Below are 59,100 nucleotides of genomic sequence, written 5' to 3'. Positions count from 1 at the left end.
TCATCCTGTGTTAAACCTGTATGAGGTTGTCCATGTAACCTTTATTATACACCTTAAATTTTATGGATTGATATAATTTTCAAGTGCCCTTGCATATAGTTTAAGACCACTTGGAAAAATGGCAAAAAAAAATCATATTTTGTATGGTTGGATCTTAACAAGGTTCCAAGTAGAGCTTCAACATGCAACAAGAAGAAATGGGAGTCAGACAAAACATTGTTTTGTGCATGCAATTTATTGAAAATAACACTTAAACTGAAACAGGCTGTTTTACAGCTGATCAAAAGTTTAAGACCACATGCCTTTAAAGAGCCAAATCTGTGCAAAAATGTGGCTTCATTGTCATTTTCTGTCAGGTAGTCACACTGTCATGACAATCTTAGAGCAAAGGCAAAATATTTCCCTTTTTAAACGTGGTTGGGTTGTTGAACCTCATAAACGGGGTCTCTCGCAGCACACCATCGCTGCTGAGGTGGGATGCAATAAGATAGTCATTGGAATTTCTTAAATGATCTTGAGGGTTATGGAACAAAAAACTCAAGTGGAAGACCCAAAAAAAATTTCACCAGCACTGAGCTGGAGAATCCAATTGGCTGTCCGTGAAGACATAGGCCGATCTTCTACCCAAATTAAGGCCGTTACTGGTGCCGACTGCAGTCCTTTAACCATCGGATGGCATCTGACACTGAAGGGCTTCAAAAACAAAAAACGTCTTCAATGGCCTTGTCTCCTTGAACGCCACAGAACTGACTGTTTGGACTTTCCAAGAGAGCACCAAACATGGGACATTGAAAGGTGGAAGAAAGCTTTATTCTCTGATGAGAAAAAAATGTAACCTTGATGGCCCTGATTGTTTCCAGCGTTACTGGCATGACAAGTAGATCCCACTACTCAAAACGGCCTACTACGTCAAACAGCCGCTGGCTATGTCCAGATGTTGCAGAGAGCATCCCTCATGACTAAGGGCCCTCGTCTGTGTGGTAACGACTGGGTTTTTCAACAGGACAATGCTACAGTATACAATGCCTGCAGGACGAGGGACTTCTTCCAGGAGAATAACATCACTCTTTTGGACCATCCTGCGTGTTCCCCTGATCTAAATTCAATTGAGAACCTTTTCAGATCAATGGCAAGGGAAGTTTACAAAAGTGTACAACAGTTCCAGACCATCTTCCTGCGACCATCTTCACCACTTGGAGAAATGTTCCCACTCACTTCATGGAAATGCTTGCATCAAGCATGCTGCAACAAATTTTTGAAGTGATCAACAATAACGGTGGAGCTACTCATTACTGAGTTCATGTAGGGAACTTGATTTCTGTTTTGGGAGGGTTTACAGGTTTTTTTTGGTGGTGTGGTCCTAAAAATCAGCTGTAAAGCAGCCTGTTTCCGTTTAAGGGTTGTTTTCAATAAATTGCATGCTCAAAATTTTTTTTGTCTCATCTCCAATTCTTCTTGTTGCATGTTGAAGCTCTACTTGGAACCTTGTTAAGATCCCACCATGCAATATAGGATTTTAAGACCAAGTGGTCTTAAACTTTTGATTAGGACTGTATGTAGGATGAGCTCACTCTCTCTCTCTTTCCCAACTGGTCCTAGCTGACCCCTCCCTGAGCCTGGTTCTGCTGGAGGTTTCTTCCTGTTAAAATTGTCACCAAGTACTTGCGCTAAAGTCTGACTGTTGAGTTTTCTCTGTATTATTTTAGGTTCTTTACCTTACAATACAAGGTTCCTTGAGGCAACTGGTGATTTGGTGCTATATAAATAAAACTGAATTGAAAATGATTGGATTCAAGAAACGCCCTTTGGCATCAGATTTTAACACATGGAAGGTAGGAACAAGAATAATGGCAAAGTGAAAAACTGTGCAGGGACATAGTTTATCCAGGGATTTAAAAAACAAAACAAACTCTTGCATACTTAGTAGTAGTACTACATAATTATCTCATTATTAATGCAGGAGTATGCACACACTTGACTATTTACACTAAAAACGAATGACAGTAATAATGGTATTGGATAGTTATTCATGAATGGTAAATTTGCAGATATAGGAGTCGTTATATGTGACGTTTTCCTTTAATGGCAGTGCACTGACATTCAGGGAATGACATCATTGCGTTGTGAACACGCACGTCGTTAAGTAACGAGAGGGGGAGACAGACTCGAGCGGAGAACGGCCGTCGTACTGCCGGAGCATCTCAGGGACTATTAACAGGGAGTGCAGTCGACGACTGAGCTAAGAGCTGGGGGTATGAGAGCCACCAGAATCCGCTTCCATCCTCCACTACCCGGGCTCTTGTCCGACTGACAACCATCGGATCAGAACCTCCACCAACCCAGCTCTCGGACGAACCTAATATCGGGTGAGTGCTGGGTCAGGGAACCGGAGAAACCAAGGGGGAAAAGGGGCCAGATTCGGCCGAATCAGACGCTCCTATTCACGGCTTCCAAGAGAGGGGGAGGGGGCGCGTAGTAGGGATCTGCACAGGCTTGTCCAGTAACATACATGGGTGCGGTTATAATATAAAATGTGACGAAGTAAAATATTAAATATTACTAGCTTTCTTTATTTTTATTTTTTTTACAGTATTAACGGGGCTACGCGTATCACGGTTCCGTTAACGTATTTCTCCTAGCTTACTCTTAGCAGCTAACTCTTAACTAATGTTGCAGCCTAGAGCTGATGTTTTTCACTAACGTTACTCGAAACGTCCCCAAATTATACAGAAACACTCAATAAACACTCAGTAAATACTCAGTAAATCTTAGCAATTTTTTTTTTTTTTAAACGTAACTGAAACTACGGCAGATTTGTTGCTCTTGCCTATTCGCCACTGGCTTGCTACTTGTCAAATTGCAAACAGGAAAGAGAAATGTAGCGTTACCGTTATAAAAAAAAACAACAACAACATACATTTGTGTTGCAACTTTAGGCGATATTAACACACGCATTCAGCGTGGAGTCTGTAACACGCGAGTTGTTTGTGTAGTAGTGACAGCTGTCCGTGTGCGAGAGGCATAACGTTAGCTCTGTTCTTTTCTTCGTGTGATTGTGAAATCTTTTGGCTTTGGCTCTCTGTTACAATACTTGTTTTGTTTGTTTTAAAAGAGCGATAATCATTTCCAAGTATAGCACTTTTTTAAACATCCATCTAAACGATTACATGTCCGGAAAACGCACGATAATTTAACTTCAGATTGAGGTCATTTTAGTGATATATTGTCTGTGTGTGTGATTTTTCAACCACAGTGTACAACATCCTCAGGACATCCTGTCTCAACAGTCACCACTAAGACTCCCCCCAACCAGCAGATGTGTACTGTACCATCTTAACCAATCCACTCTCGTGTAGACGATTACTACCGTAATAGCACATGGTGTTTTTCCAGTGCAGTGTGACAGGCTAATTCCACTTGCTTCACTTCACACAAGGCACCTTTGAAACCTCAAATCACAGACTCTTCACGTTACTGCAATAACTGCATTTGCTGTACTAAAGTCTGTCTTAGTCTTTTAGTAGCTCATGAGAAAATATCTCAAATAATATGGGTAGAGTCTTGTATTTAGCGTCTTGTGCCACGGTTCCTATATGAAGTAATTAACCATTGGCACTTTCGTTGTACCCTTTAGGTGTAACCTTGTGTTAGTGTTCCTCCCTAAATCGGGAGACCTGGCTGCAGCACATGAGACATGAACTCTCACTCTTTAATGACCCAGATCCATCTGCCTCTATCACATCTCCTAGCAGGCTGTCCTCATCAGGTAGAGTTCATCAGGATATGTACGGCCTTTGTGATGCAGTTGCTGCTGATGAAAAGCAAGGTTCAGTTGATCCATGATGGTGATTCCTGGGTGTTTTTTAGAGCTTGTGTCTGCGTTCCAGCAAAACTAATATGTGGAGTCATTTAAAGTTGGGATTTTATAAGGGTTCTTGAGTTGGCAGATGCAACACAGTGATTGGTGAAGAAGATGCAGGGCGTTCTGTGCATTGCAAACGTTCGGTTGGAAAGTTGAGGGTTGAAACTCGAAAGCGACAGCATTTTAAAAACGAGCGTCACCGTAATAGAGATGTTTTGTTGCAGTAGTGTTGAAGAGTGGCGACAGTAGAAATGTCCATGCTGATAAAGTCTGTGCAGCGCTTTGTGGAGTTCATCACACAGAATTGTGTGAGGGCCTTGACATAGATAAAGCCAGTCAGTGCTCCCTGGCTGCTCATGCCTTCACTCGCTTGGCAGTGCCAGCGCAGAACGGCAGAGAGCTTAGTCTTGCTTTTGCAATGGCTGCACAATGTGGCGTGGTGGGGCGAGCACTAAATAAGTGATGATCCTGCTCCGGCATCACGTGCAAATCAGCTCGACACACGCGCACACAAAACCAAAAAAAAAAGCTGTTTCATTTCCTCGTGTGTGCCAAGTCCGTTGATTCTGGTTCACTCCACTTCCAAGTGGAAACTGGCATTTGTGCATGGCCTCCCTTTTTCTTTTTTTTTTTTCCCTGTTTTTCTTTCTCCTCCCTTCCATGTTTTTGCTGATCTCACTGCAGCCGCCTCTCTCTCACCCCTAGCTGCCCTACAAATCTGATCTTGTATTTCTGGGCACCAGACAGCTGTTTGCTGATCAACTGGCCCTGCTTGGGCCACATTCTGTCTCAAAAACATGTGAACACTTGAGTGCTGAGGGATTGGTACACATCATGTGAGCAGCTGACTGACCCTCGAGGATAACTTCCCTCTTTCTGCCCTTAGGGGAAAGTTCAGGAAATGGTCACGGTTATAGCTGAAGTGGTGAAAGAGGTGCGATGATGCTCAGTTTGTGTGTTTGTTGCTTTATTTTAATATCTGCGTTTTCCCACTGTGACAGTGACAAGTTGGAAGCATGGAGCTGAGAGTTGGGAACAAGTACCGGCTCGGGCGAAAGATAGGGAGTGGTTCTTTTGGAGACATTTACCTTGGTAAGTTGAAGCATCCACTTTCTTTTTTCTTTTTTTTCCTTCAGTTCTTAAACGCTTTACCCAGCTTTCTGCCCGGTGAGGTTCTTTCCACATTAGTGTGTGGAGAGCCTCTCTTTTCAAACTGTACCATTCATTTTTTTCCTCCTTTATCCGGGCACTGAACTCAGATTTTCCTTTATGCTCATTCGTCTTTGGCCCTTGTACATGCAAAGGTGCAATTGTCCTGACGGCTGTGGGTATTTCTGCACGTGTCTCTTCAGGTGCCAACATCGCCACTGGTGAGGAGGTAGCCATCAAGCTGGAATGTGTGAAGACCAAACACCCACAGCTGCACATTGAAAGCAAGTTCTACAAGATGATGCAAGGAGGAGGTAAGAAATTAGAGCTTAGACATGCTTGTCAAGATTTTTCAACACATTCCTTCTTGAATTTATTGGCCAAGACGGCATAGGAGACGCAAATCCTATGAAATCTGCTAAATGTGTAAAGTGAAGATGACAAATGTCCAACCAGCAGTGTGTGTGCCACGATTCGGGGGCTTTGTTCTGATTTGATGTGTGTCTTCACTAGTGGGCATTCCATCTATAAAGTGGTGTGGCGCAGAGGGAGACTACAACGTGATGGTGATGGAGCTGCTCGGCCCTAGTCTGGAGGACCTCTTCAATTTTTGCTCCCGCAAATTCAGCCTAAAGACTGTCCTGCTTTTGGCTGACCAGATGGTATGCGACAAACCTCTCAGTTAAAGTCAGGGATCATTTTGTGATTTGTGTGTTTTGTAATATTGGCCTTTTTGTAGACTGTGCTGGCCTAGATGTTTGATTTCATTGGTGGCTCTCTCTCAAGCACAACTGATCTCACCTTTTGTTCCAGCTGAAGCTTCTCTTTATACATCCTCTGGCACATTTTACCTTGTTTTCATATCAATGGAATGAGAAAGCCAAGATGTATTGAGGGCACTAAGGGTATGGCTGGCTTTTTAGATGGGATGAGAACACATTTTGTCTACATGGCTTTCATTGCTGGTTGCAGGGATTTAAAAAAGCAAAAAAAAAAACAAAAAAAAAAACCAAACTCCACAGGAAGTGGTGATGCTCAGTCTGTTGTGGAGATCATTTACACCATTAGCGTCAGTTAATGGATATTAATTACATATGCTGGGCAGGAAGTCAAGAAGTGTAAAGGACAGCCAGAAGGTGACATGCAGTCTCATGCTGGTTGTTATGACACATTCAGAAACAGTCATACACAAATTGTGAAATTTTTGGATTCCAGAACTTTTTTTTTGCATGTTTATATAGTGTTTTGATAGTATATACTCAGAAAAGAAATGGCCATGTGACAATAACCGTTTTTCTGAGTCGGGAAACTCCACAGGGGCAGTGCTGAACTCATGGGATGTAAAATATAAGATGACCTGTCGTGTCCCATTGTAACCTTTGTTTTTACCTAGAGGCTTTTTGTGCTGCTAACCTTGTTTCACCACTCTCCCACCTTTCCTCTCCAGATAAGTCGCATTGAGTACATCCATTCCAAGAACTTCATCCATCGAGATGTAAAGCCTGACAACTTCCTGATGGGACTCGGCAAGAAAGGCAACTTGGTGTACATCATTGACTTTGGGCTGGCCAAGAAGTACCGTGATGCCCGCACACACCAGCACATTCCTTACCGGGAGAACAAGAACCTGACGGGCACAGCGCGCTACGCCTCCATCAACACACATCTTGGAATCGGTAAGACTTGGAGGAGACACGTGAGCCTAATTTGCCTGCATTTTAATGAAGGCTTTGGTGTGTTGGATATGAAACCATGGTGTTAAATTTTGCAGAATACTGCTGTTATTGAGTTATTTAGACATAATCTGAAGCATTTATCTTACAGCTCTGTATTGTGATTGATGTTTCTTACTGATATAGTAGAGAGAGCTTCCCTTAAGCTGAAAGAACTGTATTAAGGTGCCATATGTTAGTTCAAGTTCAGAGATTTTCTGATGCACCAGATCTTTCCTTGTAAAATAATCAGTCAAATGATTTAAACCGATATAGTCTCTCTGTAATGTTGTTCTTATGCTCGCTGTGGCCCCACAATGTTTGTGGTCGTGCACCTCTCGAGTTTTGTAACCTGGCATGTTGCACTGCAGCCACTGTAGTATGATCATGTTGTTTTTCAGTGCTATTTTAATGATACTCAAGTACAGAAGCTCAGAGACGCATAGATGCACAGAAGGAGCTGTGCAATAGTTTGAAATCTTGAGACTTTGGAGAGTGTTCATTGCAACAAAGTCTTTGTTTGCAGTTTAACTTCTTCTCCTCTTATGCTATCCAGCTATCTGGTGCTATCGTCTGAGTGGCGATACCTATTGTTCAACAGCTTCCTGTACCCTAATGGAGGGCAAATAGAAATAACTGTGTGATCATGACCAATGGAGATGCTATACCTTAAAACGGGGTTTATCCTTGTAAATATATTCATCTGCGTACACTTTTTGGTCAGACAGAGGGGAGAGAGGTTCTCACCCATGTGAGATGTGCTGCCATGCACCACTCCAAGATCCTAACTGCGTGCCGCTTAAAGCAGATGATGTATGCGACTACCGAATGTTGATTGGTTGACAAGTGGGCAGGAGTATAGTGGGGTGCGACAGTGGAGTTGATCAGGAACAGGAAAACTGCGGGAAAAAAAAAAAAAGTAAAAAATCTTAAAGTGTCTGCTGTCCACACTTTAGTATTTTATTTTTTTTTTTTTAATTTATTTATTTTTTCCCATCTGTTTCACTTCAGCTCATTCTATGCTCTTCTCCGTGGCCGGCTAACGAACCAACAACAACATGAGCAAGAGTGGCCCACAGACTGTTTTTGTTTGTTTGGTTTTTTGTGTGTGTGTGTGTGTGTGTGTGTGTGTGTGTGTGTGTGTGTGTGTGTGTGTGTGTGTGTGTGTGTGTGTGTACTGCCTCCATCTGACCACAGAGCTCACAGCAGGCAGGTGGGCAGGCCCCACAGTGGAGCTGACAGGAAATGCACTCTCTCTGTCATAAGGTTTACATTTCATTGAACTGGTGTGACTGTGTTAATGAAGATGTGATCTCAGTTGCCTTAGACTTGTGACTCAAAGAAATCTCATCAGCTCCACAGCAGATGTAGAGATTTCATCTAAACATTACTTTAAATGTGATTCTTTAGAGTCACTCTATGGCACTCATCTCTTTTTAAACCCTCTAGCACTTACCTGGATTTGTGGAATACCTGGAATCTTACAAATTACCGTAATATTTTCCCTTTCACCAAATCGTAACATGATTGAGTTAAAGCACCAAAAAAAATTTATGGTGTTTGAAGTTCTTCCTTGTGCTTAATATTTCTTCTGTGTAGAAATTTACTGACTCTAGCTCTGTTTTCTGTTTAGTGAAAAGTCCCTCTTATTCAGCCATTTAATTTTGGATGTGCCTCTTCGCTGCGGCATCGTTTTATCATCACTGTATCTGATATATATACAGGCTGTAAAGAAGGAAGAGTTATCTGGGATTGTGGGGATAGGGGCAGGGGGTTTTCACGTTGCTTTGTAATTTCATTCTGATGCTCTTTAAACAAATTTACAGGGCACTTTTTTTTTTTTTTTTAATGATTGTTATGATGACTAACGATCTTTCTCCCTCTCTCTCATGCGTTCTGTCTACAGAGCAGTCCAGACGTGATGACCTGGAGTCTCTTGGCTACGTCCTCATGTACTTCAACTTGGGGTCACTCCCGTGGCAGGGCCTCAAGGCTGCCACAAAGAGACAGAAATATGAACGGATCAGCGAGAAGAAAATGTCCACACCCATTGAAGTTCTTTGCAAAGGATACCCATGTAAGTGAGGCTCACACGGCGCCTCTGTGTACTACACATACCTCTGAAATTATTTTAATATGTTGTATTGTATTTTCTCAGTATGAAATTGAATGCTAACAATTATCTAATCACACAAAGTTTACAGCTACAGTGAACTTTCTGTTCTACTCTCATTATTTTTATTTACCCTCTTACAGCTGAGTTCTCCACATACCTGAACTTTTGCCGCTCACTCCGTTTTGATGACAAACCAGACTACTCCTACCTTCGACAGCTCTTCAGGAATCTGTTCCACCGACAGGGCTTCTCTTACGATTATGTCTTTGACTGGAACATGCTCAAATTTGTAAGTTTATATCTACAGTTTCTAACTTGAGCTTTGATTTGTATTTTCACCACATTATAATACAGCTACCTGTCAGTAGTTAGGCTTGAATGTGGCTTATCTCATCTAAAAGGGTGCCAGTCGGACAGCTGAGGATGGGGATAGGGAGAGGAGGACTGCGGATGAGAGAGATGAGCGGATCGGAGGAGTCCCCAGGGGGTCTGCATCGCGAGGCCTCCCTCCAGGTCCAAATCCTGGAGCTCCCAACAGAGTCAGGAACGGCCCTGAGCAAGCCATTTCTAACCCTGCCTCTCGGGTCCAGCAGTCTGGTGAGTTTTCAGCTAACTGCTGCATTACAAGAAAAAAAAAAAAAAAAAAGGAAACAGAATAAGACGGACACCAGAGTATTTTTCTTTTTTCTTGAATATTTTTATCTAATCTAGGCGTTTTTATTGTGTTTTAGGTAACACGTCACCACGTGCAATTTCTCGTGCAGAGCGAGAGAGGAAGGTGAGCATGCGGCTCCACCGTGGTGCTCCTGCCAACGTATCATCCTCTGACCTCACAGCCCGCCACGACCAATCGAGAATTTCTACGTCACAGGTGAGAAAAGCCCCTGGGGTTGATCAGGTAACCCACAAGGCTGGTGATGATAATCATTTGTTTTGCTTGTTTTTTACCTCTACATTTTTATTCTTGAGCCCTGCTAAAGTAGCTTTGTTTGATTCTTATACTGGGACTTTTTGCAACATCTGTGTTCATCCACAGTCTGTAATTAGCCATTTTAGTTCCGTTCCGTTAAAGATTTTTTCTTTTAGGCTTAGCTCTGGCATCATAAACCTCTAAGAGTAGATAGCCGAGTGTTTAAAGGAGTCTGAAGCTAGAGCTTTTGACTCAGGCCTGATTATGTAAATAATATATATAATGCCACTTTGTACAGGATTGATTCGTCTAAACTGGAGTCGGCAAACTTCGACATTGAGAGAGCCATTTTAGCCCCTCCTACTTAACAACAGAAGAAAAAAACGGCATACAAGGGTGACAGAAGGTTAGACCTTGGGGGTAGGACAGGCAGATAGATGACTGATGTAATTGGGAGAGGATAAATTAATACATGATATGTAGGGCTGCAACGATTCGCCCGCATATGTTTTTGTAACTGCAATACAGTACAGGACGCTATGGTGTAGTATCGCCTATACTGTCTGCCAAGACTGCACTCAATACTAACAAAGAAGAACAGCAAGGACAGAACGAGATTTAAAAAAATATGAAAGCATTAGCATTAACATTGTAATTAGCTTGCAAAGTTATCAGTGTTGTTGTTTGAACTGTATCTAATGGGGTTAGGACATGATTCAGTGTGGTATAATTTTGTCCTGCTTCAGTGTGTGTGTGTGTGTGTGTGTGTGTGTGTGTGTGTGTGTGTGTGTGTGTGAGAGAGTGTGTGAGAGAGAGAGAGAGAGAGAGAGAGAAAGAGAGATGTAATTGCTGACTCTTTATCTTGAATCTGTACTGTCCTCTGCAGGTCAGCGTGCCATTTGAGCACATGGGAAAATAGAATTTTCCAGCTCTGCATGCAAGTAAAACTGACAGGTGAGGTCTAGCGTGTTTTTTGTTTTTGCTTTTGTTTTTTTGTTTTGTTTTGTTTTTTTTAATCGCTTGTTTAATTTAAATATTTGCTATTTATCTGTAAATTTCTTCTTTAATGACAATACATCTCTTGTTTCAGGGCTTCAAGGTGTATTTGTTGCTACAGTTTATTTTCCTTCATTCTTACTTTGTTCTAAGAAAAGATGATTGCAAATGGACACATGGGTCTTTGGAAAAGGACAGTAACTCTTTCAGGATCCAGGAAAATACACGAAGGTATCCAGCAATTTTTTTTTTCTTTTTTTTTTTTTTTCTGCTTCTTCCTTCCTTCTCAATGAACCCTCTTTACTGAACCCTGGATCATCACTACCACAATACAAATGACAAAGCTGCACCTTGACAGTTGCTCATACCTGCCCTCCTCTTCCTCAAAACATTCCCTCAGCATTCTGAAAAATGTGAAGAACTGTTGGCATCAAAGGAGCAGAAGGGTATCCGGGACATGCATGTGTTTAATCAAAGGTTGATTATAAGCTGACATTTTTTTTCCCCCCCAAAAAAATGTATTTTTCAATTTAGACACAGCAAAAACATCTTTTTGATTTACATAATGACATTGGAGTACTTTCATGTTCTTAAAGGGGGCCTCTTATGCTCGTTTCCTGCTCCATATTTGAATTCTTTGAGCCTACTAATAGAAGTAGCTTTGCATGATTCACAGTTTATAATAATCCATGTTTGTCTTACACTGGGTCTTGCAGCCTCTTTGGTCATCTCTTCCTGGAACGGCTTCCCCCTCTAAGTGAACTTTTCTGTTTCTCCCAAACATAACAACTTTATTAGGATATCCCCTCTCTATGACATCACAAAGAGCCAAGACTAGAGAGAAACTGTCTGAAATTGGGCATTCAGAGCAGTCTGAAGCCAAAACATTTAACTCATGGATTACTTATACAGGGAAACTACATACAGACTATGGAAGAAAATGAAGCATAATAGGTCCCCTTTACTGTTTGTTTTTAATAACCTCTTAAATATAAATAAATGGAGACATGTAGGTCAGTTGATAGAAGGCAAAATGAAGAGTAACTTTGAAAAAGGAATAGTAAGTGATGTTTTTAGCTGCTGTAATGTTTCTGGTGAAGTAGCATTTGGTGATTGCTTGTCCTTCATCCCTTTTGTGATTACTTGCTGCCCCTCAAAACATAGCCGTGGAAGTCTTCACCACCCCTTGCCTGTTTTGAATCTTTCTTTTTTTTTCTCTTTTTTTTTTTTTTTTTTAATGTTAGTGGAAATGGTAAAGCATGATGGTAGATGACGCAAAGACAGAACTCTGAAGTCTTGAGGGAAGCTCCTCAGGAAATTTTCAGCAAACAGATTATATTCGACCAGAGACCACAGCTGCCCACTTTGGCTAACAAAAAGTGGCTGCAATTTTTACGATAGTTCTTAACATTACCTTTTTTTATTCTTTTATTATTGAAGGTAATAGGGGGTACTGGGCAGGCTCTTTCAACATTTGGGATCACATTTCAGGGTGCGGTTTGGGAGGGGGGCATCCAGTAATATACTATAACTATACTTTTTTTTTTTTTTTTCCCCACACCCAAGTTTGTTTACTCCACTGTAAATATTTTTTTATTTCAACGTAAAGCCAAATGTGGTCATTTTTGTTTTAAAGTGTAAAGTAGAAAAATGGAAACTAACAACAGAAATAGGCATTTGGAGTTTGGGTATTTAAAATGCTAAATTGTGGGATGGATTACTGTTGCTGTGCCAGCTGGGTCATCCAACATTTTGTGTATGTGTGAAAGGAAGTGTGATACAGTGAATCCCTGCAAAGAATAACAAATTCACTTTGTCTTAGTTTGTATGCAGTTTTTTTTAAATAACTGTATTTATGTTAAACTGTCACTCATCATCCTGTAATTTATTGGACGTACCTTCTATGTTTTTTGAATGCCTTTGTTTCTCAGTTGTTCAAAGCCTGTCCACCTTCATCGTTATTCAATACTTAGGGCTTTAAGTATCCTGCAAAAATAAAATGCCAATAGTGTGATGTCACCTTTTGGATTTTTTTTTTTTTTTTTTAACCTCCAGAAACCTTGACGATGTCATTAAGAAGAAAGCTTAACTGATGCAATTTGCAGGGATTTGTAAATAGCAGTGTACTGTGTGTAATTACCTTTGTACAGGCCACCATGACCCAGTGGCATTGTAACTGTTGGGTTGGGGATGGTATGGAGAATGAGCCTATTTGGGGGGGGGGGGGATTTCACTTTATGTATTGTGTACTGATATCATGTACAGTTCTTAAACACTCTTTATTTACAGTATTTGTGTATATTTTATGAAGTAATAAAAATTAATAACGTTGCTCACAATTTTTGACATTTCTTCATCATTTTGTTAGCGGGTGCTGGGTGTGGATATAAAGTTGTATTATGTTCAATGGCCAAGCACAGAGAACGACAAAGGCGTGACTGCGCATGCGCTGAGCGGAGTCGCTGCTGTTGATACAGAGAACTGCTGCTGTGGGTGAAATAACGGTGTTAGTAGCCCATTAGCATTGGATTGGAAATGGCAAGCTAATACCAGTTATTTTCTCAGTTTACACCTCAGCGTCGTGTTTTATGTAAAGCTTTCTAAAACCGTGTTATACGTCTTTGGTTTGTCTCTACTGGGAGAAGTAACTGCTAAGTTTGTGTTAGGCTAGAAAAGGGCTTGCTAACACTGGTTAGCAGCTGAGGTCGGCGTCATTAAAGCTCAGCTGTCGACTCTTCCCGCAGAAGAAGCCAGTTTCCGGAATTGAAAGAAAGATGCAGTGATTACATACGTGGCTTTCCCTCGTTTGAATGTAATAGCTTGGCTCGGTAACTTTTTATACTCCCGAAAGGCTCGAGATTGGATTCGAGACGATGAGCTAAGTTGATGCCTGGATTCAAATCGGCGCACATCAAACAACTGCAGAGGAGGTAAGCAAAGCGGCAGCACGGAGTCAGGAGCGCCGATCAGCGGCTGTAATTTTCCAATTTTATTGTGTCTTTCCTAACACTCCTAACGGAATGGCTCAAACACCTTGTCATAAATCAGCATTTGTGTGCTAACTGTTATCCCACCTGAATTTTTCACCTGTCTGATATTGCATGTATAGCACGGCTGTGTGCACTGATACGAAGGTTGAAAGCTGGGAAACTTGACTTCTCGTCCTTTGTGTATTTTCTTTAATCTGCTCTTAACACTATAAAAATGACTTGTAACCACTGCTGAGTCCTGTTGTGTTCACTTCATCTGGCTGAACACAGCCTCGGTGCCCTGGTGTGTTACAGTATGTTTCAGACAGCTTTCCTGGCCTGAAGTCTTAATTCTTGTCACAAAGACTGCCGATTCGATTGATGTCGAAGTACAATGCATGTTTTGAAATCTTTCCCCGGGTGCAGTCAGCAGGACTGATGATCTGCCTTTCTGTCTTGTCTGTGGCCCACTGGGAACCAGCGAGGTGTTATTGTAAGTGCAAGCTGCTGATCATCTCCATTGCGTATGCACAGCAGTGAGCACAGACTTTAATATGGATGATATGCATATCATTTGTATGTGTTTATTTTAACATGGCATGTTTTAACTGATTTACATTGACTATAAATAAACTCATTTTCTAACTGTTGACTTACCAGAACATGGCAAAACCAAACATAACATTATCATTTTGGACATAGAAATTCAGCTGTTAAATCAACGTGATCCTGATCACACTGAAATATGGACCTGTCAGCTTCTTTAATTACTCAAATAATAATATTTACTAGTACAACTAAAATCAATAATAATAATACTAATAACAGTATTTAGATTGAATTGTCTGTAGGCTTCAAAATTTATTTATTTATTTTTTGTTGTTTTTTGTTTTCAACTAAAACATATTCTGGAGTATGTGTGTGTGAAAGAGAGAGAGTGAAAGAGACACACACTGGCTCATTCCCAGTTGCTGCATTGCCACAAGCTGATTGAGGCTTTGGCAAAGTGGCATGAGTCATCTATGACAACACTGTGCAATCACCCTATATTTAGCTGGTGTTTCAGGAGGCTTTGAAAGTCATTGTGAAATTAGTTTTCACTGCAAACTATTAGATTATTGCCTTCCTGAAAATCTGTGCCAAGACATTGACGTAGGTGGAGAGATGACGGTTGCAGGGAGATGTAATTTGATGATTGGGGGCGGGGGAGTGTAGCAGAGCATCTGTCTCGATGTGTGTGATGTTGTTTGGCCGGTCGCCTGTCTAGTTTTCACTTGTCCTCATCAGTCCTGTGTAATTATGAGATGAATGCCACTTCTGCAGCTCATAATTATGTCATTATGAGCTGCAGAAGTGGTGTAGTCAGGCAGCTGTGTGGAGTTTGTGTGCTCCCCCTGTGCCTAAATTGGTTGTAGGTGTGAATGAGAGCGTGGATGTGTCTGGCCATGTGATGGGCCTGTTCAGGATGCACAGCCTGGATACCCTCCAGCCCCCAAGATTCTGAGGCTGTTCCATTAGCCTTGTAGAATAGAAACTTCAGAACACCTTTATCCATTTTCCTAATGTGCATTTGCGTGCAGTTGTTTCCTTAATTTCTACTGTTTTCAGCTTTCACCAACCACATGCAGCCACAGGCATGATCGTGTTAGTTCTGCATTTTTTGACTAATTTGTGCAAAGGTGTTTCACTACTCTCATGAGATATGTTTGTGCATAGTGCTATTTCTAGCTGCACTCCACTTCATTCTGCCCAGAGCAGAGCGCCGGGAACAAGAAGAGGAGAAACTGGGTCACCAGATCTTACGGATCTGTCACTGTGTGATTTAGGGATTTTTCAGCCCTCTGCTCCATGTCTTGATGTGTGTGGTTTCTGCCCATTTTCACCAGTGCCTCCTCACCCGCCTACCTTGTGCTTCCTCTTTTCACTCCTTCCATTTGATCTGGCTTCATCCGTCTGCCAGCCGTGCAGTCTCATTTGCACTTTTTTGTGCACTGTCCTACTTTGCTCTGCTCTTTATCTTTTGCTGTTTTCTCGTTCCAGCTTCGGCAGATATTGGCATGAGATTTAGGTCGTTGGCCGCACGAGCCCACTGAGATGCATTTACACATCAAGAGTGTTTTATTCAGGCTTTACAAACTGGAACATGACGTTCTGTTGATTGATGCATGCTATTAAAAATGTCGAGGGTAAATTAAGTGTGTTACAAGAAGCATATTTGTTGATGAAGTGTCCTTTCTTCATTCAGATGAGTCAGCTTTGGTGGCGAGTCAAGCGGCTGTCAGAGAGGTTGGAGAATGACTCTCCTAGTGGCCTCACCCTGGGGTCCCCAGCCACTACAGCCCCACAAGGATCCAACACATCATGGGTGCCTAAAACCCCAGTGGTAACACCAGATGAGCCAATTTTCCTCATGACCTCCACTGCCCAAACTATATCAGGGTTTTTTGTTTGGACAGCTCTTCTGATCACATGCCACCAGGTAAGCAGAGTGGTTAAATGGTCAGCGGGTTTAAATGAAATGTTCCACTAACAGCTACCTGTGAGAGGGTAAACTGTGATCTAAGAGGTTAAATAATAATAATTACAGGGTTTTGAGAGTTCTTTCTACAGTCCAAGGGTATTTGGGAACCTGTTGACTATGTGGTGGTTTCACTAAAGGAATAACCAGGTTATGCTTTTTATTTGGTCGAAATATGTCACTAGGCAAAACTCAAACGCACTCTTTGCTAACATGTTGTTATTGGTTTCATTCAATGTGGTTACATCTGTTTTCCCGTCTTTGCCCATAGCACTTACCCAAAACATTGATCTCAATGTCAGTGTTTTGGGTAAGTGACTCAAAACCCAAATTTGAATCATGATCATGATTGTTTGGTTTTATTTAGACTTAATTAAAGGTTGGTTGACTCTTTATGTGGATGTTCACACACCAAGCACATGTAGTGTTATGTGCTTCATATGAGGAAATATTCTTCTTCCAAATATTATGGAATTTTCTGTCTGCAAATTTGTTTTGTTTTTGATGTGAAGGTGATAAATAACATCCCATTCCCATGAATTGGCTACACTGTGTTTGTGAAGAAGTTAAATAAATAAGTACTTATTCTCATCTACAATCTGCTTTCTAAAGGCTCCTACACATGGTGAGATTTCAGCAACCCTACAGGTTCATTGCAAGCCAAATTGTGCCACGTGGATCTAATTTGTTGTTGTTTGATGCATCTAGGCTGTATACTGATAATTCCTGCTGAAATGTGGACTGACACAGACAGCTAAACCTACTCTGCTGTTTGTTACCATGCCCAGTTGTGTTAGCTGCAGGAGACGTCATACGAAAAAAGCTCCCATTGCCACAGCTCAGATATATTTACTTCTTTATGGCTTTAATTCCACTGATTTGCAGGGAGCAGGGAGACAGTCATCCTAAATTCCTGACACTGAGTTTTGTCTTAGTCTAGTGTCTTTGGTCACCGAGCCACATTTAAATCTTTAAAGCACCATTTAGGAGCCAGGTTTAAGATGGCTGCAAGCATTAAACATTAGAAACAAGTAATACGAATACATGTCTTTGTGTTTTCTTTGGGGCTGGCAGTAGTACGACTACATAAATGCAGTAAAACAGAGATGGACAAAACAACATGCAATAAATTTTCCTTGCAGGCTGTAAAATCTTGGAATATTCTAGTTTGTGGCAACCTTGAGCGCAAACACACGAGGGTGCCAAGTTTGATTGACTGAATTTAATTCGGCCCTCTTAAATTTATCCAGCTTGGGACAATTTACGATGGCTGTATGGCAAGACCTCAGCAGTACTAAAAGCCTGTGGAGTGCTGTGTGCGAGCACTGCAGAGAACTGCAATTCATGGAATAAGAGCAGTTTACCTTGTCAGGTTTCTTTGTTTGTCAGCCCTCATGTTACACTGAAGCATTCAGGTAACATCCCTTTTATGTAAGGGGGATCTATTGTACCTTGAGGCATAGTTGAAGGATTTCTCTTCCATTGTTTGCCGATGCTCTTCACACACTTGGTTAAAGAATAGCCTTGTGTCGCTCTGGCAACAGGTGCTCCTGGCTTGAGTATAACACCGTACAGGAGCAGGAGATGTGTGTGCTGAAAGTAGGGTCACCAAGCAACCATTGCCTGTGAGTGCACTGTCTGGCCTGGTGTTGTCACCCCCCCCCCCCCCCCCTTTCAATGTTTGTTATTTTACCAGAGGTGTGTCTGTTTACAGGCCAGGAAAGGTGATAGGTGTGGACATTGTGTAAGTGGAAAAGAGCCACAGGGCGCAGACAGAGGTGCTGGTGACAGCAGCCCACCCTGTCCTTCCTGCCGTCTGCTTCTCTGAAAAGGAGTGATAAAAGCTCAGTATCAGTTACCCCCATCAAGCACACACTCACAACACACACCCTGCAAACTCACTCTATTCCAGTATCAGACTCTGGCAAGTGTATACTGACTGCACACATGCAGGTTTCATGAGGTAGCCATTACTTTGGGCCACCCTGATTACCTAGCACATTTTGAACTGTGGTTTTGCAGTGAGAAAACTGATCCATGTTAAGCTCATGTTGTGTTTTTAGTTGTTTTTTGTTTCTTTGTTGTTGTGTTTTTTTAATGTGACAACTACTAACCCATTTTTTTCAGTTACAATTTTTGGTTTCAATTATTATAAAAACAAGAAAATCAAGATAAAACAATTATTGGGTCACATTTCATTTTGCAGTGACGCTTTTATTTGGTCAGTACCAGCACGCCCTTTTCCATGACACTGATAGCTTTTGTCTCACTCTATGTGCAGGCCCCAAAAACACTCCCTGCCAGACTTTGCCATGTTTTAGTTTAGGTCCTATTTTTTTTTTTTAAACTAAACTTTAAATAAAGTTTAGGAAATTTAATCATTATATAGGCAAGTTTAAATACAGTATGTTTGCGTTTGAAAAATTAGAAATATTACGTGGTACATTAGGTTGTTGGTGGAAACCTGATACCATTTTCCTTCTTTGTTCATGCAGCCCATACATAGCATGTCAACAGAGTTTTTCATTATCTCTGTTTTTATAGGTGTAGATGCTCTCATGAGCAGGTTTAAATTTCTGACCATTTTGTTCGGTACACCTTGCTAATGCCTGGTTGGACCTGCTTTTGCCATCAGAATTGCCTGAATTCTTCATTACATTGATTTTTGGCAGAGATTTTGGTCGACATTGACATGACATCACACAATTGGTGCAGATTTGTCAGCTCCACATCCATGATGTGAATTTTCCATTTCACCACATCCCAAAGGAGCTCTATTTGATTGAAATCTGGTGACTGTGGAGACCATTTCAGTACGGTGATCTTATCATGTTCACGAAACCATTTTGAGATGATTTGAGCTTTGCTTCCAGCAGGATAACGCACCACGTTGCAGTCATTAGAAGATCGATACACTGTAGGCTTTCACCTTTAAATGATGCGCAGTTGGTGGTCCAAAGTATGTCAAGAAAATACCTTTACACCACAACCACCAGCCTTAAACTTTGATACAAGGCAGGATAGGTCCATCCATGTTGTGTGGACCTACTATCTGAATGTTGCATCAGAAGTCAAGGCTCATCAGATCAAGCACTGTTTTTCCAATTTGCTCTAGCTCATCAAGGTTGACCGTATTGTGATGCTCTTCTCTTCTGCATACCTTGGCTGTAACAAGTAGTTATTTGAGTTACTGTTGTGTTCCAATCAACTCAAAGTAACCTGATCATTCTTCTCGGTCTTCTCTGACATTAACAGGGCATTTTCACAGGATGTTTTCTCTTTTTCAGACCATTCTCTGTAAACCCTACAGATGGTTGTGTGGGAAAATCCCAATAGATCAGCAGTTTGTGAAATACTCAGCCCATCTGGCCTTAACAACCATGCTAAGTTTAAAGTAACATAATTCACATTTCGTCTTCGTTCTCATGCTCAATTCAAACTTCAGTAACTAACTAACTAACTTCAGTAACTAATCAAATGGGTGGTGAGTGTAGATACACCTTTGCCAGTACTGCACAGTGTTTACTTGCTCGTTTAATGTAGTCTTTAAGTTATGGAGGATTTTTCCAGCATAAGGAGCTCCTTGTTAGATGATGGTGTCTTTTATAGGAGCAGTGTAATCTTAGATTTCTAAATGAATGACTTTATATTCTTAGATGAACTTATGTTTCTCTAACCTCTTTTTCTTTTTCAGATCTACATGCACCTACGTTACTACAGCTCTCCAAATGAGCAGCGGCACATAGTTAGGATCCTCTTCATAGTTCCCATCTATGCCTTTGACTCCTGGCTCAGCCTGCTTTTCTTCACCAACGAGGAGTATTACGTGTACTTCGACACAGTCCGAGACTGCTATGAAGGTGAGTGGACAAAGGAACAGAGTCAAATAAAATGGTACACTGGCCTATTATGTTGCATGCAGGAATACACACTGCCACATGTGCCATCACAGTATGGTCAGCATTTAACACAACGATGAGAGTAAGTGTGAGGGTGTAAGAATTTATGTGCTGTGCCCACTAACAGAGGGCCTTTACAGTGAGTTCATTTACAAAGGTTGCCATCTTTGTTCTCATGTCTCCATGGCCTGTTGGGATTGCAGGGAGGGGGGGGACAGGTATCCTAGCAACTGAGTGGAAAAAGAGCAAATGCTTGAGAAGGCATCTCACTTCTAGGCAGATAAATCATGATGTATCCCACCATTATTCAAAGTGGGCCCGCTGTGCTTTTTGGTATTTTCTGTCATTTATAGTATATTGTTGGTAACTAGTAGTGGATGCTTATACTAAACATGAACAGAGTTTTAGGTTAGGATGTCGGTGTACGTACACGTAACCCCAGTGAGACAGAAGCTCAGATTTCAAACTGCTCTAAGGACTCCATGTCAGTTTCTTTTTTTACCCTTGGCTCTGTATGATGACATTGTGATCTAGGCACAGAAGCCCCACCCACCTACTGTTCAAACCTTAAGTTTACGTGGAGAAGCCATTCAAAAGAATATTAGCTTCTTCTTATGTTCTTGTTTTAGAGTTAAAACATACTGTATCTGTAATTATGCAGTACTGAAAAACCCAGGACCCAATTGTCGTCCATGTGCTGCAATCACAGGCTTACTTTTAAGCTCAGCAGCTTTCAACTGTAAAGAAAGCTGAGGCAGCAGGGAGCCTGGGTCTGCGGGTTACCCTTAAATTAGCCGACAAACACCTGGGCCAGCAGGAAAACTACGATCACTGTGCAGCCCAGTCAGTTTTTTTAAATTGCGTGTTACTCCTCAGCAAAATAGAAAGTAAACCACTGACCACCGCACAGAATATGATGCAACTGCCCTATATGCTTTGTTGAGATTTTTCTAAAAATATTTAGATTTTTAAAGAATAATGGATATTAAATCCAGGAGAATGTTTTTAAATTTTTGATATCAGATAATGATGAATTACACAATGGTCTACATATATAACTGTAAATTGTTTGATGGGTTTTTTTGTTTTCTTTTTAATTTCTGGCAAAAAAATTTCTCTCTCAGTAAGCTTTTACTGTTGCAGGGTGTTTTTGCTGCATAGAGGAATTACTGTGCCTGGATGCACAGTCAAAGGCTCGTTCTGTGTTCGCTAGTCATTCATAAGACTACTGATAAGTTTCACTTCCTGTCTAGAAATGGCAGTCTCAGCAGTTCTGAAATAGAGTCAGCAAAATCTAACTGTTACTATTAGAGTTACACCAAGTTATTAAAGCATAGCAATTCCCTTACTAGTGTGATAGATGGACTGGTTCTTATATAGCGCTAAATGAGCACTCAGAGTGCTTTACAACTTGCCTCGTTCACCCATTCACACAAGTACTTTTTTCTATGCCTTTCCTGTGTAAGTGTTTTCTACCTAACATTCACACACAATTATACTCTGATGGATAACACAGCGAATTGGGGTTAGTATGTTGCCCATGCAGACTGGAGCAGCAACCACCAACCTTCCGATTAGTAGGTGAGCTGCTCTACCGCCTGAGCTCTACCACTGTGTGTTAATCACATTGTATATCTGTCATTTCAGTGTATTTTTTAGCTTGTTTGCTTAGTTTTTGGTGTTCTAAATCCTGCAAGATTATGAAGGTTGTGGTTTCTCTTCCTGTCATATCACTGATATGCAGTTCCTTAGTTGGATGACGCAGTTTCTCATTTGTGCTTTCTGATGCAGCTTAACTCCAGTTACAAAAAATGTTTTTTTAAAATCTAGCAATTGTTTTCCAGATGCAGACAGCCACTTTGGAAAACTGTAACCTTTTCTCTGTGTCATCCTCTCCAGCCTTTGTCATCTACAACTTCCTGAGTTTGTGTTACGAGTATCTGGGAGGAGAGAGCGCCATAATGGCTGAAATCAGAGGGAAACCCATCGAGTAAGTCTGATTCCCTTTCATAGTCTAATTGCCCATATAATTGGTTACTTCAGTTGTTTCATGTTAAGAGTGTGTGTGTGTGTGTGTGTGTGTGTGTGTGTGTGTGTGTGTGTGTGTGTGTGTGTGTGTGTGTGTGTGTGTGTGTGTGTGTGTGTGTGTGTGTGTGTGTGTGTGTGTATTTTTTAACCTGTATGTTACTTTAGGTCAAGCTGTATGTATGGGACATGCTGTCTGTGGGGCAGGACCTACTCCATTGGCTTCCTCAGGTTTTGCAAACAGGTATGAGTGTTTTAGTTTGGGCGGAGGTTTAGGTTGTACTGACTCTGTTTGAGTGTTGTGGTGTCCACTGTGACAGACAAGTATTAATACATGTTTTCTCCATTTACTAAAAATTTAACGTGTTCGTAAGCATACACAAAATATCTACTTGCAAATATTTTAAGCTTGAATGACTGTAGGTATCACACATCACCAACTGTTATGTCTTTCACTTCTGTGCAGGCAACTCTCCAGTTCTGCGTGGTAAAACCACTGATGGCAGTGATCACTGTCATCCTTCAGGCCTTTGGGAAATACAGAGATGGAGACTTCAAGTATGTTTCCACAGCACTGTCAACCAGAGCATCAGCATCTTAGTGTTTAGCTTTTGTTGAAATGACTGTTATCTGTTTGATTTTGCATTTATATGATCTTTTTTTTCTGTCTCCTCCAGTGTGGCTAGTGGCTACTTGTATATCACAATTATCTACAACATCTCTGTGAGTCTGTCCCTCTACGCTCTCTTCCTCTTCTACTTTGCCACACGTGAGCTGCTCGTCCCGTATAACCCAGTGCTCAAGTTCTTCATGGTCAAGTCAGTCATCTTTCTCTCCTTCTGGCAGGGTAAGTGTGTGTGTATTAACTTTATACATCCTCTCTTAATTCACCTTGGAAGTAGCTTGTTATACACAACTGGAAACCTAGCAAAGACTGCTCATTCTAGTCACTATACTGTAGAAACAGTCCCAGTGAGAGGTGATCTCTTCAGTTCCTGGCTCCCTAGCCTACGCTTTATGTAACAGATGGATATAGCCACTGGTTCTCTTACATTTTGAAGCCTTGATTCTTGCATCATTGCTGTTGCCGCTGTGCTTTTGCCAGAATGGACAATTTTGGATGATATGGTGGAGTGCAAATTTTTCATCTAACCCTAGCAAGCTTGGTTAGACTCCATGAAGGGTTCATACCAACACAGATACCTGCTATTTTGTGCTAAAAACAACCCACCAGAACTGGAGCACAGAATTCTTTGATGGGTTGTTTGAAGAATTAATCACAGAGGAAACTATAATATTTGTCATATAAGGAACTGCAACCTCACACATAGTGACTTTAATTAATGGAAAAGAACCCTAGTAGACAGCTGGTCATTTTGTGTCTCAGTATTCACTAATCAGTGTGGCTCTGGCCCTAACATTGAAAGAGTTTTTACTGTTTAAAGCAACCTGTCTGTTAGCTTTACAGACCAAAAAAGTTTTTTGTGCCAGGTCCAAATATGTTTATTTTGGTGCCAGTTTTGGGCATTTCCATGCACAGATTCAAATGTTGCTGAACTCTGATGGAGTAATACATCAGTGTTTTGATTTATGTTTTCATATCTTATCTTTGTATATTTCAGGGATGTTGCTGGCCATCCTGGAGAAGTGTGGCGCTATCCCCCAGATCAACTCTGCTGATTTCTCTGTGGGGGAAGGAACAGTTGCTGCTGGCTACCAAAACTTCATCATCTGCATTGAGATGTTCTTTGCTGCTATTGCTTTGCGCCATGCTTTTACTTACAAAGTCTACATGGACAAAAGGCTGGATTCATATGGTAAGCGGCATGTTTATGTGTGTGCGTTGATGTCTGGTTGTAGTAGAGAGTGAAATCTTCAAAGAGCAACTAACAGAGTATTATAATATTGTAATTATGTGATTAACAGAGGGTTCTTGATGAAGTCTTTCAAAGCTAATCTGACCTCACTCTTTGTGTCTCTCCCTCTTTACTTTGATTCCTATCTTTAACGATCTGTTTATTTTTGAGTTGTTCTCTTTTCATCTGCCCTCTTTTCTATTCTTTTATTTTCATCTTGACCTTCTTGTGTTTCTTATCTCTTTCTCTCCTTTTCTTCCTCCTTCACTCTGCGGCACTCAAGGCTCATTTCCTATCTATGGACAGTACGGTACGTCTGATGTTAGCTATGTTTTGTCTGTATGTGACTCAGTTGTTTATGTTAAAATGGAATTTGATGTCTTTTTTTTCTCTTTGATTGTGGTTTAAAAAAATATTGCATTTCCATTGCTTGTGTTATGTGTTTCAGTTCAGTGTTTCATTTGCAGCATTGTATAGAAAATACAGATATTTATGTTTCCAGTAGATTTTGAAATGATGGATATTTCGCTGTGTTGTTTTGTGTACTTTCATTTATTTTGCAGTCAGCTAATTCCGCCCTTCATCATTTTGCCTTCCCACTTTGTTCAGTCTGTGGTCTCACCCTTGTCGTAAACCCTTGCCTTGATAATAAATATGCCAGATGGAGGGATAATATTTATCTTAATATATTTTATATTCTTTGCAACAATGCTTAGGTTTATTTGGACAATCCAGCTGGCAGTTGGGATGGAAACATAGTTTCTTTCTTTTTTCGCTCATGTATTGCTTCCATTCAGTGTCTCTTTCTTAATATTTACCACCTTCCCGTCACACCTCCAGGTCGCTGTGCCCCAATGAAGAGCATTTCCAGCAGCCTGAAGGAGACGATGAATCCAGGAGACATGGTCCAGGACGCCATCCATAACTTCTCCCCAGCTTATCAGCAGTACACCCAGCAGTCCACGTTAGAGCGAAGTGGAGGGCCACCGCTCTCCCGCAGCCACAGTAACATCAGCACCCGCGGGGACAACGAAAAGACCCTTCTACTCAGCTCTGATGATGAGTTCTGAGACTCAAACACACACTCAGAGGCTAACCCTTACTCCTGTAGCCCTTCTCAAGTTTTTAGCAGCCACGGAAGAATCGGATCTTTTTTTCCGACCTCAACATGGAAGTTCAGGCTGTGGTTCTGGTTATTTCACATTTAGATAACAGTGAAAGATCAGATTTATGTCATGGTTGCCAGATTGCTGAAACCGAGGCAGGGCAGAGTCCTTTCTAAGGAAAAAGGAAATGATTGCTACAGCACGGAAATGAGGAGCGTGAAAAGAATGTAGATGTTACAAATAAAGTGAGGGAGGAGTGAGGTTGATTCTTTAACTGTCCAAGCTGTTATTTGTGTTGTTTTAGTTGTGATTTTAGGCCATCGCTGAAAGAAATGCGATTTTTGTATTCACCCGTGGAAAATGGATTCGTACAGATAACCGTGCCTGCATTATACCATCTTAATCCTGCACTAATGACACTATGGCATTAAAAAAGTTAGATATGAGCTGGAGAAAATAAGTGCCATCTTCTTCTGAGACACATGGCCTCTTTACTCTGATTCATAATCAATATCAATATTCCTCCTCACCTCTCTGCTAGCGCTCTCGCTCTTTGTAATTATATATTGCCAAATAGCACCCTTTGCTCCAAATAACAAGACACTGTCTTAAAGTTTAGGTTTGTTGTTGTTTTTGTTTTTTTTCAAGTGGCCTTTGAATTGCAGGGGTTATTTTTCATATATGACTTCAATGACAAATAAATATTTTATCTAAATGTTGTTTGAGCTCGAAGATGTATGTTATTGTTATCCTAGAAATTTTATGAGTTTACTGTGGATGTCATCATTATGTAATGTAATGGCATTCCAGCTGTTGGCCAGACTCTATATTGTTTGCGGAGAAGCACGGTAACAGCTGTAGGAGAGATTTTTAGCATAGGCAGGAGGACTGACGGAAGGACAGCGCCCACACAGATTACAGATTACTGATGGAGCAGCACTTTCCTGCACAGTCGGCCCAGCTGTGATGCGCCCTGGATTATGATCTCATAATTAATGGCATTACGTGCTGCACAGATCGGCTCTGCCTCTGCTGGTGTCATTCGTAATGGCATCACTATGACAGCAGCGGCAAATAAGTCACGTTGTTAGCCGCTACAGATAGAGAATGCGAAGATATGTTGGTGAAAACAAGGCTTTAAATCAGATTGAAATCACATTTGTACTTGAATATATTGAGCATTTTAAAATTGGTGGTCAGTACATGTACAGGAACTGTTTAAGTTATGCATTCATATTTTATCCAATTATGTTTAATATGCATTTACACAGTGGCTGGTATAAAACTCGCATGTGGTTTGTGGTTCTAAATGTTTGAATGGCAGAGCACAGCTGTATAAAAGCTGAGATTCTGTGTATGATGAGTGTATATCGATTTAACAGACTGGAGTTAGTGACTGCGGGTCGACACATAGTACATCACAGCCCTACCTTTTGTGAGAAAAGGAGTCAAACCAGCCAAAGTGATGTGTGCGTTTTCAGTTTATGTCCTAATGAGAAAATCATATTCGGTCAAGAGAAGGTGGGTGAAAATGTTTGGATTCCATCTGTGACCCACAGCCCATCCAGCCGCCTCCTGCCCCAGTGACCGCATCACTTGTGTATCTTTCTACTAAACCTGCATTGCTTCAGTTAAAATCAAGGTCGAGTGTGTTTGTTCTGAGCGTTTCATACTTGAGCATTTTCTTCAAAACACTGTCAGATCATAGTTTTTCAAAGCTTATTGTATTTTAATCCAGAAAATACTTTATCCAAATGGAAGGAACACTGTAAATAAAGTCAAACTTAGTGCTGCAAAAACCTTTATGACGACGACTGGGACGCCATTGCTTGGTATAGTGCTCTGTTTGAATATATTTGTGTTTTAATGGTTTCATTTCATATATACTCCTGTTTTATTTTAAATTTTTTGTTGTATGATTTTTTTTTGTTTGTATATTGGTAATATTACATGTTTTGATGCTATATCGATTTCTGTTGATGTTTCAAAAAGAAATAAAAGATGAATAGTAAAATAAAAAGACATTTCTGGCAGTTTTTGCAGGCTAGTAGACTCCATCATTGTCATTAGCAAAATATTAGAACCCCTGCAAACACCATTGACAGAAAGACTATCGTTCAAGTAATGTTTTGGACAGTTTTTGTTTTTTACTCAACTTTTGGTATTTAGTAGTTATCCCCCCTCCCTCTCTTTCTCAGACCATTCTCTGTAAACCCTAGAGACTGTTATGTGGGAAAATCTTAATATTTCACTATTTTCTGATATACTCAGATTAGCCCGACTGGAACCAACAACCATGTCATCTTCAAAGTCACTTAAATCGCCTTCAATTCTAAAGCTCGGTTTGTAGTTCAGCGGGTCATCTTGATGGCCTGTTTGCTTTAAGGAGCAGCTGACCACGTGAACCGGATCAAATGGCCAGTGAGTGTATTGCATTAAGTTTCCAAAGCTGTTTAATAAATGGCCAAGTAAGTAAACAGACGTACGCGTGCCATGAGTATGTCACTCACAGTATGGGGGCGGGGCTTATCCAGCCGCCAGCCAGTCACAGCAGCTTCCGGTTCTGTGTTAAGCTAACAACACAACCATCTCCTGCGTCTTATTACTATTGCAACCATAACGACGCTTATCACAACGGAAATATGGCGGGTTGTGCTACTTAACCTTTCAGCAGGCATTTACGAAGACGACATTTTAATTTATTTTTGATTTAATCAGTTGTCCAAGCTAATTCACGGTCTCACCGAGTGAAGCTTCTGGAGTTTTCAAGCAAGGCCAGAAAAAGTATCTGTAAGCAAAAGCCGTAAAACCTGTAGAAGATAAAGGTCCATTAGCAAAACTTAATAAGAGCCCTCAAAATGAGAGGTTCTTACGGAGACAGAGACCGAGACCGTGGTCGTGACAGAGGGTAAGAGGACCGCTAAGTTAGCTTGTCAGCTAATGCTAGTTAGTTATCATAAAACCCTATTATATGTTTTTATTGTGACTAGCAGCGGTTGCTTTGACCTTACAGTTCGTTGTCATATTCCAGCAATGCCCGATTCGGATCAAGCAGAGGAGGACCACCCCCGGGTAAGAAGTTTCGGAATCCTGGGGAACGCTTACGAAAGAAGAGATGGGACCTGAATGAGCTTCCTAAATTTGAGAAAAACTTCTATAATGAAAATTCCGAAGTGCAGCGAATGAGCCAGGTATTATGTCCGTCATGTCACAGTCTGACCTTCAGCTGCACCTGTTGTGTTGTTTAGTCTGTGTTCACTTGTTGCTTTTCTTCTCTTTGCTCTCAGTATGATGTTGAGGAGTATCGCAGAAAGAAAGAAATCACAGTCCGAGGCTCAGGCTGCCCAAAACCTGTCACCAGCTTCCATCATGCACAGTTTCCTCGTAAGCACATGCACTCATGGATACACCTGCAGCACTGTGGACAGTTTGCAGACATACATAACCAGAAACTTTGTCGTCCCTTATTTTTGCTTCTTCCAACTAGAATATGTAATGGATGTACTGATGCAGCAAAACTTCAAGGAACCAACAGCCATTCAGGCTCAAGGTTTCCCTCTGGCACTCAGTGGGAGAGACATGGTGGGCATTGCTCAGACGGGCTCTGGGAAGACTTTATCGGTGAGATGTGTCTTCCTCTGCACCTGTACGCACCACACAGATTTCACAGGTGAAAGATTAACCAGTCTTCCATATTTTTCTTCTTTCAGTATCTCCTGCCTGCAATCGTGCACATCAATCATCAGCCCTACTTGGAGCGTGGAGATGGACCCATTGTACGTGAAGAGAAAAGGAGAGCACTAATCACTGAGTAGTCTGCCTTGGAATAACCTAATTATATTAAAGATATTAAAGACCTCAAAGCACAACATAAAACTAAAACACTAAAGAGAGGATTGATGTGGCTTTATATATGTGCTGTGCAGTGCTTGGTGTTGGCCCCCACAAGAGAACTAGCTCAGCAGGTCCAGCAGGTGGCATATGACTATGGAAAGTCATCACGCATCAAAAGCACTTGTGTGTACGGCGGTGCTCCCAAGGGACCTCAAATACGAGACTTGGAGAGAGGTGAAGACTACTAGAGCATGCAACCATACAGTTGTGTCCTTTTGGGAACCACTTTTGATCAGTCTGTAACTTATTTATTTTCAGTTTAACTGATTATATTACACACTGAAACATGCTAACTTTGTCTCGTCCAGGCGTTGAGATCTGCATCGCCACTCCGGGTCGTCTTATTGACTTCCTAGAAGCTGGAAAGACCAACCTGCGGCGCTGCACATACCTAGTTCTGGATGAGGCTGACCGCATGCTGGACATGGGTTTCGAACCACAGATACGCAAAATTGTGGATCAGATCAGGGTAAAAGCTAATACTCAAAGGCTATATCTCTGTCTTTTTGGGGGTTTTTCTTTGTTTTTTTGTTTTCTGCTGCTTACTCTTATGTTTTAAGTCAAAGCTGTTTTAGTGTATAGTGTTTTATTTGGTGGGTTCTCTTGCCCAGCCGGACAGACAGACTCTGATGTGGAGCGCTACCTGGCCTAAAGAAGTTCGCCAACTGGCAGAGGACTTCCTGAAGGACTATGTCCAGATCAATGTTGGAGCTCTGGAGCTCAGCGCTAACCACAACATCCTTCAAATTGTTGATGTTTGCGTGGAGAGCGAAAAGGACCAAAAGTAAGAGTTTGGTGGTCTGGTCACATAGGAATGAATTTCTCACGTTAATAATAACAGCATCTGCTGTGTTTGGTGTGTGCGTTTACATCCCTTTAATTATAATGCATTTGCTTCTTTTGCTTTTCTCAGGCTTATCCAGCTGATGGAAGAGATTATGGCTGAGAAGGAAAACAAGACCATCATCTTCGTTGAGACCAAGAAACGGTGTGATGACCTGACACGTAGGATGAGACGTGACGGGTGAGTATACCAACTCATCCCAGCATCCGTTTTAACTGCAGACTGTAATAAAGACTGGACACCATGATGTCACCCAGTGGTATGGTCTATGCTGAAGTTGGGCAGTTTAACACTGGAGTGTGTGTGGACTGGAGCTATTGGAGCTTTTTAAGTTATTCCACAGCCTTAGCTAAACACAGTCATTTAGGAGCAATAATTGAAGACTTGTCAAATTGGTCCACTGTAAATATTGAATTGTACTTTTGCTTGAATTTCCCATCACTGGTTTGTAGTACATCAGATGAATGGTTGTAGAGAAAATCAAAAGAGCAGAGACACACTGTTAAACTTGCTGATTTGTCTTCTAGGTGGCCAGCGATGTGTATTCATGGTGACAAGAGTCAGCCAGAGAGAGACTGGGTATTATCAGGTACAATAAACGCACTCGCTGACATTTCATTGTACAACAGTTCTTTGTACTGTTGTGTTGTGCTGCCCTGAACCATGTGTTGGCTCTGCTTGCATAATTACACAAACTGAACTGAATTAAATTGAATAGCTGATCCTAATCACCTCTTATTCATCTCATGTTGCAGAGTTTCGGAGTGGCAAAGCACCCATCCTCATTGCTACTGACGTCGCCTCACGTGGGCTTGGTATGTCATGTGTGCTCAAGTATAAAGCAAGTAATTTCCTAAGTATAGCCCCACATACATGCAATATATTTCCCTCTTCAGTATTTAGAATGATAATGATCAGGATATATTGATCTGGCTGTTGTCTGCATTTTTATTCACAGTAAATTTATCAAAGGCCAACCACAAACACATGCGCTGCTTCTCAGATGAAGTGTGTATCTAAGAAGTATGTAATTTGAAGCAGGCTTTCCTCCAGACACTGAAGTCTCTTTGCTTTATTAAAGAAACACTAAGAAAGCCGAACGAAGGATTGATGTTGAATGAAGTGTGACGATGTAAGGGGAGAGGCTAGCCAAGCAGCCCCTTACAGCACAACAGTCCAACTTTGAACCTAATTCTGTGTTCATTTGTTTTCTTTTCATTTTGTTTATTTGTGTTGTTTTTGTTTCAAGTCTCTCTTCTGGCAACTAGAAGCACACAGGCTCTCGGGAGCCTGCAGCCGGACCTAGGCATGACAAATCGAAAGCTGTCTTGGGGAGAAAGACAGCCTGATTAATCTGATTCCCAGACACGGCCGTCTCTGCTGAAAACTTAACAAAGAGCCCGCTAGTGAAGCTCTCCCCCCGCCTTCCAGGACACTGGCAGCCTGGGTGATGACGGGCGGGGAGGGAGTGGCAAGCGCAGGGTGCCGCTGGGCTTCCAAAATTTGATCGTATGCTTGAGGGCAGCTGTCGGGTGAGAGGGCGAAGAAGGGGGCGTGGAGGAGGCTGGACTCTTATTTGGCATGCCATCAACAGAGGGATGAACCCAAAGCACTTGCTGATAAGATTCACTCATATTCACAGCCGGTATTCAATCTAACGGCTGTAACGGATTAAGGAAACTTTCCCGTAAAGTCCTCGAGGAGATTCAAGTCCATTCAATAACAAACTCATAAAATTGTGCCTAAATTTGAACTTTCAGCTAATCCACTTAAATAGAAAACAGTTTTGTGAAGATGAGCTGCAGTGGTGTGTCACAAGACGATAAAGACAGAAACACCTGCCAGGAAATGAGGGTGGAAAGCAGCCGAGCCGGGCACGGGCGGCTATTCTGGAGACTTTCCCTCTGAACTGCCCCTTGATGCCAGCCCCCAACACCACCCCCCACCACTGGCTGTCCAGGCCAACCTCTCCCTCTGAGGACGTCATGTCTGGTCCTGGCTGGCAGGAGTCCTGGCCTGGAGGAGCCACCTCACTGTGATCAGTCTCCCTCCTTTTCACCCCCCTTCCTTTTTATTCTGTCTTTCTTAATTCGTCTGCCTGTTTCTCTCTCATCCCTCCTTCTCTTCTTCTTTTTTTCACTACCTTTCCCCCCCACCCTCCACCTCATTTTGGTCTCTTATTTATCTATTTGTTTGCCTTTAAACATTTCTGACTTGTCCGTTTTGTCCCTTTCACCTCTATCCCTGAACCCACAGCTTTCACTTTCCCCTTTGTCTTGAACTCCTTGGCCTATTGTCTTTGTATACATCAGACCAGATCACCAGGTCAGACTTTCTAAATAACATCATAAGAACTAGAGCACATTCCCTGGCAGAGCCCACACCCAAATCTCTCTTAAAGAGAACGTCCTCCCTCCTTTAGTGTCTGTTTCTTGTTACGAAAATTGAAAAGCTGGGCTCGGTAATACCACTGCCCTTTGACGTGACCTAGGAGGCATTTGGAGCAAGCAGCACCAGTCAAAGCCCATTCGAAAAAATCTACTTCTTTCACTAACCAGCCTCTTAATTAGAAGTTAGTATCACCACTTCTTGGTAATCTAAGAAATGGCAAGGATATGAGATCCTTGAAGTTGACATAAAAGAATCTAGAAGGCCTCTCCACTGACCTCTTCCTCTAGAAACATACATAAGCCCAGCAGTAATGGTTCCAGGCCGATCACGGCTGGGACACACGAAGCAGCACAGTTAGGAGTAGGGTAGGACCGCAACCCAGCACAGTCCAGCTGGAGCTCTGGCCCAGACAGCTTCCAGCTTTGGGAGGGTTTTGGAGGAGTGGCGAGGTTGGAGAAGGGACTGCATTTGTCCGGTGCGCTCTCCTCCTACCCCTGCAGACCTCCCAGGACTGGTGATGGGTGGGGGGACAGAGAGGGAAATCCCTAAATCTCTGATTACAGGGTAAGTACCGTACCTAACCCTTCCCCCCTATTTTTCCTCCTCCGCCAGTCTTTGTCATTATGCTTCCAAAACAAGACGTCCATTTCCTCTAATCAGCAGTGTTTTCTGAGCCCTTCAACTGTAATGAGAAACAGACCTCTTAACTTTGAGTTAATCTTTTCTGTCAGAAATTTCTCTACATTATATATTTAATTTTAGGGTCACTGTCTTTGAAAATTTGTTTCTTTTTAAATGTTTATCCAAATTCTCATACTGCAACTTTTTCCTTATTTTTGCAGCTTATATTTGACTGCATGTAACCTGTTTTCATGTGTGCACATACTTTGTTTCTCTGCTACATTATTTGTTTTTCTAATTGGCATGTTAGGTCATTTTCTAAATGCGTGCAGAGTACAAATAGCCGATGATTTGACTGGTAAGTGATGCTTTCAGAGGACGATGGGTGTCTTGCAGTTATTGTCTGTGTGACTGTTCCCATTTTAAAAGACAAAATTAATGAACACTGGAAAATAATGTAAAAGTCAATTAGCGTTAGTTTTGATCTGACTTCTGTTTGCATCTTTTCCCTCCCTGTTACTGACCTCTTCTCCTCTCGCACCGCCCCTGCTGCCAAAGATGTGGAGGATGTCAAGTTTGTCATCAATTATGACTACCCTAACTCATCCGAGGATTATATCCACCGCATCGGGCGTACAGCTCGCAGCACTAACAAAGGCACCGCTTATACCTTTTTCACTCCGGGGAACCTCCGGCAGGCCCGAGAGCTGATCCGGGTCCTGGAGGAAGCCCGGCAGGCGATCAATCCCAAACTGCTGCAGCTGGTCGACAGTGGACGCGGCGGAGGAGGTGAGGAACGGTTTAAGCATCATGTGTTGCTCTGCACCACAGAAGAGTCTTTATTGATTTACCTAAATGGGGATGAGCTTTGGTAGTATGTGAAGGATAGATTGACTGTGTTTAAGGGAGCAAGTGATTGATCACATAAACAAATGCTTGGGTAAATGAATGAGCTAGCAGTTTCATTGCAACTCTTAATTCCCAGGTGGCCGTTCCCGTTTCCGCAACTCCAATTCAAACAATCCCAACATGATGTACCAGGATGAGTGTGATCGCCGGATGCGTTCTGCTGGTGGGAGCAGCAGCTCAAAGGATGGCCGTGGCAGTGGCAGCAGCTACAGTCGCGGCGGAAACAACCGGGATGGGGATCAATCCTCTTCTTACAGAGATCGCAGCAGCAGGGATGGAGGACGCAGTTACAGCTCCGGCTCCTATGACCAGTACCAGAATAACAGCAGCTCCAGAGGTGGCTCCGGCTCAGCAGGCAGCGCTGCGGGGAATGCCCCACCTCCTTCATCAGGCCCTCAGCCTCTAATGGCCCAGCAGTTCAACCCTCCGCAGCCTATGATGGGTTTGATGGGGCACTCGCCATTCCAGTTTGCGCCTCCTCCGGCATCTCTGTCTGGGAGGAAATGATGTAGTATGTGCATCAGTGTTACACAGCACAACACAAACTACACCCGGGCAGATTTGTGTTGAATTTTTCATTTTATCGCTCTTCCAACATTCCAGTTAAAAGCACGTTTTAGTTGACTGAGAGATCTTCATTTCTTCAACATTAGTTTTCGACTGGCTTCAGGTTTGCGTGGAAAACTTTTTTCAGCTTAAAGTTGGTTTAAAGCAATTCTGTGTTCGTTTAGCTTAGTTTGTTGTAGCTGTATTGGATGGAAAAAAGCAAAGCTGCTGTTTTGTATTGTGAATCTCTTTGTGAGTTACTTCCAAGAGGTTGATAGTGTTATTTTCTGTTTAGGTATGGCAAAGGTAGGTGTTGAAGTTAATTTTTTTTTCTGTTTCAGATCATTGTTGGAAGCCAAAAAATCCTTCTGAAATATTAAAAACAGATCCTGATGTGATGTTAAAAACCTTTACCACATTGGAGTGTTTTTCTTTGAGCTTTACCTCGATCTCGTTATGTAGGTGCAAATTGAGGCCTTACGAACTAGTGATTTCTAAGTTTGTATTTACTAACAAATCTCCTGAGGCTTACCTGTTTAGAGGATCACCAGTGTGGTCTGGTCTTTGCAGCAGTGATAAATGAGATTTCCTAGCAAACAGTAAGTCCCCTTTTTAAATTTGTTTTTCATGTTTAATAAAGTTCTTTGGTGTACAGGACATGTGTGTTTGTGTGTCTTCTGTAAACACTTGAACACTTCTTTAGATCACCAAGAATAAATTTTATTTCCCCATTTTACCAGTGTTATGCTCTCACACATGTCAAATGTACATAACAGAACTGCTATATCTGGCATTTAACAAAGCAGTCTTACTGGAAATTAGTGCAGTGGAATGTGATCGGGATCCTGTGGGAGGAAGTGTTCAGCATGGCTGTCATGCATCGCAGATTGTAGAAACGATCTGGACACGTCTGAGACGGACACCGCGCTCAGAGCACCGGAGTGCAGCTCAGTTTGCATATGCTCAAGTTTTCCATTTTTAATTTTTCCGAATAAATGCTTACACAACAACTCAAATGTCAAACTAATCTCAAAATTGAACTCATAGCGTATTAAAGATGACTATATTAATATGTATCTGAATCTGCACGCCTCACATGACAAACATGTAACAGATGAAAAAAAAACTGAACTTTAAATAATGTTAGAACTGCAAAATAGGCACATATGGCAGAAAATACACAGCTTTGATGTTAACAGTAAATTTTGTTCATTACACAAGATTCGAGGGGTCAGCTAGAAAAACAAAAGTGTTAAAACAATCATTCTCTGTGATCACAAAGTGCACTCAGTCAATGTGAAAGAAAAGCAATCAACGTAAACAGACACCACAACAAGTTGATTCAGTTCAGCCTCGTTTTGGAAACTTAAGAGTTGCTTTGTGTTGACGTTGGGTTTTGCAAGCACTGTGTCCCATTTTTCACCGACCGTAGCATGCTGATGTGAAGGTAAACAGCTGATAATGGATTTCGACTGCCTGAGGTGAAAAATAAAGTACACCAAATAACCTAATATGCACACAATTGTTGTAGTTTACTTCCTTTGTAGCACTGTGTTTAAAAAAAAAAAAAAAAAGGGAGAAAACAAACAAACAACTGCAACAACTATGAGGAGGCTGTTGCAGGTTTCTTTAAATGCAGCCACATACAGCAGACTAGACCTAGACACGTGACTTGTTATAGCAAAGCGTACACACATTACACTGACAGCGCATGAGTGTAATCAGAGGAACACAATCAATACCAATCAAAGAAAGTACAACATGACTGCAAAGGAAAAAGGTTTCAGCAGGCCTCCAGCTCAGGAGTCAGTTTAGGGGGTGGGGGCGAGTCTGAGAGCAGAAAGTCTGTCAGGTTGTGGTTGTGTTTAAATGCTATAGGTTCCCCCATTTCTCCGGAGGCGGAAACTGTTCTAGACTGCCGCTCTCGCTGTGCTCCTGCTCTCCCATGGTGAAGGTTAATCTGTACTGTAGCTTCACTTTCTCCTGAGACACAAACACATGCAGAGAGAGGGTAAGTATGACAATTTGAATTAATGCTTTGGGACAAGAGGAATGACAGGCTGCTTGACCTTCCCATCAGATGACGGGATTCAAATGGACCCATTATGCTTTTCCTTATTTTCTGTCACATCTGTAGTTTTCGTTAAAAGTTTACATCCACTAATCATGGGCATGAACGTCAAAATAATTTTGGGATAGTGATTTCTTTTAACTTCTTGTTTTTAAAGGCTAAAAAGTGGAATGCTGTACAAAAAGAACAGTCCAAAGAAATAATTAAATGCCTAAAATTACCATGACATTCATCCCCATGATGAGTGCAGGTAAACTTTTGACAACAATTGTATAGTGTTACATTAGTTGAGTGTTAAATGGAGGAGGAAGGGAGTTAAAAGGCTTGTTTCAGACAGAGGATTAATAAACCAAACCTGATAAGATACTTATGCATTACTTCTGTGAATTATAACATGCTGCACACACAGACACATCTGTTTTGCAAATGGGGGTGATAATGCACACACCAGGTCCCCTTTAGGTCTACTGTAGGAGGGTTTTTAACTGAAATCAGGCGATATCTTAAAAAATGTGACAAAATGTTGCAGTTTTCCAGCCACTGCTCCTCGAGACTAAAACTGACCTTAATCTGCCCAAAACCAACAACCATTTAGTCTACTTTTAGGATCAAGCTCCTGGGGGAAAGTGCCAAGTATGGGAGGAAGGAAGGTGCTGAGGAGATATTTTTTTCCTGTCAACCTATAAAGCCTTTCTATTAGGTAATAGTTAATGCTACAATAAGTTAACTAAGTAACTAATTGTTATTTCCTGGAGAGACAGGGGTACTGTGTCAACAAACAGGGGATGGAGCTTCTCCCAGGACTTGTTCAAAGACAATGTAGCAAGCAGGATTGGTTGTACTGCAAGGGGCTCGGTTTAAAATGGGGTACAGCCCAGTGCAGAGTTGCTTTCAAGCTTGTGTTTAATTTTGCTTTCTCATTAAATTAAGTTGGGGCTTCATTTTCCTAGATCTGTAATTCTTTTTTCCAACCTTGGCCAAGATAATCAGCACTGAAAATATGCTGCACTTATCTATTGCTGAACAGTTTAAAGGCTCTTTTTTTCTGGCCTTCGCTCAGCCAGACATCACAAGGACATTTCTATCTATTCTGTGAAAAATCTGGACCTACCTTGTTTGGGTTTGCTAGCAGCAAGATCTGTGTGACAGCAGCAGGAGGGAGGATGGGGTTAAAAGCCGGGAGCTCCGTCCCTGACGGGGGCTGCAGCTTCACGGCCATCGTCTGCAGTTGATAAACAAAAACATTAGGGTTTTGTTTTGTTTCTCTCTCTTCTTTTTTTTAACTGAAACACTAAATCAGCAGCTGTGGATCTCATTTACTCCATCTGACAGAGGGGACAAAGGCCTTGGACTATATCAGTGCTGACCTTTGGAGCAGTAGTCTGGAAGTTTATGTTGGTGACAGGCGCAGGGGCTGACGAAAGCATGGAGATAATCACCACCAGAACATCGGGTCGAGACGGAGGAGAGTCGCGAGCGAAGTGAAAGAGAACCCGCAGACTGTGGCTGTCAAACACAGTTACAGGTAAAAGACTACCTGCGGAAAGACAGGACAGAAAGGAAATTAGTTCATCATATACCCAAAACACTCAAAACCAAACAAGCTTCCTTGGTATAAAACCAATAAGTGATCTCGGTTTACTTACTGGGCTTAATGGATTCTAAGGGTACAAAAACATCAGTCAGAGAAACCTCTGCAGAAGCAGCCTCAGTGTGAGAGGGAGACACATCCAGCAGTGTGGCTCTAAGGCTGGGCTGGGAGTTGGGAACAGGTGCAGGAGGTTCAGCGGTAAAAGCTGGAATTGGATTTGGAGCGACGTTTGTCCCGGTCTTGTTCTGGAGGTCTCTCAGAGTCGGTTTAGACTGCTGCTTGTCCCTTAGAGAAGAAGAATGAGCAACTCTGCATCAACTTTTGCTCTGAGCTCTTAAATGATTTTGATCTGCTTTTTCCAGAAACGGTAGTTTAACCAACTCCTGACTCAATGTTGATGCTGTCCAAACTACAAAACTACAAAAGTATTATGGCCATCTAGAAGCCTTTTCCTATGAATTCAGCAAAAACGTGACTGTGCTCAAATCCTGTTAGGTACCATTTGACCTGCAGGCCCTCTGGAGGTAGAGACTGCTGCAGCAGGGTTTTTCCCAGCAGGTCCAGTTCATCCAAGGCTGAGTTCCCAGGAGTGGAACCAGATGAAAGGGGCTGAGAGTGGGGAGGCGGATCTGGACTCAAAAGGAGACTGGGCGCTGTTGCGATATCTGTATCTATGCTGTCAGAGGACTGAAAGTTTAAAAAAATAAATAAATAGAAAAAATGAGTACAGGAAAAAAATATGAGTGCCTCACAGATGCAATAATAGATTTTCTCCACCGCTCACCTGGAACGAGTCCCATGCTGTGGAGTCCTCAGGCTGTGAGGCGGGGTTAGAGGTGTGTGTTCCTTCACTTAAACCTGTGTGAGGTGGAAAGTGTTGTAGTATTTAGGAACAAAAGTTTTCTTTCCCTCAGTTTCCATTCAGGACTCTGAGATTTAAGTTGTATGCTACATACGCCTGTCTGACGTGTTTTATTACCAAGTGACATGAGTTCGTCATCAAGGAGACTAATCCCCATGTCCTGGGAGGGAGGGTTTAGGCTGTCTGTGGGAGTGGGAAACTCTGGGAAGGAAGGCGGCGACTGTGGTGACGTGTCCAATCCTGACAGATCTAGCAGCGCTGTCCCTCCTCCTGTGAGAAATCCATCAGTACTGTTCATCCTTCACTAAAAGATTCTTTTAGACAGCTCATTGTAACACAGTAAAATCTTTTTGGCTTCTTTAGTGTTCAAAGCTTCACCCACCGGTTTGTTTCTGTGTGTTTAATGTGTTGTTTCCATTTACAATCTCCCCCTTCACCTGCTGCTTGTACAGGTTGATGACTTGAGTCAGGCTGTCGTTGGCCTGCAGGATCTCCGCTGAGGAAAGATGACAAAGTGCTCATTCTTATCACTGGATTTAATCAGAATAGCCTGGCTCTGTTAGAAAGACTGCTCATAAACTGTTGAGCCAAAAAAGAAAAAAAAATTCATGCGCTTATAGAAACCATCACTTTATTTTAAAAAAAAAAAGAAATACTATGAGAGATTTTTTTAGACCATCTATAGGTCACCCTTGTTCTTGAAAAATCAAGAACACTTCTCCATTCCTCTGAGATCCGACCTCACTGTCCAGGGTTGTGTTAAACAACCTGGTCAAAAAGTCCACTTCTCTCTTTCCTAGACATCTCTACACCTCCACAGTTATGTCATCTGGACCAACTCTTCATAGTTGCCCTCACTTCCTCCTCTCTGTCTCCCATTTTCTACAGTCATCAGCTCCTCAAAGTACTCCTTCCATCTTCTCAACACACTCTTAACTTGTTAGTACATTTCCCCTAACCTGATTCACACCCTTTCCAGGTCGATCACTCCGTCCAGTCAGTCGGTACAAATCTTTTTCTCATTCCACAGTGTCCAGCCTCTTATACAACTCACTACAAACATTTCCTTTGTCCCTGTGTCTACTTTCCTCATTTTTTCTTTGGTAACCTCTTCCTTTGAAACATTTTCCCTTACTTCCTCATTCCATCACCATTCCCTCACTTCCTCATTCCATCCATCACTTGAGTGATATGACAGTGGAAAAAAAGGAGAGATCTATTCAGTGTCAGATGAATAATAACTAAGCTCACCCAGAGCCTCGTCGTTGTCCTCTGTGTCACTTGCCAGTCTGAACAGTGTTGGCCTCATTTTCTCACAGCGCTGATACAGGTCCTGACCACATAGCACACATACCACGTTAAAAAATACTTTAAATGGAGACCACTTCAGGTTGATTTACAGCTTGTGCTAAAGCTGGATCTTTTGATTTAAGGCATCTGTCTTTTTCTCACCTGTATGAGTTCAGCATTGCTCTGATCGGTGGCCGTGCTGTCGTAGTCCTGCAGAAGCTGAGTCAGTAAAGTGACGCTCTCCTTTACCTCCTGAATGGCATTCACCCGCTTTGACACCTTCTCTGCACGCCTCTGATCCTAAAACCAACGAGACACAAACTCACAAACTGCACACATACCGGGTTTTGGCCAGAAGCAAGTGCACATGTAGAAAACAGTCATGAACGGACCAAACTGTGGTGACCTGTAACACAACAAATACAGCCAGAGGCAGTAAAGCAAGAGCGCAGCAAGGTCAGGGAGAAGTCAGTTCAGGTTCATGGATGAGAGCAAAGACTAATTCTTGTTAGACATGAAATGAGTACAAATTTACTCTGAATCACTCTGCAAAAGACGCAAACACCCACAGGGCAATTTCCCCATTTCCTCTTTCAGTTATTGCTCCGCTCTGAGTGCACCATTTTACTCCTGTTCCTAAAAATCACACATCACTGCACCGAATGAATGTGGTGAAGAAAATAGGAAGGAAAAGGAAAGAGTGTTTACCTCTTGGACCATTTCCTTAATGAGTTTGTTGGCGGCTTTGAGGTCTTCGGGGTGCGAGCTGTTCAATAGGCGAGACAACATCTGACAAAGTAGAAAGTCAGAGTTCACATGAGGAAGAACATCAGATGCTAGTTCATCAGATCTACACAACTCATTCATATATTTTAGTACAAAAGTCCTTACTTTGGATTTCTCTTCATCTTCAAAAATAGCATTCTTGGGTCTGGGTGGAGGAAGGTTGAGTAGCTTGTCAGGTGGCAGCTCAGGATCTTGTTTAACAATACCTGATTAACAAGCAGAGAACATGAAGGTGTTGAGTTATTTAAATGTGTCTAATCATTTTCATTAGTTGATTTACCTCATCTGTTACAACGTAAGTCATTTTATCCACGTGGGCTTATTACTTTAATTTTCAGCTCCAAATGTTCAACTCTACTAGAGCATCTTCATCTTAAAGTTCAGCATAATTACTCTTTAAAAATGGGTTTTGGCAGGATTCATCAAATGACAGATTGACTCTTACCTTGTTTTTTCAGCATTTGATAAGCATCTGAAATCTTGGCTTCATCTGGTAACGCCAAAGTCCAGCTATAGATCAACTCCAAAACTTTTTTTTTAACTGGCTCAGGGGACCGTGTTCCAAGGTACTAAATTGGAGATGAAACCCAGGTCATTTGCACAGAAAAGCTCAAAAACGAGAGAGAAGGGAAAAAAAGACATGTATCAAAGAGGCACAGACACAAAGAGACCCAAAGTCCTACCTTGGGAGAAACCACTTTGATGAGTTCATTGAGAAAACGGAATTTGCCCACTTCACTGTGAAACCTTTTCCCACAGTTTTTCATACAAGTCTCCAGGACCTTGAAATTGAAGGGTAGAAAAAAAAAATCTAAAAATGGCAAAAGCTGAAACTAAAGCATCTGAAAATAACTGAACAGATCCTGATTCTGATCTGAACTTACAAGTAATGCCTGCATGGCCTCCCACTCTTGTGGAGACTGGATCTTGTGAGCCAGGAGCCTGGTGGCCAGCTGCGGTCTATGAACATGTCACAATTTATTTTGGTGGCTTATTTAAAATAAATGATGCATAACATTATTCAAAATTGTAAAATGACTGCTGACAAAAGCTCTTTCCTAAACAAACAACAACAACAAAAAAAATCTGTGCTCAATAATTTGTATTACCCTTGCCGTTTTCAAAAACAACTAGAAAGTGGCATAATATATGTGTTGATATAGCTACAGTTACCAATGTTGTAGAAGAAAAACTGTCCTTTTGTAGAAAAGATGAATATATCTCTGAAGACATGATCACAAGGCTCAGTAAGACTATAATTATGTAATGATGTGTAAATGTCTTGGCCCCGGGGCCAGCTCTTACCCCTCCAACTCATTGTTGAGCTGGTCACAGAAGGCATGGATGCTACTCCACTCTGTGTCTCTGTTTAGTGGATTTGTGGCTCTGTCTGAAATGGGATATCACATAAAAAATGTATAAATGTTACTAACCTTTCTGCATCTTATTATTTTTGATGTTTAAATGCTTATGTTTTCGGATTTGGTTACTGCGAGTTGTTATAATGTCCTAGTATCTTCCCTCAGTTAATTACACCCATATAAAACTAATGAAATATAAGCACAGCGATACAGCCTAAATATAGCCGCCAAAATGCCTCTAAAAAGCTTCTTTGTTGCAGTTTAAGTAAACATTACAACCTTTATTAATCATTTTTGGACGTTTATGCTATGTTCATAAATGAACTACAAGTATTTAATATACTGGCCACGGAGTGCATGAAATCTTTCACTAAACATAAGGTTGTCTTGTCGAAATATAATGTACAAAACTTGGACTAAGCAGGCTAGAAGTGTATCCCAGCATGTCATCAAGCAGACTACATGGGACAGGTGCTAACTGAGTGTAATGTTAGCTAGCTTGCTGTCGACAGTCACAGTCGTGTCACAGTGTCTTCTCGAGCTTTTCCACGAAGTCACAGGTTTGCTTTAATCACAGTCTATCCTATGTGAATGCAAATTCTGGGTCCCACGATCTTGCCCCCAGCATCCCGGTTTAGCTATAGAGCCGTAAAACCAAAGCCAGCATGTCTGTGCTGTGTTGACAGCTGGAAGGCAGAGCTCCGCAGCTAGGTTAGCATCCTGGGTGTTACGGCGGGGTCCGAGTCCCCTCTAACGGGACAAACGCAGCTACGGTGAGCTTGCATCTCATCTACAACAACTCACGGATAGTAACTTGTCAGTGTCGGGGTCCACGGACAACGCGGGCACAGGAGAATAAGTTTAAAACACTCACTGATACGTGACTCCAAACTCTCTGCATCGGGAGGCGCAGCCATCACTGCGAGATTTATGTGGTGCTTCGATCTCGCGAGAAGTGGACGGACACGTAGAAAACAGAGTTGAATTACATAGAAAGCACTACGATATTTGTAATACATCAAGTAAAGGATCTATCTCATTTGTATTACATTTATTTAATATATGTATATATGGGTATATCGTAAGTAAAATTAATAATATTTGGTATGTGGTATGCAATACATAATTCTGACTATATCAAATAATTAATATATTAAAATATTGCTCTATTTCACATCAAAACGTCCGTTAAAACACTTTATTTATGAATGAAATTACAAAGTTTATTTGCATAATAGATTGTATCAAAGTTTTTTAAAATATTTTTTATGATTTGAATACGAATAACCTTTCTAGTAAAGTAATTTTCATAGGACAAAGAGCTCGTGAGCAGAACATACCGGAAGTTGCGTTCCTTCAAACCAAAGCATTAAAAACAAACCCAAAACAAATAAGCCTAACCTTTCACTTAGATGTTTATTTATTTATTTATTTGCGTTAGGTTTACCCACTTTTTTCCCTCTTACTTTCTTTTTTTTAACAATACCAACTCATGTAACTGAGTATCTATTTGTGGTCCGAGACTAAGGAAAGCTTCTCTTCCATAAAAAATAAGAAAATTTTTAGTAAAAATGGATTGAAATAAGAAAAAAAGGCACGGCCAGTTTTGAATCGGTCTGTCAAGTTTGCACCCGGACAATAAACCTATAATTACAAACCTTTTCTTCCTAATTATAGAGAGGCGGCAAGAACAGCTCTGTGTCTCCCTCCAGTGGCAGCTATTAGGCATTTCATACATTGTGGAGCACAACTGCAGAGCTAATAATGGGACTAAGTTTAAAATATCAGCCCTGTGTAACAGACCAGAGGTCTGGCAGTGTTTCTCTAACAGTTCGCTTCACTTCAGGGGCTCGGTGCAGCTTTGCGGTGGAGGAAACAGCATCGAGCTGAAACAAGTGAGAGACTTGTGGTCGTGGTTTGAAACGCTGGAGCAATGCGCGGTCGCTTTACTTGCCTTTGTTTATATTTGACAAAAACAACTCGAAAGGGGGGGGAAACATAAACTTCCTTCCTTCCTGCTCTTGCTGCTTCGCCACCACGACGTGCAAGGCTGGCCGCAGAGAAATAGTTGCAAAGGTAGATGCTTTGCTTCCTGTTTCCTCCGAAAAAAAAGCCAGACCTGCACCACTTGTATCTGATCTCTCCGACTCTGACACGGTGCCATGTTCTGCTCCCTGCCCACTTGTGAAAAGTCGCACGAGAAATGGCATCACCGAGGGTTTTGCTGGAGTGGTGCCGCGTCACATGCGCCACTTATCCCGACGTGGAAATAACTAACATGTCAACCTCATTCACAGATGGACTGGCGTTCTGTGCTATCATCCACAAACACCGCCCTGACCTCATGTGAGTAATGCCATATGTTAACAGAGCTGTCATGGCTGTGCGGAGTGAATTGTACCGTGCTTCTGACTTTCTAACTCCTGTTTACCCCTGTCTGTTTCTGTTTAATCAGAAGCAGAGGGGCTCGTGTGCACTTTAGCAAAATGACAGCAGATTAACCAATCTGCATCTCTTTTTAACCCTTTTTTGTCCAGTCTCATTGGCCTGAAATCGGCAATTTGGTTTATTTGACACTGAACCACTCCTCTGGAATCATCTCATCTCTGATCTTTTAATGCTTTTTGCTTCTATTGTATTTAGAAAAGTGCATTATGTAGTTAATCACCAACTTTGTCGCTCATTTATTGTTTTTTTTTTTTGTTTGTTTGTTTTAATTGAATCTCTCCAATTTCTTCACTTTACTCCAGAGACTTCAGGTCCCTCTCCAAAGATAATGCTTATGAAAATAACAAGCTGGTGAGTTTCTGATTGGAAACCAGAACGAAAGCATCCCGCATCTTTGTTTCGGTTTATTCACTTTCATTCCCTGTTTCTCGCCTGTGGGCCTGCAGGCGTTTGAGATAGCAGAGACAAAGCTGGGTATCCCTGCCTTCCTGCATCCGAAGGATATGGTTTCCACCAAGGCGCCCGATCGTTTAAGCGTCGTCTCCTACCTTGCTCAGTACTACTGCTTGTTCAATGGGAAGTCTTCGGGTGCGTTGAAGATAATCTGCCTGTTGTATTTGCCCTTAATTTTATGTTGTTGTTGTTTTTATAGATACTGGCATAAATTTTCAGGCTGAGGTTTACTGTCCTGCTCAAACATATACAGTTGAATTAATATTCTGGATGCAGTGTTATCCCTCACTCTTCAGGTCAGGTGAATGAAATCAGACTGGCCCTTCCTCAAAGAAACACAGTGCATGCACGGTGATTTGCGTGTCTTATCTTGACTTTACAGCAGGTCCTGCCAAATTGTGGTCATCGCACGGCACTTCCTCACACAGCCTCTCGAAGAGCAAAATTTACCATCATCCAAAGAGCATGAAGGTGAATGTTCACAGGCTATTTTGGTTCTGATTTAGTCATCTCTGTGGTTGTCACTTGAGCGACTGGTTTCTCTTCTGTTTTCAGAGCTTGACTGACAGCAAAACCAGTCGAGAGGAAAATGTTTGTGATGCGAGGCCGCAGACTGTGTGCAGTTTGTGTTTGAAGCCTGTGCACCTGATACAGAGGCATTTGATAGATGGAAAAGTTTACCACCGCAGCTGTTTCAGGTAACAGGAGGTCACAATGCTGTGCAAAAGTGTTAAGCCACCTCTAGGTTTCTTTATATTTTGTTTCCAAGGAGCCAGACTTTCTTGTCACTTTTTAAAAGTGATCTTGAGCAATAGTTTTCCAGAGTTTCTGAAAATCTTTCAAAGTTCTTTGGTCATTGGCTGCTTTTTTGCTCATTTTTAGTAAAGTCCTTGTAGCTGTTTTTCTTTTTTCTTTTTTTAATTTCTTGGTTAAACCGCTCAACACTGGCCTATGAGTCATTCCAGCATAAAAAATCCACCCAAATTAACGGATGAAACAGTGCTGTGTTTGCACATCACAGACTACTTGGTGAAGAACCAGTTTTAAATTGTATATTTAGGCACTTTGTTACTAGCATCCTGTGGCAAAAGTACGTCATTATTTCCCATTTATTTAGCTGAATCTACCAACAACAACAAAATGCCAAAGATAGAAAAGTTTGCAGGCATGAAATAGTATTTTTGCACAGTTTAGAAAGAGTTATTAGTTGAAAACTAGACATATCTCGGGATGGTGTGCAGTAGGTTTGAGGAAACTGGACAGGTGGGTGACATAAAAAAGACATTAAAGACCCAATAAACTATCTACAGTATGAAAAGTATCTAAAAGCCATGGACTTCAGAAATGGGGAAAAAATCCATCCACCTGAAACAGGATCTGAGACATGCTTTTGGACCTTCAGTTGCTCCATCTAATGCTCCCTAAAGCCTCATCACAAATGGTCTCAGTGGACGAGTGGATGTCAAGAAGCCATTCTTAAGGAAGGACAGAAAAACAAGCAATAGAACTCTAACAGTCATGGATTGGCCTCCCCAGAGCCTGCACCTCAACATCATTGAAGCAGTGCGGGATCATCTTGACAGAAAACTGAACAAAAGGCAGAAACATCCAAAGAAGAGCTTTGAATGTCCTTGAGAAAGCCTGGAGCACTATTCCTGCTTGCACGTTTCAATAAATAATAATCACCCTTGATTTAGTAGATCTGGTAGATTTAGATTTCTTTTTTGTATTTCAGGTGCAAAGTGTGCCACGCAACTCTTTTACCACAGTCTTACACACAGGGAAGTGACGCTGGCTCCTTGATCTGCACTTACCATGCGACAAACAGTAAAGGTACTCATGTCGACGTCAGCAGGCAAACTGGATCTCAAAGTAAACTTCAGACAGTTTGTTATTCTCTGGGTGGACAGCCTATCACCAGCGTCCCTAATTACACAAAGAAAACAGAGTCACAGGACACACTGGGTTGCAAGAATGCAGAAACAGGTGGGACAGAAAGGAAGGAGGAGAACAGAGAGGTCAAAAACAGAGAAAATCACTGTGTACAAGTGATAGATGGAAGGACTCATCCTGTTCCAGCACCAAGGCGGATTTCTGTAGGCCCTGTTCCTGCAGCCAGGATCAGAAGTTCACAGACTGTAAATAGCTCCCCTGCTGCAGGTAAACGGACACACTTGTTTTCTTGTAGCTGTTCAGTCGTAATTATTACATTCCTGCTTTCTGCGTGTATTCTGGTCATACATCTGTTTCTCTGTTAAGACATAATCATTATGTGTTTTGGTTTCCTCACTCTTTCTCTCTGCAGGTAGTTTATCCAGTCAAAGCAAATGTGCAGCCAGTCCGCCTCAAGGGTAAGTGTGACAAAACAACATGTTCATTGCTTGCTTTTGGCACGCACTTGTCTTTTCTTATGCATCTTTTCTGATTTGTATCTAATTATTTATTAAATGCTGAAAAACGAATTGTCACATTTGCCAATAAAAATATGAACCCAGACCTGATTTAATATTGGAAAGTGTGCTTTTCAAGGTTCTTACCTTGGAGCTCTTTAACATTTTGGGAAAGAAGAGGAAGTTCCAGGAGGCTAAATTAAGCGAGCAGTGAGCGTTAGTGTGGCCAAATTAGTAAAAGTTTGCACTGACCTGAATTTGATCCTGGTTTACAAATTCACAATGCACAAATCCGTCTGAAATGTGTCAGTCTCACAAAAACGTTGATGTTCAGGCTCTACACAGGTTTGAGGTATGTTCTGACATCACAGACGCTCTTGGCTTACGATCTAAAAACAACTACAATAGAGAGGCTTGAACAGATGACCTTGAAGGGGATATGGGCCAAATTTAAATCAGATGTTTTCTTTCTTTTGTGGCCAAAGTCAACAGACTTAACAGCACATCGTGTGTTTTGAAATATATGTGCAAAGTTTCTGTGGTGGAATTCAAATAAGTAAAAGAAAATGCCCATTCATAAAATGGAACAAGAGAAAAGGTCTTAATAACTGACTTTTTTCAATGTGTTTTTATATTTCAATACTCTATAGCACCAGCCCAGTCAGCGCTAGATCTAAAATGAAAAGCAGCCATCCATGGATGGCCCTCGTGCATCCGGGACCCTGGACACAGCTGCCTCCAGCTCCACCTCCACTTCCCACTTTTCGATCCAAATCGGCTTCTAACTTAGACGGGTCGTCCAAAAGACCCAAAGTTCCTGCTCCAAATCCTTTTGAAGATGTGCAGGAGGACGACTCTCAAAGAGAGGCTGCTAAATCCGAGTCTGAAGACCAAAATAAGCCTTTATTGGGAGCTACCCAATCAGAGGGCAGCACCTTGGCATCGCAGGAGGCTGAAGAAAACACAGCTCTCCCACAGAAGAGCCCGGATCTCAGAGAGGGTGGTGAAGTTGCAGAACCTGACCCAGTAAAAGAAGTGACTGCAGATACTAACACAGAGAGACCTTGTGGTGAAAGAGGTGGAGATGGCGGTCAGATTGCTCCGTCAGATGTGACAGAAGCAGCAGGTCCGTGTCCCATTCCTGCTTCAAGACAGAGTCACATTTTACCCAGAAGTCTTTCTGTGCCAGCCATTGCGTCTGACCCTCATTCTGCACCTGTCGGTGAAACACAGACGGATGAAGCTGCCACATCGTGGCAAAGTAAGGTACGACAAGAGATCAGAGTTAACCAATAAAGACCAAACATTAATGCACGTTTCACGTTCTACCAGAGGACAATCTCATATGGCGTTTCTTACAGTTTTCCATTATATATATATATATTTTATTTTCAGCTTTCCTGTGAAAAAGATCCTAAGGCTCAAAGACCCACATTATCCAAATCAAATACCGTTCAGGACCTCTCACCTTGTCGGGGCCCCGCACCTGGCCATGGATTCCCACTCATCAAGAGAAAGGTACAGCAGCTGCATTTAGGACAAACTCAAAGGCCTCAAAATCTAATTCTGAGTCATTTCTAGATGTGCCTTTGTGTCATGTAGATGCAGACTCATCATTAAGACGAGACGTTTTGCGCAAACTGAGTAGTTTACCCAGAATAACAAGGTTTAGTCACTTTGCATTTTTTTGTGTGTGATTTATTTAAGAAATTATTTAGTTTTTGAAGTCTTGAGTTTTGGTGATATTTGTTGCTTGATAGGTGCAGACAGATCAGTGCGCTTCCCCAGAAGAGCTGCAGGTGCAGATGAGGGAAGTGGATCAACATCTGGAGACACTGGAGGGAAAAGGAGTGGAACTGGAGAGGAACCTGAGAGGCTGCAAAAATGGTTCGTACTAAATAAAATAATTTATTGGCACAAAATTCTCAATATTGTGAAGCCGCTTTGCGTAAATACCATTAAACTGACTCTCATTGCTTTTTTTTAAAATTTCAGATAAACAGGAGGAACAAATGCTAATGGAGTGGTTCTCTCTTATCCACGAGCGGCATGTTCTGATGTGCCACGACACGGAGCTGGTTTATCTGTAAACATTTTTTCACTTGTGCGGCTTTTCTTTTTTTTCGTGTTTTCTGAGCATCCTAAACACATGTGTAATTTTTATTTCTCAGGACAAAGCAGAAAAAGCTGGAGGACAGGCAGACCGACGTGGAGTACGACCTCCGGTGTCTCTTTAATAAACCTGGTTAGTATGTAGCTCTGTGCATTGTTCAGTCACTTTTATCACCCACTGTATTTGACATCAACGGGAATTACTGATCTCCATAATCAAGGGAAATTACCAGAGGGAGGGTGGGGTGGGGGACTGTGTGTGTGTGTGTGTGTGTGGGGGGGGGGCTTGTAAATTATTCAGGGATCAATAGTCCCTTATCTAAGGTTCTGTAGGCGTGTTCAAAGGTCTTTAGCAGAAAGCTGACATAACTGCCATCAGAGTTTTGCGTGTCAGGGATGATTTGTGACAGCATAGCTGAAAGGGTGAAAAGGAATGTTTACAAGCTGAGACCTGCTGTGACATGGTTCAGAGACATAGTTAGAGGGGCTAGGGGGTTAGACGTGTAGAATCTTTATGATCATGTAAGAAAAGTACAGTGAAATTGTATGCAGTCCTATTTAGTGCACAGAAGGCAATCTAACTATCTCAATCTGTGTGTGTTTGAATCTGTATGTGTGTCTGTGTGTATCATTATTATTGCACTGTTGTTCACAGCTGTGAATACTGGTTGCACGGGTTAGTGAAAGGAGGCAAACTATTCAGTTTTCATTTTTTTAGTTCTGGGAGATGTGCTGTTTTTCCAGTCTGTTTGTCTTGTTCCAACTGCACCGCCTCCCTGAGGGTAACAGCTGGAATGTGTGATGTGCCCATCAGGATACTGTGGGCTTTACTGTGGCACCAGGACCTGTAGAGCTCCTCTAAAGAGAGAGGAGCACAGCCGATGATTTTCCGTGCTGCGCTGATGACCCTCTGGAGTGTTTCCTGAGCAGCGCAGCTTGCAAACCACACTGGGAAACAGTTCCGGCTGTACACTTTGAGCTGCTTGGCTAGGGAATTGTTTTTCAGGAAACCTCAGGGAGTGAAGTCGCCACTGTGCCGTCTTGATCAGCACAGTTGTGTAGGTTTTCCAGGTTAAATCATCATCCAGATGCAGGCGCAGAAACTTCAGTCACTACACAGTCCCTGCTGATGTGATAGGCTAAGGGTCTGTTTCTCCAGAAGTCCATTATTTCCTTAGTTTTCGTGGTGTTGAGGAGCACTTTGTTTTTCCACAGAGAGGACAAAGACTGATGGTCTAAGACGAAGACCACAGACAAAATTCATGGGTGTAGTGAAGGAAGAAATGCAGAGTGTTAATGAGGCAGATGAGACACTGTGGTGCTAAAGGGAGCAGCTGAAAAAGATGATGATCCTAAAAGAAGGAAAGAAGACCCAGTTAAACAAATGTGACATAGTAATAGACTTGGTCATTTATTTGTTTGGGAAAGTGATCTAATTTTGCACACTGTGAGGGAACAGAGTCTGAGATTTCACTAACCTTTGTTCCTCTGTGACCTCCCGCGCTACAACACACCCACTGCTGTGGAGGGTAACAATGCTCCAGCATTTCCTCCATTTGAAAACTCGCTACTGTAAGTCTACACTGGTGGAAGTCCAAACAGTTTAGAGATGGTTTTGTGAACTTTTCAAGCCTGATGAGAAACAGAAACACCAGCTCACACTTGATTGTTACGTCTGTCACTGAAAACACTTGTTTCTAATCACATATTTGAATTACCAGTTATTCCTAGAGGGTCACATACTTTTGCCATTCTCAAACTGGTAAGTAATACTAGATCCTGACATGCTTTTTGAGGCTAAATGGTGCAACAAGAACAAGAAACACTACAAGAAGGCTCTGAGTTGGCTCTTAAAAGGCACTGAGATGAATTAATATGTTTCTATAAGAATATTGTTGCTATCCTATCAGTGGAATCCAATGGAGATCGCTGATTTATTAAATGAAATCTTATTGTGTTGAATTTTCATTGTCATCATCTGCACACAGACAAGAACTGGAGTCAGGAGGATCGAGATAAAGAGAAGAAGCTGATGGATGAGCTGGTCACCATCATTGAACAGAGGAACCACATCATCAGCTGCCTGGATCAGGACAGACAGAGGTACTTAAGGAAAAAAATAAATTATGCTTTTGCATTTGTAAATTTTATGTGAGTGCAACTTTGTTTTTCTGATTAGGGAGAGAGAAAATAACGTGCTTTGGGAAGATGTAATGAACAAAGGTAAGATAACGAGCCTTCTAATAAAAGCTCTTTGGTACTGTTTTGTATCTTCTGTTTTTCCTGTATGATGAAGGCAGAAAGAAATTGATTCGTTGGATTACAAATAATGCTCTATGTCAATGTTTGCTTACTGCTTAATGTTTGTTTTGCTGCTCTTCCATCTCTTCTCAGTCTTCCAGAAAGAAGGATTAAAAGAGCTAAGGAAGCCCAAAAAAGATTTCAAGCCTACGAAAGTACTAAAAATCCTGAACCACAAAGAAGAAAGCACGAAGAACTCTGTGGACAAAAAGAGTTGAAGAAGTGTCAGAAACTCTCATTGTTCATGTGTGAACAGTATGAAATATGCACTTATTAAGTACATGCTTACTAATTATGTGTTAAAGCCCAGCTTAGTAACATCACCAAACGAAATGTATTGTTCTCAGTCGGCACGATGTATATATTATTATTAATGTGCTTTTTCACTCTAAAAATTATCAATATCTTATTTTTATGGTATTGTATACTTGTGGGTTTTTTTTAAGTGTGCAATAAATCTTCTCATATGTTAAGTACTGTCTGTAGTGCATTTGAATTCATCAAAAAAACAGACAAAAAATATTTAATATACACACACAATGTACCTGTTAACATACCAGTAATGTAGGATTATGTTCATTCTCAATTTTGCAGTGTTTTTTTTTCCTATATGATTTTAAGTAAAAGGAAAATAATAAAGAGCAGAGGCTGAAAATACTTGGTGACTCAAAATATGAGTCTTAATTTGTGGTTCTAGAAGATCTTATTCTGAAAGTTTGTTTGACGTCTGAACATTAATGAAAAAGGGAGAAAAACGTGTTGGCTGTCAAGTCTAAACGAAGCCCAGGCTAAATTGCATTTAAGCAGCTGCATTTATGTTAACAAAGAAAATTATCTATTTCTCATAGTTTCAAAAAGAATGTTTTCCTGTATTAATACTGTTGTATTTTGTTTCGCAGTAAAATTAGGGGTCATAAAAAGCTACAGGCTCATTGACAGGACTGTAAAAAATAAAGAGAGAAAAAGACAGAAATACCGCTCGTACGACAAATGGCGAATTTTATTTATTTATTTTAATTACAACAATCAACGTTTTTTTGTTGTTTGTTTTTTGGGATTTAAAAACAATAAACAAATGTAATTGTACTGGAGTACAAGTGGAAAGAAAAAACAAAAGTTCCTTTTCCTGTTTTTCATCCGGAATATTTTCCAGCGCACCAAACCACCGGAAGTTTAAGCTTCGTACCGTTCATGTGGGTCCGTGTTAACAACAAAGTGTGTTGACTTTCTTCTACCGTTTGAGTAATATTGTACGTAAACTTTAGGTTAAAACATGTCCGACAACGAAGATAAGTAAGTAATGATGACACTTTGATGAAATTCATATTAAAATGCTTGTTTCTTTGTTATAACTTGGCGCGAACTAGCATTGTAGCTAACGCGGTTAGCCACACTGCTAAGTGCTCTGTATAAACTTATTGACAATTTGCTGTCTTTAGAATCCATTTATTGACTTTAAAAACAAAACTTTGTGTCAAATTTGCAGCTTCGATGATGGAGATTTTGATGATGCCGAGGAGGATGAGGGATTAGATGATCTCGAAAACGTGGAAGACGTAAGTGGATGACTCTCTTAACTGGACAGCACAGACACTGCTTTGCTTTTGTTGTTTGTCGTCAGTTTTATTTTTAGCACTACTGATCGCTGCCTTTGTATCATGTTTATTGTCGGTTGTTTTCTGGTGAACAGGATGACCAGGAGAACGTGCAGATCCTGCCCGCGGGAGAGGGCCAGCAGGCAAACCAGAAGAGGATCACAACTCCGTACATGACCAAATACGAGAGGGCCAGAGTGCTGGGGACGCGAGCCCTCCAGATAGCGTGAGTGTTTCTTCATCGTCATTTACGGCTTCCACATGAAAATGAAATTTGTCCTCCCGCAACATACAAGACAAAAACCTATCATTAAGAATAATTCTTAAAAAATAATGAATAGAGAATATGATCAAAACAAGACATATTAATAACTGAGCAGGGCAAAACAGTGCAAGTGCAACCACTGACATGTGGAGTTCACCAGTCCTCCAGCCTCTGTGAAGAAGCTGCCTTTGAGCCTTGTGACTTATGGCCTTGGTACTCTGCTGGGTTGGTGGGTTCCCTCATGATCCAAGGCACTACTACTCCACCTGCTGAGATAAATGTCCTCAATGGAAGGGAGAGGAGATGAGGTAGCTGCACAGCTTTCATTACTTTCTGCAGTAACTTCCTGTCAGCAGTAGAGCAGTTCCTGTACAAGGTGGTGATAAAGAAAGTAATTGTACTCTCCACCACACACCTGCTGCCGGCACTGAGGTGTTAAGGCAGGCCTGCCTCACGGTTCCACGTTCAACTGATACAGAGGTTATGTTTCCCACACCAGTCTGCTGATCTTCCTGAAAACCTGACATAGGAGTTTCCACTTTTGTGTTTATGAGAGCAAAGTGGATGACACTCTGTGTGATGCAGAACAGTTCTTCCTGTAGGTGTACTGATAAGCATAGTGTTATGTTGACAGCTGCTCAAAGCATTTCATAACTATCAGAGTGAGTCGTAAGGCACCACAGTCAGTGAGACTGAGATGTTGAAAATATTCGTCCACATTTCTTTGGTCCCCTTGTCAAGTTTTGTCATAGAATATAGAACTATGCTGAAGAGTAATGTAAAAGAGTACTGCAGTATTTGAGTGCATCTGACTTTCTGGTATAGTACACTGTTACTTTGTCTTTTGTAGGAGCAAAGTTAAGGACCATGAATAATTGAGTGAAGCTGGTGCATTTAATGTCATGTTAATATAAAGTTAACTAGCACCAGAAATATCAGTTTACCTGTGATTAGAGTTCATGTTTTATAGATGATAGTTGGATTCAGGTGAGCACCTTTTGATCTTAACCTTAGGCATGTACTACAAAGTGAGATTAATGGGTTAGCAAGGTAAGGCAAGGCTAAAGCCAGCGTTTTCAGCGTCACAAAGATGGCTTTCCTTTGACCTGGCCACATCACCACAGCAACTTATGCTAAACACACAGCCTGGTCAGCAACATGTTATGGTTAAAGTTTTAGTTTAAAATCATTCAGAAGTGCCACATTTTCACTGATTTTTTTTTTATTATTTCCAGCAGCCTGTAAATGTGATATAGATTCTCTGCTGAAGTGAGATGTTTTGTAAATGCTACCCGTAGAACTTAAAAATGTCTCTGATGCTCACTCGACCAATTCTGCGCTAAAGGAGAGTCAAACATCGTGTCAGACGCCCCCTTTCTTATATGTGAACACACAAAGAGCCTGAGTTAACGAAAACAGTTTTGTGATGACACCTGTCATCTTTGACTGGGGTTTTAGGTTTTGTCAAGCCAGATAGTGCAGGGAAAACCTAGCTATGTAGAACTTCATTTGTAGTATATGCCTCTCATTTACCTTCTACAAACCATTCCAAATTTAAAAAAGAGAAAGGAAACTCTGCGGCACAAAGTAAAGCACGATCAAAAATGACTTGCTTCCACTTAAGGCACTTCCACCTGTCACTGATTAACCCAGACTTCCTTAAATACTAACCCTCAATTACCTAAAAGAAGAAGACATGGTGTTTGTAGACTGAGCATTGAAAAAAGGCTCCAACACTGTACTGATGTGGTTTACCTGCTGACTTGTCTCCAACAGAATGTGTGCTCCAGTTATGGTGGAGCTGGAGGGAGAAACAGACCCGCTGCAGATAGCTATGAAAGAACTAAAGTAAGCCATCATTTTCTTTGATGACTTTATTTCATTTCTCTTTTTCATGTGTGAGTGACATTATTTAAAGAGCAGGTGACTGTAACAGTATCTCTGTCTTTTTGTCTTCACCGACAGGAGCAGAAAGATCCCCATTATCATCCGCAGGTACCTTCCCGATGGGAGTTACGAGGACTGGGGTTGCGACGAGCTCATCATAACTGATTAAACATCTTATGAAGCAGTCTACGCTGACAGATTAGCCTAAGCTGCTTCACAGCCACCATCCTAACTGGTTTTACAGCTATACAAACCCAGTGGAGGAGTCTCCTTCACGCCCACTCCCAGATCCAGTCGCCGTAATTCTCCGGTGACTGTAAACATGAGGTGTACTGCATAAGACTACTTAAAGACTCAAAATAATGCAAAACAAATTACTATGTTGTTTATAGGTCATAATCCTGTGAACTTACTTATTGTTTTCCCCTCTAATTATTTGTTTAGTGTTCATCACAACCCAGCTCATTTTTTCTTCTTTCTTTTATCTGGTACCCACTGAACTCAATCGTTTTAGCAGCTGCAATGCTTCTAAGAGCCACAAGGGGGAGATATATCTCAGTCAAACACTTAAGTTTTATAAAGGAATCCTGTATTATGAAGTATTTGCGTTTTTGAAAAGAGGTGATTGTAGTGAAATTACAGTTTTATTGTTATAAATAAAGATTTTTGTATAAAGAGTTTCTGATTTATGTTACGTACACTATGAAATGTAAACAGAGGTTTAAGTGGGTGAAGAGGGTGAAGTTACACTCTCTGGGTTCATAACTCAAAGACTTAGGAATCCTAGTGCAACAAGCAGTAATACAGTAATGTGTGCATTTAGATTGTAGCATTTGCCGGAGTGTGATTAGGCTGCCTTGATAGTAGATAACAGTAAGAACCCTCACTTCCGACAGTGGATGTTGATGTTTACACGGAGAAGTATTGTCACTGTCATGATGCATGGTGTGTGTGCCCCCCCGCCCCACTCCATAAACACAAAGCAGCCAAACAGTCAGTGTATTGTTTTAGGAGAAATGGGTTGTTGCCTGGGCAGAGAGACGGCGAGTGAATGCGGGAAGACAGAGTGAGAAAGTTTGTGAGAAAGCGGATTAACAGATTTCTTGTAGGAGACAGTGTGTGATGATACTCTAGTAAATAGGCGAGTGGATTATATGTTGCTTGTGTTTGTGGGAGCGCCGTGACATGTATGTAAAGACAGAACTGATTTAAAAGAAAAAAAATGCAGCTGGTAACAAAACTGATGAAGAAACTAGTCTTTTTTTCTTCTGTAGTAGACTTAAAGCAAAGGCGTGTCGGTCACTGTGACCTCTGAGCATCAGCAGGCAGGAGCCAGTTGGTGCTGGCATCAGTAATTATGTGTAAAATGTGTGAAAAACTGCTTTAATCTATGAGTCTTTTGATTGGAGGAGACGGCGCCTCAGGGTGATGCTGCGCTTCTTTCATGGGCTGGAGAGGGTGACTCATGTGATGCTCACCAGCACCAACACAGGGAGGCCACTATCAGGTCGCCTCCAGCAGAGGGAATGACTACAATCTCCCGAGACCTTCGCTGGATCAGGAACTTCCACCTCCTACTTGATTTGTTTGTCATTTGTCTGATTTCTTTTTCAGTCCTTTACAATATGACTTCTCTTATTGCTTTCCTAGATATACGCTGACTGGCCACTGTATTAGGTACACTTGTTCACCTGCTCATTATCACAAATATTTAATCAGCCAATCACATGGCAGCAACTCATTGCATTCAGGCATGCAGACGTGGTGAAGATGACCTGCTGGAGTTCAAACTGAGCTTCAGAATGAGGACGAAAGGTGATGTAAGTGACTTTGAATGAGGCGTGGTTGTTGGCGTCAGACAGGCTGGTCTGAGTATTTCAGAAACTGTTGATCTGCTGGGATTTTCCCACACACCCATCTCTAGGGGATACAGAGGAGAATGGCCAGACTTCTGCAAGCTGAGAGGAATGTGGCAAAAGCTAAAAAAAAACACTTATTAACCAACTAAAGTCTGAATGCACACCAGAAGACCACACCTGTGCCACTAGTCTCAGCTTAGAAAAGAAAACTGAGGCTACAATTTGCACAGCTCATAAAAAAGTGTTTCCTGATTTCTGCTGTGATATTCTGATTGGATGATCAGAATTTGTTATAAAAAAAATAAAATAAAAAGAACATTTAAAAAAGGTGATGTAATCCCATGGTGGTTATTTTCTTTGCAACTTTTAGGCCCCTTTGAGCACTGAGCAAAGCCTACCCGAGTATTGTTGCATACCATGTCCTTTCCTTTGTGGATGGAGATAAAAGGATTGGACATGTTATCATGACAGGATAATATACCATGTCAAAAAGCTCAAATCATCTCGATGGTTTCTGAGTTTATTGTACTTAAATGGCCTCCTCAGTCAACAGATCACCATCCAGTATAGCTTCGTTTGGATGTGGTGAAAAAGGAGATTCACATTATGGATGTGCAGCTGACAAATCTGCAGCAGCTGTGTGATGTTGTCATGTCAACATGGACCAGAATCTCAGAGGAACATCTCAGGAAGGACCAACCCTGTACTAACAAATTGAACTGCATTTTACTTCCTTTGATCAGCAGTAGTCATCTCATAGCTGCAACACAACTGAGAGTCTCATCTCTCTTTCTTTCACCTGTTGCACCCTCCCAAATTTTCATGTGATTCTCTATAATTGATTTTTTTAATACTTGATCAGTAGATTTGATTATTACAGGCTGATCTATTACTGCATTCTGGAGTTTCTCCTCTGATTCTTCATTTGCGTTTGTCAGTTTGGTCGTATCAGCACAGAGCCTTTCACATCTCAGGCAAGGAGATTCTGAACAGAACGTGCTCAGCTAACGTTTCAGTGCATCAGCATGCCTGCGAGAATTCAAATGAAACCTTTTGAGCAGTATCTCATCAGTCACCTGTCTGACACCTGCTTTGACATTCATTTGACACAAAATCCCATAACTCTGTCTATATCTTCTCCTTTTCATTATTTGAATCCCATTTCAGCTTCTATCTGATTTTTTTTTTTTTGTACTAGGATGGGGTGAGTGTTGGGGACGCTTAGAGGGTAGCGAGGGTTGCTGGGTCTCTGCATGGAGGGTAGGAGTCCCTTTGTATCCTGCTGAAGCTGCAGGCCAGGCAGTTATGGGTACGCTCCCTCATTGCCCATGTTTCCCTCCTCCCCCTAGATCCCTTTCAATGGCCCTCTTTGTCTTTGCAAAGTATCACACAGCCGATTAAAAAGAGGGAATTAAGAGTCAGGCTTAATCCACAACACGCACACACACACACGCATACACACACAATATAAGAAACCTGAAATATGCATGCATAACCAACCCTGCC

The 59,100-nt window shown here is 41.6% G+C and overlaps 6 protein-coding genes across 11 annotated transcripts; 5 read left to right on the top strand and 1 right to left on the bottom strand.

Moving 5' to 3' along the window:
* The first annotated feature begins 2,160 nt into the window (after positions 1-2,160).
* On the top strand, positions 2,161-13,084 carry LOC134625975 (casein kinase I). Its single transcript, XM_063471404.1, has 11 exons — positions 2,161-2,366; positions 4,864-4,954; positions 5,215-5,325; positions 5,525-5,673; positions 6,459-6,687; positions 8,630-8,800; positions 8,980-9,128; positions 9,241-9,436; positions 9,571-9,710; positions 10,636-10,703; positions 10,840-13,084. The coding sequence occupies exons 2-10, from the start codon at positions 4,879-4,881 to the stop codon at positions 10,666-10,668; spliced, it is 1,254 nt and encodes a 417-aa protein (XP_063327474.1). The 5' UTR covers positions 2,161-2,366; positions 4,864-4,878; the 3' UTR covers positions 10,669-10,703; positions 10,840-13,084.
* A 122-nt stretch (positions 13,085-13,206) lies between these two features.
* On the top strand, positions 13,207-27,115 carry LOC134625974 (transmembrane protein 184B-like). 2 transcript variants are annotated; one of them, XM_063471401.1, is made up of 10 exons: positions 13,207-13,675; positions 15,960-16,193; positions 19,927-20,092; positions 22,031-22,121; positions 22,325-22,400; positions 22,623-22,714; positions 22,834-23,003; positions 23,779-23,973; positions 24,296-24,322; positions 24,853-27,115. In XM_063471401.1, exons 2-10 carry the CDS (start codon positions 15,960-15,962, stop codon positions 25,080-25,082), a joined length of 1,281 nt encoding a protein of 426 aa, XP_063327471.1. In that variant the 5' UTR covers positions 13,207-13,675; the 3' UTR covers positions 25,083-27,115. The 2 variants fall into 2 exon arrangements, with proteins under 2 accessions (XP_063327471.1, XP_063327473.1); XM_063471403.1 differs by lacking the exon at positions 24,296-24,322.
* A 558-nt stretch (positions 27,116-27,673) lies between these two features.
* LOC134625973 (probable ATP-dependent RNA helicase DDX17) lies at positions 27,674-34,980 on the top strand. The gene is made up of 13 exons (XM_063471400.1): positions 27,674-28,026; positions 28,150-28,309; positions 28,406-28,502; positions 28,606-28,739; positions 28,829-28,894; positions 29,045-29,186; positions 29,321-29,481; positions 29,624-29,796; positions 29,926-30,036; positions 30,384-30,445; positions 30,612-30,671; positions 33,427-33,657; positions 33,854-34,980. Exons 1-13 carry the CDS (start codon positions 27,977-27,979, stop codon positions 34,282-34,284), a joined length of 1,878 nt encoding a protein of 625 aa, XP_063327470.1. The 5' UTR covers positions 27,674-27,976; the 3' UTR covers positions 34,285-34,980.
* Positions 34,590-43,244, bottom strand: LOC134625972 (ADP-ribosylation factor-binding protein GGA1-like). Of its 2 annotated transcripts, none has more exons than XM_063471398.1 (17): positions 43,159-43,244; positions 42,229-42,313; positions 41,808-41,883; positions 41,607-41,705; positions 41,369-41,492; positions 41,029-41,129; positions 40,846-40,926; positions 40,300-40,437; positions 40,099-40,180; positions 39,230-39,343; positions 38,965-39,117; positions 38,770-38,843; positions 38,485-38,672; positions 38,041-38,270; positions 37,762-37,931; positions 37,506-37,616; positions 34,590-36,306 (listed from the first exon to the last, which is right to left on the bottom strand). In XM_063471398.1, exons 1-17 carry the CDS (start codon positions 43,199-43,201, stop codon positions 36,196-36,198), a joined length of 1,980 nt encoding a protein of 659 aa, XP_063327468.1. In that variant the 5' UTR covers positions 43,202-43,244; the 3' UTR covers positions 34,590-36,195. The 2 variants fall into 2 exon arrangements, with proteins under 2 accessions (XP_063327468.1, XP_063327469.1); XM_063471399.1 differs by lacking the exon at positions 43,159-43,244 and adding an exon at positions 43,089-43,107.
* Positions 43,245-44,037: 793 nt separating this feature from the next.
* Positions 44,038-52,433, top strand: LOC134625298 (MICAL-like protein 1). Of its 4 annotated transcripts, XM_063470519.1 has the most exons (16): positions 44,038-44,179; positions 44,582-44,630; positions 45,035-45,083; positions 45,179-45,320; positions 45,568-45,656; positions 45,741-45,883; positions 46,921-47,345; positions 47,491-47,536; positions 48,226-48,841; positions 48,971-49,093; positions 49,336-49,462; positions 49,571-49,661; positions 49,747-49,820; positions 51,676-51,790; positions 51,867-51,910; positions 52,082-52,433. In XM_063470519.1, the coding sequence occupies exons 4-16, from the start codon at positions 45,236-45,238 to the stop codon at positions 52,204-52,206; spliced, it is 2,103 nt and encodes a 700-aa protein (XP_063326589.1). In that variant the 5' UTR covers positions 44,038-44,179; positions 44,582-44,630; positions 45,035-45,083; positions 45,179-45,235; the 3' UTR covers positions 52,207-52,433. The 4 variants fall into 4 exon arrangements, with proteins under 4 accessions (XP_063326589.1, XP_063326588.1, XP_063326586.1 ...); XM_063470518.1 differs by having other exon boundaries at positions 44,038-44,630; positions 45,571-45,656; XM_063470516.1 differs by having other exon boundaries at positions 44,038-44,630.
* A 710-nt stretch (positions 52,434-53,143) lies between these two features.
* Positions 53,144-56,413, top strand: polr2f (RNA polymerase II, I and III subunit F). The gene is made up of 5 exons (XM_063470515.1): positions 53,144-53,281; positions 53,475-53,544; positions 53,679-53,809; positions 55,625-55,696; positions 55,814-56,413. Exons 1-5 carry the CDS (start codon positions 53,262-53,264, stop codon positions 55,902-55,904), a joined length of 384 nt encoding a protein of 127 aa, XP_063326585.1. The 5' UTR covers positions 53,144-53,261; the 3' UTR covers positions 55,905-56,413.
* Positions 56,414-59,100: the final 2,687 nt, after the last annotated feature.

Source organism: Pelmatolapia mariae, linkage group LG4, assembly GCF_036321145.2.
Source record: "Pelmatolapia mariae isolate MD_Pm_ZW linkage group LG4, Pm_UMD_F_2, whole genome shotgun sequence".
Classification (NCBI taxonomy): Eukaryota; Metazoa; Chordata; class Actinopteri; order Cichliformes; family Cichlidae; genus Pelmatolapia; species Pelmatolapia mariae.
Note: the sequence above shows the minus strand (reverse complement) of the source record. Positions and strands in the feature narration are given on the sequence as shown.

What these genes read in the sequence shown, in the direction of transcription:
- LOC134625974 (XM_063471401.1), top strand. Translation starts at nt 15,960, where the DNA reads ATGAGTCAGCTTTGGTGGCGAGTCAAGCGGCTGTCAGAGAGGTTGGAG. An exon ending in TTCTGATCACATGCCACCAG is followed by an intron (nt 16,194 to 19,926) that starts GTAAGCAGAGTG and finishes TTTCTTTTTCAG; the next exon opens with ATCTACATGCACCTACGTTA. An exon ending in TACAGAGATGGAGACTTCAA is followed by an intron (nt 22,715 to 22,833) that starts GTATGTTTCCAC and finishes TGTCTCCTCCAG; the next exon opens with TGTGGCTAGTGGCTACTTGT.
- LOC134625298 (XM_063470516.1), top strand. Translation starts at nt 44,488, where the DNA reads ATGGCATCACCGAGGGTTTTGCTGGAGTGGTGCCGCGTCACATGCGCC. An exon ending in GTTCAATGGGAAGTCTTCGG is followed by an intron (nt 45,321 to 45,567) that starts GTGCGTTGAAGA and finishes TTGACTTTACAG; the next exon opens with CAGGTCCTGCCAAATTGTGG. An exon ending in GACACGGAGCTGGTTTATCT is followed by an intron (nt 49,662 to 49,746) that starts GTAAACATTTTT and finishes TTTATTTCTCAG; the next exon opens with GACAAAGCAGAAAAAGCTGG.
- LOC134625975 (XM_063471404.1), top strand. Translation starts at nt 4,879, where the DNA reads ATGGAGCTGAGAGTTGGGAACAAGTACCGGCTCGGGCGAAAGATAGGG. An exon ending in TGCTTTTGGCTGACCAGATG is followed by an intron (nt 5,674 to 6,458) that starts GTATGCGACAAA and finishes TTTCCTCTCCAG; the next exon opens with ATAAGTCGCATTGAGTACAT. An exon ending in ACTGGAACATGCTCAAATTT is followed by an intron (nt 9,129 to 9,240) that starts GTAAGTTTATAT and finishes CTCATCTAAAAG; the next exon opens with GGTGCCAGTCGGACAGCTGA.
- LOC134625973 (XM_063471400.1), top strand. Translation starts at nt 27,977, where the DNA reads ATGAGAGGTTCTTACGGAGACAGAGACCGAGACCGTGGTCGTGACAGA. An exon ending in GCTCTGGGAAGACTTTATCG is followed by an intron (nt 28,740 to 28,828) that starts GTGAGATGTGTC and finishes TTCTTCTTTCAG; the next exon opens with TATCTCCTGCCTGCAATCGT. An exon ending in AAATTGTGGATCAGATCAGG is followed by an intron (nt 29,482 to 29,623) that starts GTAAAAGCTAAT and finishes TCTCTTGCCCAG; the next exon opens with CCGGACAGACAGACTCTGAT.
- polr2f (XM_063470515.1), top strand. Translation starts at nt 53,262, where the DNA reads ATGTCCGACAACGAAGATAA. An exon ending in ACGCGAGCCCTCCAGATAGC is followed by an intron (nt 53,810 to 55,624) that starts GTGAGTGTTTCT and finishes TGTCTCCAACAG; the next exon opens with AATGTGTGCTCCAGTTATGG. An exon ending in ATAGCTATGAAAGAACTAAA is followed by an intron (nt 55,697 to 55,813) that starts GTAAGCCATCAT and finishes CTTCACCGACAG; the next exon opens with GAGCAGAAAGATCCCCATTA.
- LOC134625972 (XM_063471398.1), bottom strand. Translation starts at nt 43,201, where the DNA reads ATGGCTGCGCCTCCCGATGCAGAGAGTTTGGAGTCACGTATCA. An exon ending in AAACACACAGAAACAAACCG is followed by an intron (nt 39,118 to 39,229) that starts GTGGGTGAAGCT and finishes GATTTCTCACAG; the next exon opens with GAGGAGGGACAGCGCTGCTA. An exon ending in TGACGAACTCATGTCACTTG is followed by an intron (nt 38,844 to 38,964) that starts GTAATAAAACAC and finishes CACCTCACACAG; the next exon opens with GTTTAAGTGAAGGAACACAC.